The sequence below is a fragment of the Sander lucioperca genome, chromosome 20 (assembly GCF_008315115.2).
Source record: "Sander lucioperca isolate FBNREF2018 chromosome 20, SLUC_FBN_1.2, whole genome shotgun sequence".
Lineage (NCBI taxonomy): Eukaryota > Metazoa > Chordata > Actinopteri > Perciformes > Percidae > Sander > Sander lucioperca.
The window spans coordinates 17814270-17866769 of NC_050192.1; the positions used below are offsets into that span (position 1 = coordinate 17814270).

Sequence of the window (52500 nt, forward strand, 5' to 3'; positions counted from 1 at the left end):
ATTGGGAAAAAAAATCTGGAGATGGCTGTCCTAATGAAGGAAAAGAAACAGGTACAAGAGGAGTGGGCTAAAGTAAAGGACAACAACGCTGTCCTGAATGTTAAATTGAACGACGTGAAGGACAACCTCAAAGGTGTCGAGGACGATTTGAGGAAGATCGAGTCCGAGCTCGAAGAAACGAGGCAAAAGCTGAACAAAACCGTCAGAGAGAAAAACGACCTGTCCGAAACCGTCACACATCTGAAATTCCGAGTGACGGCCTGCGAGCCAGAGCTGAGGAAGGAGAAGGACAAAAACAGACAACTGAACACCCATCTGCGGCGCTTCAAGGAGGATCTGGGAACGTGCATGGATTATACCTCTGACCCCAAGACATTTACAAGAAAGATCGTCGATGTCAAAAGGCGCTACGTAGACAACGACACAAAAGTGCATATGGACGAAAACACGGAGACGGCGCTTCGATATGCCAATGCTGTCAAAGACCAAATGATCAGCAGTTACCAAAGGTGCGCCCTGAATTCCTCCAAGATGCAAAGACGTGAGAAAAAAGAGAGTTTGAAAAGAGCAGCGAGAAGCGACCAGGACCAAAGTCACTTGGTCCAACTGAACAACAAGATGAAGATGGAAATGCGCACGTTGAAAGCGGAGCTCTCGGAGACTAAACTCCAGAGGAAGATGGAGGTGCACAGGTTGGACGCGGAACTCAACGAGACAAAACGGCTTCTTCTAAAGGCCACGAAGCAGCCAATGCAGAAGGGAAAATCGTGGATGAATACAAACGTCCCGAAAAACACCACAGTTGTCCCAGAGGACATCGCGTCATCTGTGCGTGCCTGTGTGGATGACACAATACCATCATCGTTGCAGCCACATCCTCGTTCCAATGACAACGTCATAGTGCACGTCATCCCGTGTGTGGCTAACGATCTCCCTGCACACGGCATCTAAGACTCCCCTGAAGTTGTACACCATCGCCATTCTCCAGCGCTATGGCTCGGCTTATGGCGGTGATCGCGTGGGTTTCCACCCACAAGCCAAATCAACTGGGATGAGTCAAATAAAATGAACAACCTCAGCTCAAGTTGTGTTCTTTGTATTTCCTGCATCTCAGTGTGACTACAAGAATTGAGACCTTTTAAAGAGGTGGAACGTTTTTCTAAATACCCAGCACCGAACGGCAGAGTTAGCTACTCGCTGGTAAAGTCTAGCTTTGCCAGACCCTCCTCCACAGTGTTGCGGAGGAGGGTCTGGCTAGTCCACATTGCATTCTGGGATGGGAGAAAAACGTGCTCCGGTTTAGTGGTATTTCTTTAATCCTCCTGTTGTCCTCGGGTCAAATGGGACCCATTTTCAAAAAGTTTTTATATCAAAATGTTGGGTTTCTTTCAACCAAATAAGTCAAAATAAATAACGTGGATGGTTCCATAAAACGCTCTTCACAAGTAAAATAAATGATCAGTTCACTACTTTTATTGAATTTGGGGGATTTATTCAATTTTATAGCATAATTATGCTATCAAAAATCAAAAAAACGTCGAAAGAATCGCAGCAAAAATCAAAAAAACATCGAAAAAAATGACAAAACAAAAACTAAATAATTTAAAATTTTGACTCAGAAAAACAAAAGGTTTCATGGTCCACGGGAAGACAACACAAGGGTTAAACTAGGGCTGCAACTAACGATTATTTTCATAGTCGATTAATCCGTCAATTATTTTCTCGATTAATTGATTAGTTGTTTGATCTATAAAATGTCAAAACATGGTGAAAAATGTGGATCAGTGTTTCCCAAAGCCTAAGATGACGTCCTCAAACGTCGTGTTTTGTCCAAAACTCAAAAGATATTCAGTTTACTGTCACAGAGGAGAGAAGAAACTAGAAGATATTCACATTTAACAAGCTGGAAGCAGAGAATTTTGACTTTTTTTTATAAAAAATGACTCCAACTGATTAATTGATTATCAAAATAGTTGGCGATTAATTTAATAGTTGACAACTAATCGATTAATCGATTCATCGTTGCACCTTTAGGTTAAACCAATCACAATCGTCTTGTGCCGCGCTAAGCTCCGTACGAAGCCGCTGTAAAATAGCCTCGGGAAAGAACTTGTTTTAGAGGAACGTGTACGTTCAAAAGTTGTTTTAGTCGTGCAACAGAAAACTCAGATTGGACAGATAGTCTAGCTAGCTGTCTGGATTTACCCTGCAGAGATCTGAGGAGCAGTTAACCATAGTCCTCAGAAATCCACCGGAGTTTAGAACGCCAACACAAAGAAAGAGGAAGGAGACGGACATCGGCAAAAAGACATGCATCCGGCAGAATTTCCTGCGGCACCAGAGCAATCCCGGAAGTGGAACGTCGTGGATATTGACTAGTGAAGACCAAAAACAGAGCTGAAACAGAGTGAATATCGGAGTTACATGAAGAAACATGACTCCAAATAAATCAATATGTTGCTCTGTAATGTGGTCCAACTGACATGTCTTTCTTATTTCTTAAAATGTTAGCAGTTGACTATGAGAAGTTGCAATTTTCTCTGGAAACGTATAGAAATATGGCAATGCAATACATAAAAAACAGACGGTTATCTAGAAATAATCAGATGTAGTCTTCTAGTTCTACTTTTCCGATGGGCTGAAGATCTTCATAGATGTAGTAAGTTGGTTCTTTTAGGAGATATACTGTGTATCTGTGCTTGTCTGAACACTTTGAGGATCTATTTTCTAGTTATTCTAGTGAAAAGCCATAAAATACATCCTCAAAATTGAACAACGAATGCGTTGTTGCCTCTAGAATGGCACATTCAGTTTTAGTTCCTATCCTTTAAAATAATATAAACTAACCGATGGAGGCAGCGGTAGACCAGCAACTCCCGTGTTCTGCGACGTAAAATGACTGTTTTTGGAGTCTGGTGGCTTTGATTACTGACCGCCATCACTGACTATGGAGGAGTACCTCATACAACAACACTTAAAAAGATCCAAACTATCCCTTTTTAAGTCCAGTATTTAAGTAAATATAGTTACTTTCAACCACTAAAAAATAATCTGGGAAATCTGAATAGGTTGTTGAACACAGTTCATTTCAGAAATGCTTAAAGTGCTCATATTATGCTCATTTTCAGGTTCATAATTGTATTTAGAGGTTATATCAGAATAGGTTTACATAGTTTAATTTTCAGAAAACACCATATTTTTGTTGTAGTGCACATTGCTGCAGCTCCTCTTTTCACCCTGTGTTGAGCTCTCTGTTTTAGCTACAGAGTGAGACCTCTCACTTCTGTAACATCTTTGTTGGGAGTCGCACATGCGCAGTAGCTAGGTAAGGACTACTAGCCAGTCAGAAGCAGAGTATGAGGGCGTGCCCTGACAGTACCTAGGTAAGGACTACTAGCCAGTCAGAAGCAGAGTATGAGGGCGTGCCCTGACAGTAGCTAGGTAAGGACTACTAGCCAGTCAGAAGCAGAGTATGAGGGCGTGCCCTGACAGTAGCTAGGTAAGGACTACTAGCCAGTCAGAAGCAGAGTATGAGGGCGTGCCCTGACAGTAGCTAGGTAAGGACTACTAGCCAGTCAGAAGCAGAGTATGAGGGCGTGCCATGCTAGCAGCTAGGCGAGCATTATAACGTGTGTTCCAAAGTGACCACGTGTGTCTCTGAAGTAAAGGCTGGACTACAATAGAGCTGTTTGGAGCAGTTTGTGAACAGTGTTTTCTGTTGGAGATGGTAAGTCCCTTTGGGGAGGACTTTGGGCTTTTTCACTTTGTAAATCTATAACGTGCACAACAAAGATATATAACACGATAAAGGAAAGGGAAAAAGCCAAAAATCATAATATGAGCACTTGGCCAAATGGCCATAATAACTGATAGAAACAGATAACATCTTAAACCAAAACTGACAAAAGATAAAATAAATATGCAAAGGGATACTGACTGAAATCTGGTTTTATTTTTTAATAAACAAGTTTGTATATATATATATATATATATATATATATATATATATATGTGTGTATGACGTTGAACATCACCATACCTTAAACCAGGACTAGAAGCCGAGTCAGTGAAAAAAAACGTCAAGTCATTATTAATTTAATAAACATTGCATGGCAAATAAATAAATAAATAAATTATGGCATTTCTGAGTTATTTTGACATTTAGCTACTAGTGAACAGATGATTGTGGGTACAGATGGATGACATGCAGCGAGAGCCTTCATGAACTCGTGGTCCGTTGGACACGCACAGTGTTGTTGTAAATAACTTTAGGAAAATGTACATGAATACACATTTGAAGCTAAACAAATCAATATGGTCACAGTATTTGTCAAGTCACGATATCAGCAATGAATGATACAAACATAAATTAACTGAGGATGAGCCCACTAAAAAAAATAAACAATAGTTTTAACAGTCCTCTGTGAATCTGTGTCAGTCATACATAAAACCACCACTGTATTCGTCACCTGCTTGGTGGTTCAAAGTAAACGTCACTGCCACGCTAGTTTAGGTTTAGCGTAGGTGAGAGCAGCTCTTTACAGCATTGAAGGGAGACGAGCTGTTCTTCTGGAAGTTAGTGTCCAAGTCGGTGGAATACATTTCATAGGAGGTATGCCCAATAATATACTGTAACTGCTCCGAAACCTTTCCACGTCAGATTCTTTCTACCGCTGCACTGAACTTAAAAGGATAACGGGGTTGTATAAGCTACTGCTCCATAGTCGGTGTATTAGCTACAGTGTTGCTGTGGACGGGGGCCGCAGCTAAATGTATTTTAGACACCTAAAAAATCTGTCTAATTGTATGCTATATTTAGAATATTTTCACACCTTGAAAATATGCCATTGCCCATTTTGTTGCATTGCCCATTACGACGGGAATCTGAAGCCGTCATCTCTGCTCTCTTCAAAGCCACCAGACTCCTTTGACAAAACCAGTCATTTTAGCTCGCAGGACACGGGAGTTGCTGCTCTAACCGCTGCCTCCATCAGTTAGTTAGTTTGTGCTATTGTGTGATTTTGGTGTTTGAAAATTGTTAGTTCAGATTCAGTTAAGTCACACAATAACACAAACTAACTAACCAGTGGAGGCAGCAGTAGACCAGCAACTCCCTTGGTTTTGAGGCAAAATTACTGTTTTTGTCAATGGAGTCTGGTGGCTTTTTTTTTTTTTTTTAGGTGTCTAAAATCCGTTTAGCTGCTGCCCACCGTCCCACAGCAGGACATCGCTCAGCTTCTGTATCGGTACTCCTGTCTGTTTCTCCAAACTGGGGGCGTGCCGACCGCCATCTACCGTAGCTAACACACTGACTACGGAGAAGTAGCTCATACAACCACACTTCTAAACATCTGAACTATCCCTTTTTAACATTTGGTGCTTTGGACCCCCAAAAAAACGAGAAAAAAAGCATTGAACATTTACAAACAGCAATATCACTTATTTAAAACAGACAAAACATTGTTTGATAGGTTAAAGCGCTGTGCTAAAAGGTCCTATTTTTTTATGTCACAGTTATTACAAAAAAAATCAATGCAAACGTGTGCAAACATTGAACAGAAAGTGTGTTTCTGTGTAAAGTGTAGGAGTTTGGTTTGTTGACGCGCCCTGTCGAACATGACTCAGCATCTACAGGTATTTGTAGTATGAAATGACACATCAGATAAACTGTACAGTATCCCAAGTCCTTCTGATAATGACGATACAAATTAAAAGACAACCTATTCTATTTGGCATCGCTGTTCGGCCTTTCATTTTTAGAATCTATTCACATGAAGCTTTTCCCCCCCAAATATAAACATAACTCACACAACTCCACGCCGAAACTACTAACAGTTTTCCACTGAATATTAAAGGAACACATAACAAGCTAACCACATCAGCACAAGATCAGATTTTGCTTCCCGTTTTCCTGCCAGCATGTAAATAATAAGCATGTGTATCATGCCTGACATCGACAGTTTGTTGAGAATTCAACTTATTTCAGGGGAACAGACAAACTTTGCACAGTGAGAGGGGCTTCTTTTAAGATTCTGAGCACCTGTTGCATTGTAAGAATCAATCCGTGACACAAAATAAATAACAAATCGTTAAATATTAGAACATGTAGAATACAAAGAAAGCTCTACAAGAAAAGATTAATGGTACCTAGGGAATGCAGACGTGTCTAACGATAAAGAAAGAGGTGTATAAAACAACAAAGGCCTGCGACGTACGGAATGTAAAAAGTGAGAGCAGAGGCCCCGTGGTCTGAAAAAGCAGGACCTCTATGTATAAATACAGAAGATTAGGTGTTACTATGAATCTAACCTACACAAAATGTTCCCATGTTAACACAAAATCAAAAAAACTCATGAGCAGCAGTGCATGCAGATATTCTGGCCCTGTATAAAGTAAGGCACCAGAGGTTTCCAAAATTCACTTGGTTTACAGTATATATATACGTATAAAACAACAAAATTCTTCAAGTGTATTAAAGGCAGTCTATCAGAGTGCATACAAGAGATACTGGAGTCATGTGGAGGAGTGGGTTTTCAGGCTTGAGCACCGGTCATCTTCTGCAGCAACGGGATCTGTCGAAAGACGACAGATTACTCAACCTGCCATTGAAACTCTGAAACAACGGCTACGTTCAGACTGCAGGCAAAAGGGGCCCAAATCAGATTTTTTTTTTTTTTGGTGGTTAAGTGACCAGGTCAGAGTTCTTCAGAAGTAGTGTGAACACTCAAATCTAGCCCAGATCTGATCCTGAATCAGACCCAGGTCAGATTTTTTTCAATGTGGCCCCTGTGTGAACAACCGAGGGCGGATTTGATGCGACTTTTACGTCAATCTACATCGACATTTATCACAGTTATGCGGCGGCGGGAGTTAGCCCTAGACACAGACGGTAACATTAAAAAACTAGACTAGACCTACAACATGGAGAACAGTGATGGAGGAAGTCACCGGAGGGAGAGGGAGGTGTTAGACCTAATCAGTGTATGCTCATTAATGTTACGGCTGCCATTACACAAACATTTTGAAATAAAAGCGAAAATGCTTACTTCCTCCATAACCTTACTAACTTTAGTGCGACAGCGTGCTGCGTACCGGTGCTAAAGTGATATTTTTAAACGGTGCCTGAACCAATACTTAAAAAAACAAAAAAAAAAACAAACAAGAGCACAAAACGACAGTCGGCGACATTTAAGAACGGCTTGTTGATTGCTAAGGCCATATGGTCGAAATTGAATTATTTATTAATAATGTATAACAATAACTTATTTCACCAGTAAATTGCAGTTCAATGACAAAAAACAACCACCAGATGGGAAAAAGGTATTATACAATAACTTTGAATGCACCACGGTGCAATATAATTTCCTGTAACCTGGATATCGAACTGTTAGGCGTGAGTCTCCGTCCATTTTATCTGCTGAGGGAGTTTCTATGCGCCATCTTTGTTGTTTATATCGCAAAATAAGCTGCCGCGGACATAGCAAGTGACTCAACTCTGTCATTGATAAACTACAGACTCAACACCCCAATGCTCTAAGAGTCGGCATTGTGTAGACCGCTCCCTTTGAATTTAGAAAGTTCATCTGCCTCAGTGTTCTTGTAGTTGATTTAATAATTCTTATTCACCACCTGTGGATTTGGAGAGCTGTTACTAGCATTGTTATTATAGTGCTTACCTTTGACAAATCCACCCCAGTGAGAGCGTTGACAGACACAGGAAGTTCAGCCAAAAGGCGGTTCACCTCGCCGGTCAGGCGGTTGCCGTCCCCACTGAGCATGACGATCTCATTGGTCTTGGCTAACGGCGCAGCCACCTTGGAAGCAATCTACAAAGATACAAGAAAGTGTTTACTGTAGGGACATAAATAAAAAATAAAAAAAACACATTGAGTTATCATGTTATACATCAAGATGAAGCAACTGCGGTGATCCCGACTAGAGTGCGGATCGGGCCGCATTTTTCTGTCCGAGTCCGGCCCACGTCCGACACAGTTAAAATCTCATTTTTTTCCCTCATACTAATGACCCGTGTACGTTTGTTTGTGTGGAAAGCTTTTATTAAGCAACTGTAGGAAGGCATTCGGAAATGTCAACAGATGAGGTCATCAGCGCACGTTAATAAGCTGTTAAAATGTTCAACGTGTTAACCTTTCATTATAAAATGAATGACGTCGGGGTTAAAATCACGTTTCTGGTGAGCAGATGAATGAACTTGGCTTTCAGTCTGGGGCTTAGTTCGGACACCTCACACAGCTGTGTACAAAACTTCAACTTATTCCACCAACTCTGCTCCGGTCGCATCTACACGTCTGCTTCCTCTTTCTCTATCTCTCTTCTGCCCACTTTACACACACACTGAGCTCTCTTAAAGGAGCCGCAGCACCATTTTACAACAAATGCCTTATCGCGCTGATGTGACCAAGCCCGACGGGACCCGACGTTTAAAAATGGTGTTCGGGTTCGGGTCGGGCTCGGTCACATCAGCGCGATAAGGCATTTGTTGTAAAATGGTGCTGCGGCTCCTTTAAGAGAGCTCAGTGTGTGTGTAAAGTGGGCAGAAGAGAGATAGAGAAAGAGGAAGCAGACGTGTAGATGCGACCGGAGCAGAGTTATCCGCACTTTAATCCCGACTACAGACTGACAGCTGTCATTTTCCTTCAATTTCTCCATGGATTATGTTCCATTGCCTGAAGAAATAGATCTTGTCTTGTAGATCTGTTGAATTTGGGTTTGAGCTTTGAACACTGTCTGCAACTATTAAAGGTTGGGTTGCAGCTTTCTGGGTGCTCGTGTGGGGAGTACTGAGGGGATTATACAAACAAGATATAACAAAAGATTTTAGAGGTAATGCTGGGCAGATTTATTAGATTAATACACAGCCAGGCTAGCAGTTTTCCCCTCGTTTAAGGCCAACTGTCTTGCGGCAGTAACCTCATATTTAACAGACAGATATGAGAGCGGTATAGATCTGCTCACTACCGCTTGGCAAGCAAGGGAATGAACGTACGGTGTTTTTACAACTCTAGTAATTGGAGAATTTTTCAATTCATGTACAGATAAGAGAAATACTTCTTAGTGTGGGAACCACGCACGGACGTAACGCTGGCTCATGCTTGTCGTAAAACGTTTGATGCTCGATCAAACCAGTGAACTCAACATGAAAGTTCTCTTGAACAAAACTACAGGTGTTTAGAGGAGCTGGAGGTGCATTATGGACCTTTTAAAGTGCTCATATTGTGCTTTTTGGCTTTTTCCCTTTCCTTTATCGTGTTATATATCTTTTTTGTGCACGTTATAGGTTTACAAAGTGAAAAAGCCCAAAGTCCTCCCCAAAGGGACTTACCATCTCCAACAGAAAACACTGTTCACAAACTGCTCCAAACAGCTCTGTTGTAGTCCAGCCTTTACTTCAGAGACACACGTGGTCACTTTGGAACACACGTTATAATGCTCGCCTAGCTGCTAGCAGGGCACGCCCTCATACTCTGCTTCTGACTGGCTAGTAGTCCTTACCTAGCTACTGTCAGGGCACGCCCTCATACTCTGCTCCTGACTGGCTAGTAGTCCTTACCTAGGTACTGTCAGGGCACGCCCTCATACTCTGCTTCTGACTGGCTAGTAGTCCTTACCTAGGTACTGTCAGGTCACGCCCTCATACTCTGCTCCTGACTGGCTAGTAGTCCTTATCTAGCTACTGCGCATGTGCGACTCCCAACAAAGATGGAACAGAAGTGAGATGTCTCACTCTGTAGCTAAAACAGAGAGCTCAACACACAGGTTGAAAAGAGGAGCTGCAGCAATGTGCAGTAGAACAAATATATGGTGTTTTCTGAAAATTAAACCATGTTAGCCTATTCTGATATAACCTCTAAATACAATTATGAACCTGAAAATGAGCATTATATGAGCACTTTAAGGACACTTGGAGAAGCCTTCTATGTTTTACCGTAGGCAGGGCCTCGAGGACCAGAGCGGTCTTGGCTGCCTCTCCGTACTGCTGGTAGGCCTCAGCCTTCAGTCTCATCTTCTCAGCCTCCGCCTTGCCCACGGCTTCGATGGAGGAAGCCTCCGCCTCGCCGATCTTCCTGATCTTTTCTGCCTGAGCCTGAGCTATCAGCACCGTCTTCGTCCTGATGCGGGGGGGGTGGGGGGACACACACACAAGTTAAATGAACAGATATCTGACTCATCCATTTAACACATCTCACAATATGCTGCGTACTCCTAACTGCTAATCGCAAAGATTAATCGATGAGTTGTCAACTGTTAAATAAAACGCCATCTACTTTGATAATCGATTTAATCAGTTTGAGTCAAAAAATGCTCTGATTCCATCTTGTCAAATGTGAATATTATATAGTCTCTTCTCTTCTCTGTGACAGTAAACTGAATATCTTTGAGTTGTGGACAAAACAAGACATTTGAGGACGTCTTCTTGGGCTTTTGGGAAACACTGATCCACATTTTTCACCATTTTATAGACAAGTTGCAGCCCTCAATAATGCTACTGGAGTGTGTTGCATTTTGACATTAAATCAATACTAGACGTCCACTCTAATTAGCTCGCTAAGTCCTCGCTTTTAAGTCAACTACAGGCTGCTGTAGCAAGAGGACAAGAGGAGTGTGGACTTTGCCGAACACTTGTGTTGTCAAAGCGTTGGTTCTCTGTGATCGTGCAATTTCTTCTGATTGGTGATAATGGTTGAAAAAGCTCTTAAAACGGTCTGAATGCCCCTTTTTAACCGCTGGGTTCTCACTCACTTCTGCCCCTCGGCCAGCTGCTGCATTTTGTAGGCCTCTGCCTCAGCGGGCCTCTTGACTGTGGCGATGAGCTCCTTGTCCGTCCGCTCTATCTCCCTCTCCTCAATGGTGATCTGCTTCTTCCTCTGCACCACTTCGATCTCAATCTCCTCCAGGCAGATCTTCTGCTGCTCCTTGGCTGCCTGCAGCTCGTACGCCAGCTGGGCCTCTGCTTTCTGAAAACATCAGCACGTGAGATGGTCAACTGCAGCTTTCTGCACTTCTGCATTGGCTTCATTTTTTTTTTTTTTAGCATCAGAGGTTGCTGCTTAAGGCCTCCTGCACACTGGCTGTGTGGGGTGAGCGTGTCAGCGGCGTGGCGTGTCCGTTTTTATTTCGGCTCCTATGTTAACAGCTTAGAGCTTGCACGCTGCCTGCGTGAAACGCAAGTCTCAGGAGCGGCTCGAGCCGCGCCGAAAACACGTGCATGCTAGAAATAGGATTGACGCCTATTTCTCACGCGACACGCAAGTGTGTTGGAAGCGTTTCCAGGCAAAATAGAATACGAAAAAGATGTTTATCTGTCATTTTGACACAAATACATATTAATAAATGACATGTTGATGTTTGAAAGTCTCTAGGTTTTGACATAAATGCAAATATAAATGTAATTTAAAAGAAATAATATTTGGACGTTGTCTTTGCTGTAATCAAATCAGTATATATTATTTCATTTTATCAATGGGAAACATACATGTGTACAGACAAGGCTAGCAGCAGCAGCGCCGCGTCAGACACCTTTCTGGTGTGCAAAGACATAGAAAACGCCACGCAGCCGCCACGCAGCCGCCACGCATCCGCCACGCATCCGCCACGCAACGGACACGCAACATAAACGCCACGCTCACGCCACGCAGCCAGTGTGCAGGAGGCCCTAAGGCAATGTTCACACTTGCTGTCTTTTTTTTGGAAGCTGCCAGCGTCTGTTTTACAATCCTGTGGAGTAAAACGTGTTTTCAAAAAAAGTCCTGAGCGCTTTTTTAAACGCCACCGCCAATGTTTTTCAGCAGCTCAGAAGCTTCTTTTTGAAGTTGAAAAAGGTTCAACTTTTCTGAAGAAAAAAAACGCCCTATGTCAGGCGCTTTTTTTTGACAGCTGACCAGATTTCGTTTCCACAACAACAAGAAAAAATGGAGAAGGTAGATGAACTTGTGCTAGAGTCGGAGCACGGCGAGTTATAGCAGTAGCACCTGTAGGAGCCACATATTGCATGTTGTTTATGGTCTCATTTATATTATTTATTGATTGTTATACGGTGGGAGTTTTCATGACGGTTTGAGCGGAAGTGATAACAGTATATTTGTCTGCTTCACCTGTTCACCTGGGTTTATTTGGGCTTTGACAGAGAGGGGGGTGAGCCTGGGAGCGAACACTTTCTGTTGACCGCCGCACTAACGCACTTCTTTCGACTCCCAAAGTAACTTTATATCTGGTAACTGCAGTGCTAGTGGTATTTTACGTGTGGAAGAAGAGGAATAAATCATTGCAATACAATCTTGAGCGCGTCACAGTGTGTTTATGCATCTCTCAGCGTTTAGTCCCTCGCGGCAGCACTTTGTTGGACCGCTTACAGCCACAACAGCACCACTCCCTCTCTCTGTTCATTCTCTAGCTCACTTTACCGCTTTGGTTTACACTCCACATGGCACTCTTGGATACTGTAGCGGTAGCTGTTGTTATAACAAAACAAAAAGACGCTCTCGGCTGCTTTTTGGAACCAAAACGCTGCCAGCTTTTTCTTTTCTTTTTTTGTCCTCATGCCCTCGCACAGTTAAGTCAGGTTCAAACGTCAGGTGCCCACCTTGGTGTTGACTTCCTGGTTGAAATGAGCTTTCTGCAGCTCCAGTTCTCGTTTGGAATCCGCCATCTTGGTGTCAGCCTGGAATTTGACGTGCATCATCTCCTTCTTACACTCGGCTTCCTATGAGACGATAAAGAAGTAAAGCTGTGTTCAATTTTTTTTTGTCCACCCAGAATCCACTTCTCAGAGTCTCCCACCTGCTAGGACCTCCTTACCCGTATCCCAGCATCCCTCTCTGCCTCAGCCACGCCGATGTCTGCGTCCCTCTGGACAGCCGCAGTCTGGGTCTTCCCAAGGGAGCTCAGGTAATCCAGTTTATCGTACACATCCTGCGAGCACAGACAAACAGGTCAACCTGGAAGCCTCCTGCAAACACTAAAACCACAGGAAACTGTATATAGATGTACTGTATATATGTGTGTCTCAGGGCTGCACGGTATGAGGAAAAATATGCCATAAAGTTGTTGAATATCACGATAACGATATTACCTGCTGTATAAAGTGTACTCGGTTCTGCATTTCTGCTGCTTTCAGTATTCTTCTACAATACAACAAATTGCTTGTTGAATTCAAAACGAATGACAGGCAACCATTCCCAGCATCCTTTTATTGAACAAATTGAACATTGAATTGAATTTAAAAGGCAGCACTAAAACAATTAAAAAGATCAGTAGGAAACTGCAGGAACTGCTACAGAAGGAACTGCACTTTACAGTATAAAGTGCAGTTTTCTACTGATATTTTCTGTCTTTGGCGATATGTCACAGCCTTTCACAATGTGTTTATTGCGCCAGTTCATATTGCGATGACGCAATTAAACAAAAGAAACCGAAATATTGTGCAGCCCTAGTGTGTGTGTGTGTGTGTGTGTGTATTTATACCATATGGTATAAATACACACACACACACACACACACACACACACACAACATAGATGACCAGCTAATGTCTTGAAGCCTCCACTAATGAGCTAACTGGTGAAACAGACTCTGGGCTTTCAGCTAAGCATTACGGCCAGCCGCTGTGTCTGCTCCACACTTCAATTAGTTCTCATCAACCGCAGTCCAACTGTACAGGGGCAGTCTGATGACGTCTCTAATGAGCAGCAGCCTCGGCAGCAGATGAAACATATTCGATAGATTAAAAACCAAGACAGGGTGGCTGCTGACTCATGTTCCTATGACTTCTACAGAACTGCTTAGCCTTTAAACACACACTGCATTTCCCAAATGTCGGCTCTTAGTGGGAGTTCATGCGTCAGACAGAAATGGAAACAACCGAGCGCTCACAATTATCGCGATTATTGTGGCCAAACATATTGTGGTAAACATACATTCGTGTTTTCATAGCTGATCTAACGAAAGAGTCTGCTAGCTTTCCTCTTTGTCAGTCATGTAAAACGCTGCCGTCTCTCTCGCTTAATGTTACAACCCATAAACCAACCCTACTCCATGACGTCGACTAGCTAGATGTTGGCATAGAAAACGTTTGAACAGCTAGCACTACACAGACGTGGGGGGTGCTTTCCATTTTGCTCATTGTGCTTCCTCTCTTCCTCGCTCCTCCGTCCTCCAACTGACAGAAAATTAGTCGAGGTCCACCATCTTCGAAGGACGTTCCAATCACTAAAATGTGTCTCGGAGGAGATGAGGAGGGAGGAGGGAAGAGCGAGGATTCTCGTGCGCTGGTTTCTTCTTGGATTGAGACTGCAGGTTTATTGCAATGTGCCGTTTTCTCTTTGCATTGGAGTCAAAGTGCACGCTGAACTGTATTATTTTTTGACCTGTCTTTGCTCGGTAGCTACATTAGCATTTTCTTCAGGTATTCCGGTTTGCTGTCTGAGCACTACGTACCGTTGCCGTAGCCTGCGACAGCATCGTCAACCCACCTTAATGGTAAAGCTGAGAATCTCGATGCCCATCCTGCCCACGTCGGGAGCTGCTACCTCCCTCACCAGTTTAGCAAACTGGTCTCTGTCTTGATAGATCTGCTCTACAGTCAAGGTACCTGTAAAAGAGAGACGTTGTCAATATCTCCATCCCACACGTCCATGTGTACCTTTCAATCCATAATGGATTGTGTAAAAACGAGGGCAGCACAGCTTGGTTATTTTAACCCTTTAGAGAAGCATGTAATCCTTTTAACTAAAGAGACGCAAATGTTCTGACAATATGCATGACAAATACTGCACTGCTGCCACAAATCAATCTAGAGTTAAGACAATGATGTTTAACCTCCTGTTGTCCTCGGGTCAAATTTGATCAGAAAATTTGGGTTTCTTTCAACCACATTGTCAAATAAATTAAAAAAAATAACGTGGATGGTTCCGTAAAAATAAATGATCAGTTCACTACTTTCATTGAATTTGGGTGTTTTATTAAATTTTATAGCATTCTGAAGAAAAAAAAAAATGATAGAAGAACATTAAAAAAATGGACAAAATGTCAAAAAAAAAAAAAAAAAGATTTAAAAAAGTGGGACAAAAAGAACAGAAACGTCAAAAAAGCACACAAAAAAAAACGACAAAAACATCGGAAAAAGTGACAAAAATGTTGGGAAAAGTGAGAAAACGTGTCGACCAATTATAGTTTAAGATTTTGACCCAGAAAAACAAAAAGTCGCAGGTCGACGGGAAGACAACACAAGGGTTAATAAATTTGTCGACCGGCAGAAAAATGACCAATGCAATATATTTTTTTTCAGTTGACAAAGATTCTTCATTGTGAACATTTACTTCTTTTCTCTGTTTTGTAAGTTGAATATCTTTTTGGTTTTGGACTGTTGGGCAAACAAAAGAAGTAATTTCAAGACGTCACGGAGTAAACGTTTCTCTTACTACCTAAAAGAAGACAAAAAACGAATCCACAAATTAATTGGCAGATTTATTAACAATGAAAATAATTGTTAGTTGCAGTTCAGGTGGAATAATCCTAACTATGACCCTGTTTACACCGGGTTTTAAAATGCTTTCTAGTGATCCGAACACAGGCGGACAGCGGAGACACCTCTGTCTATCAGGCGTCTTCAGCTGACCACCTGCATTCAGAATTTCGTTTCTGCTTACATCACTTCCAGTAGAAGGTCAAAGATCCTGCCCACAGTTATTACGCAAACGCTCTCGGCAGTCTCACGTCAGCGGTGGTGTCGGTGGAAATTTTCTGTCAGCAGAATCCAACTCATCTCTTCCATCGGCCAAAAACGCTGGACGATCACGCAACACTTCATCCATCTCGTTGTCAAATGTAATTTCCCTGTTACATCCTTGTCCGGGACGCATCAGGACGCATTAGCATTTACACTACAAAAAATATATGTCGTCAAATGCGTCCCAAACCATCTCGGCAAGCGGTTTGAGTGATCGGATCACAATGTGGGCAAGCTTTCACCAAAACCAAAAAAAACCCACATCCTGCATTTATGACGTATTTTCCTGTTACGCATCAGGGCGCTTTGGCGTTTACACTACAAAACATATGTGGTCAAATGCGTCCCAGATCCTTGCGGCAAGTGATCGGATCACAATGCGGTCTTGGTGGTCATTTAAACTTGCATTTAACGCTGTCCACTTGTGATCTGATCGCTCAAGACGCATTTTAAAAAACAACGTGTAAACAGGGTCAAATGTTGTTCAAATTAAATTAAAGTCCATACCTAGAATGGAGCGCAGATGTCCCTCCAAAGTCTGCAGAACCACAGCTTTGATTTCCATGACTGATTTACCCAGGAACTGCTCACAAGCTACTGCCAGTAAGTCATGCTCCGTCATGACTTTCACCTGAAGAAGACACAGTGAGCTCATCTGCTGACGGACCAAAACTCGTCAGAGTAAGTTATGTGTGGCTATATTATCTGCTCCCTCAAAATACCAGTAAAACTGTGTCAAACATTTGTGCAGTAATGTAATACATCAGGCAAGTCTTGGTTGTGTGGCATTTCATTAAATCTAATGCAGAAACATTTCCAGCTGTGATATGCTGAATAATATTGAGAAAGTCTGATGCAGCCTTTGCATAGCCTGGCTCCGCCCTCCTACGTACTTCCGATTTTCATTTTCCTTCAGTACTACGTCTGGGTTTGCGGTATATTCGCGGGTTTTCTCCGGCCAAATCTTAACCGGTCCAATCAGCGAACAGAAGGAGTGGCTGAGAACGATGACGTTGAGGTTGTGCGCTAGTTTGAGTTGTAGTTCCGTAATGGCGGCGGAGAAAGATGCGGTCCGTTGTGGCAACGCTGCCAAATATCCAGAAGTTAAAGCCCGAGCAAGAACAATCTTTGCTGAGTTGTGTTGGTGGCCATGATGTTGTGGCCCTCCTCCCCACGGGGTTCGGGAAAAGTTAGATTTTCCAGCTCGCTCCGTTTGTGGTGAAGGAGTTGGCTACGGCTAACGCTAGCGATACTAAGCCGATAGTTGTTGTCGTCTCCCCTCTTGTTAGCCTGGTCCTACCCATAGACTGTAAATTAGTGGACAGAGCATGTGTGACATCACCCATTGGTTTGTGGAGAGCTTCTATGAGTCGTCAAGTTTGCCGTTACGGGCTCAGACATCCTGGTTGCGGATGCGACGATTTTAGACGAGAGGGAAGAGTGAGGGAGGAGCTGCTTACACTCTACGTTACGCACTTTCACTGGCAATCACATCATAGCCACGCCCTAAAACACCCCCTGCTTTATCACCGATTTTAAAATCAACGAGACCATAATTCAAAAAATGAACAGCAGTATGTAGGAGGGCGGAGCCAGGCTACCGCAGATCCAATAGTTTCAAACTTCAACAGAGTACCCGCCTTCAAGGAAGTTAACTCTTGTCAATGGAGAGTGGCCAGACTCTCTGTACAAATAAAATGTACCAGAGTCTGGTAGGACCAGGCTAATGGACCAGAGTCTGGTAGGACCAGGCTAGTGGACCAGAGTCTGGTAGGACCAGGCTAGTGGACCAGAGTCTGGTAGGACCAGGCTAGTGGACCAGAGTCTGGTAGGACCAGGCTAATGGACCAGAGTCTGGTAGGACCAGGCTAATGGACCAGAGTCTGGTAGGACCAGGCTAGCCTTGGCAACCATTTGGAGGTAAAGAAAAAAAATGCAACAAGATGGGTGTTAATGGTGTAGATAGAGTCTGGCCATCAGCTTTCAGAAATGTCATCAAAACCAAATAAGATAAACAAGGTAAATAGGAACAAGGGTTGGGTTTTTATTTAAGATGTTTTTATACTAGTGCCGAATACATTTGCTGAATTTTTGGTCCTAATAGTAATTTTGTTGATGCCTTAATGATAAAAATGTATTTTATAAAACTATTGTTTTAGTTAACAGATGAAGTTCTCAAATGTATAATGCTCTCTCAGCACAAGCAACACTAAACTTTTGACAAAATAAAACTTTGTCTAAACTTTGCAAAATGTTATTTAGATCAGGAACTATCTGCTTAAAGGGCCAGACACACTGACCAGACGGCCGACCCTCGGCAGAAAAGGCAGTCCCGCCCCGCCGATTATACGTGTCAAATCGGCCAAAATGAAGGCTGACGGCCCCTCGGACGGACGACGGCACGGAACGCACCGAACAGAATCGAGTCACTGACCTCGCCAGACTGTCCGACGGCCGATTATCGGGTTGGTGTGTCTCGGGCTTAAAGAACATGTAAACAAGACAAAGATTGCAGCTCTCTTCACTTGTATTTATGCAGCGCTAGAGAAACATTTCCGTTAGAACAAAATAATGAGGTTCAACGTGCAGACCTAGTGATATCGGAGGAAGTCGGTAAAATAGGCCTGGTCCATGTGTGTGACAGCGTTCACACGGAGGACACTGGGATGTGGTCTTACCTGAGCCACACCTGTGACCGTGATGGCTACCCCCTCTGCTGTCTCCACGTCCTCACATCGGGGCTGCAGAGTCATGATCTCCAGGGTTATCCTAGAGCGAGAAAACAAAAGTGCCATGACGATAGGAATATTAAGTGATGAGAGCAAGCTTTTTTGCCTTATTTAATGGAATAGCTGAAATGGCCGGAAATGGGGAGAAAGAGGGGGGCCTTTAAAGGCAGCAAAGGGCCACAGGTTGGACTCGAACCTAGGCCACTGCGGTAAGGACTCAGACTTATTATACTGGGCGCACGCTCAACCAGGTGAGCTACCAGAGCGCCCCGGTATCAGTTTTTCTGTTTGTTTTTTAAGGTTTTAGTTTTTATTTAGTTTAAGTTTACCAAAAGCACTTTGTACTGATTGTTTTAGTTTACTATGATAACCCTGGTGTGCATGTGTAGGCTGAAATAGAGACTTTTGTACCTGTTAACATTAAAAACAACAACACTGTGTAATAGTCAACAGAATATGGTAAAACAGCTTTCACTCTCCACTTGCTTACAGATTGTTTGCAGATAATGGGACTGACTCCCGTGAGGAAATCCAAGACCGCAAAAGCCCATTTCAGCTGTGGCTCAAAAACCTTGGCCATTTTCTTCAAATAAGATTGGACAGAGGGCTTTAAAGTGCTCATATTATGCTTTTTGGCTTTTTCCCTTTCCTTTATTGTGTTATATATCTTTGTTGTGCACGTTATAGGTTCACATTGTGAAAAAGCCCAAAGTCCTCCCCAAAGGGACTTACCATCTCCAACAGAAAACACTGTTCACAAACTGCTCCAAACAGCTCTGTTGTAGTCCAGCCTTTACTTCAGAGACACACGTGGTCACTTTGGAACACATGTTATAATGCTCGCCTAGCTGCTAGCATGGCACGCCCTCATACTCTGCTTCTGACTGGCTAGTAGTCCTTACCTAGCTACTGTCAGGGCACGCCCTCATACTCTGCTTCTGACTGGCTAGTAGTCCTTACTTAGCTACTGTCAGGGCACGCCCTCATACTCTGCTTCTGACTGGCTAGTAGTCCTTACCTAGCTACTGTCAGGGCACGCCCTCATACTCTGCTTCTGACTGGCTAGTAGTCCTTACCTAGCTACTGTCAGGGCACGCCCTCATACTCTGCTTCTGACTGGCTAGTAGTCCTTACCTAGCTACTGTCAGGTCACGCCCTCATACTCTGCTTCTGACTGGCTAGTAGTCCTTACCTAGGTACTGTCAGGACACGCCCTCATACTCTGCTTCTGACTGGCTAGTAGTCCTTACCTAGCTACTGTCAGGACACGCCCTCATACTCTGCTTCTGACTGGCTAGTAGTCCTTACCTAGGTACTGCACATGTGTGACTCCCAACAAAGATGTTACAGCAGTGAGAGGTCTCACTCTGTAGCTAAAACAGAGAGCTCAACACACAGGGTGAAAAGAGGAGCTGCAGCAATGTGCAGTACAACAAAATATGGTGTTTTTTGAAAATTAAACCATGTAAACCTATTCTGATATAACCTCTAAATACAATTATGAACCTGGAAATGAGCATAATATGAGCACTTTAAATAGTATAATCCACTTATCTGTGATGAGTAGCAGTTGCTGGCACAAAAGCGTTTTAAGGAGCTTCTAAAAGACCAACTCCATGTGCAGATAACATAAATGGACATTACGTTTTAACAGTTTTTTCACCTCTGGGTGTCCGAGATGAGACACCAAGCCCAGGCCCAGCCTCCCACAGCGTAGGTCTTTGTATCAGAGCCACAACAACCACCTGAGGGAAGAGGAACAGTTGCATTAAGACAACGCATCTGTGATATATTTTCTGTGACAATACCACAGTTACTACAATTGAAACTGTGTGCTGTACCTTATTGGACACATCTGTATTCTACACCGTTTTCATTCAGGGATGCTTAATTTTCAATCTCTAATCAAATTGTCGACAATACAGAGATAAAACTCGACCATAACACATCACAGATGAGGAAATTTAAATTAAAATTTTATATTTATATTATATATTTTATAATAAATTTATATTTATGTACGTTTTGTATTTTGGTATTTTTCCACATAGCTTTAACATTTTCTGTGGCTCTATTTCCTGAGCTCTCCACTAATTGTGTGTGTGTGTGTGTGTGTGTGTGTGTGTGTGTGTGTGTGTGTGTGTGTGTGTGTGTGTGTGTGTGTGTGTGTGTGTGAGCGAAACACAGGTGACAGAGAGACGGAGGAGAGCAGGGAAAGGAAATGCAGAAGAACGTGTTTTAAAAAACTTTGTTGTCATTATCTTTTGCGTCTTCCTGTTTGTTTGGATTGTCAATTTGTGGTCATTGAGCATGAACTTCATTTAGATCTGTCTGTACTTTCTGTCTGACAGTAGAGAGAGAGGCTGCTCATTCATTAATGCTTTTTTAGGGCTAGATAACAATATATTCAGCTTTTAGTTTCTGGTTTCAAATGTTGCAGATCAATTTACATTGTGTTATATTTTGCTTGACACTGATTGCTGTAGAGTGTTGTGAGGCTGGTCAGAGCATAGACATATATACATATATAGCTACATATGTATATATGTCTATGGGTCAGATTGTGTCTGAGACCATTAGCTCATTATTACCTGCAAATAACGTTAGTAGCGTCGCTGCCTGCTTGCTATCGATGTTAGCATAACGGTTATAAGTAAGCCGTTATTGACGTTACTACTGATTTAACTTGGTAGCTAGCTAGCTATATGCGGTAACGTTAGCTACCAGGTTATTATTTCTGTATAAGAAGACAAACTATGCTGCTACAAACGAGTAAAAAAAAAAACCGTTCATTCATATGACAACTAAGCTAACTTACTTAGCTAGCTAGCTAGCTAGCTAGCTGTCATATGAAATGACAGCTAGCTTAGCTTCGTTAGCTCAGTCAGAAGGGGGACCACCTACCGGAGACCACCAGAGCTTCGTTCGGCCCCACAGTTAAACAGCTCCCCATGTTGACTCGAGATTGGCAAACAGCGGGATCCTTTACGGAGTTGATGATATAAATGGTATCCGTTGTTTAATCCAAATCTGAATGGTGTGAAGGAGTCTTCGCGTCCCCCCGCAACAAGACGATAGCAACAACACAGCCCCCGCCCCACCTAACGACACCGCGTAGTGACGTAACGTTTGTCAACACAAGAGACTGTGGCCCGTGAAGGGAAAACAATAGATCCTGTAAGTCATTATAATGGGAAACTATCTCAAAATTATGAGCTAGTTTCTCAAAATAATTAGTTAGTATCTCTAAATAAAAAACAGATATATATCTCTCTGAAATGTAACGGAGTAGAAGTAGGACGTGGCACGAAAAGAAAAGACCCAAGCAAAGTACAAGTACCTCAAATGTGTACGTAAGTACACTACTTGAGTAAATGTACTTAGTTCCATTCCAGCACTGATTCTGTATGGGAGCCCTGCGTGACTCTCTGAGCGCTCAGGTTTAGCTTTCGTTTCTGCCTCTCTCCGGGAGATCCAGTCTGGAGACAGATGCGCGCTGAACGTTGACGGATATAGGGTGAGTATGTTAAGTACATTCCGTTGTATTTTTATTTCTAATTATTATAAGAGTGTGTAATCTTTTTGCCCTGTTAATGGAGCCTTTTGGTTGTCAGAGTTTAGTTTCCCACCGTGTCTGGATCAGCTGATGGAGGAAGAGGAGTAGACATACTGTTTTCCTTGTTGCAGCGTCCCGAAATGTTTGTTTTTAGCCTACCTGCTCACTACGTTTGAACTAAGTTACATCTTTAATTTACTGGGAAATAGATAGATAGATAGATAGATAGATACTATAGATGGATAGATACATACAGTAGATATGTAGATACTATATATAGATAGATAGATAGATAGATAGATAGATAGATAGATAGATACAGTAGATATGTAGATACTATAGATACATACATACATACATACATGCATACATACTGTAAGTATGTAGATACTATAGATAGATAGATACATACATACATACATACATACATACATACATACAATACATACTGTAGATATGTAGATATTATAGATACATACATACATACATACATACATACATACAATACATACTGTAGATATGTAGATATTATAGATACATACATACATACATACATACATACAATACATACTGTAGATATATAGATACTATAGATACATACATACATACATACATACATACAATACATACTGTAGATATATAGATACTATAGATACATACATACATACATACATACATACTGTAGATATATAGATACTATAGATAGATACATACATACATACATACTGTAAGTATGTAGATACTATAGATAGATACATACATACATACTGTAAGTATGTAGATACTATAGATAGATACATACATACATACATACTGTAGATATATAGATACTATAGATACATACATACATACTGTAGATATATAGATACTATAGATAGATAGATACATACATACATACATACTGTAGATATATAGATACTATAGATAGATACATACATACATACATACTGTAGATATGTAGATACTATAGATAGATACATACATACATACATACATACTGTAGATATATAGATACTATAGATAGATACATACATACATACATACATACATACTGTAGATATGTAGATACTATAGATAGATACATACATACTGTAAGTATGTAGATACTATAGATACATACATACATACATACATACATACATACATACTGTAGATATATAGATACTATAGATAGATACATACATACATACATACTGTAAGTATGTAGATACTATAGATAGATAGATACATACATACATACTGTAGATATATAGATACTATAGATACATACATACATACTGTAGATATATAGATACTATAGATAGATAGATACATACATACATACATACATACTGTAAGTATGTAGATACTATAGATATATACATACATACATACATACTGTAGATATATAGATACTATAGATACATACATACATACTGTAGATATGTAGATACTATAGATACATACATACATACTGTAGATATATAGATACTATAGATACATACATACATACTGTAGATATGTAGATACTATAGATAGATAGATACATACATACATACATACATACATACATACTGTAGATATGTAGATACTATAGATAGATAGATACATACATACATACATACATACATACTGTAGATATGTAGATACTATAGATACATACATACATACATACATACATACTGTAGATATGTAGATACTATAGATACATACATACATACATACATACATACATACATACTGTAGATATGTAGATACTATAGATACATACATACATACATACATACTGTAGATATGTAGATACTATAGATAGATAGATAGATAGATAGATAGATAGATAGATAGATAAGGCTGCTGTGGAGACGTAGCAGTTAAGTCAAAATCTGTCCTGCTTGTATTGACTACTATCAACACCTGTTGGGGCTGTGTTCATCATTTCATGACTGCAAAACATGAAGAGAACAGTGAATATAAGAAGTATATACATTATCAACACCTTTTGTTATTCACTTAAAGTTTGGTTTATACAGCAACGTGTTTGGTGCTAGGTGTTGACTGCTGTCGTGTTTCTGCACTGCAGTTCCCCAGAACTCCCCTGTCAATCAAACAGTGAGGTATGTTGGTTGATTGACGTGTGCTGGCATACTGTGAAAAAGACAAAGCTTTCATGAATTGGCTATAGCATGAAGCAGTAGAAAGTAACAGTAGTATGCATGATAGTGCATTGTTAGAATATATTTAGCAGATTATTTAATTCAGTTATCAGGTACCCACTCCCTCTGTTAATTCAAGGAATCTTAGATTAGACTTTCTAATAACACGTAACATATCATTTAAAGAGACGTACATAGCCAAATAACGAAACTAAGACTTGTATTTTTCCACACTGTATTTCGATTCAGTTTCTCCCATCAGACAGATGTGATATTTTAAGATTTTCTTTTAGTAACATCACATGACCTGGACAACACACACATATGCAACATATTTCAGTGCTTTAATTTGAACTGTTGCCATGACAGTAATTAAGTCTTCACATGAGACCACTGTCATCATTTTGGAATCATAGCCTGGATTACAATGAGAAAACAACTGAAAGAAAGTCAAATATTGGACTCAGTGAAAAGTTTAGACACAACTCATATGAACATATCTGTAATGCAGGGGTGTGAAACTCAATTTCACTAAGGGCCACACTGGAAAAAGAGAATCACATCAAGGGCCAGACATGTATAGTTTATTGACATGCTTTTATTTCATCGAAAAAGTAAAATATCTTTGACTCAATTATTGCATGTCTCATATAGTCTTCTCACTTACAGTTTGGTCCACATAAAGCCCTGAAATAGTGAGCAAAAAAGTTCCAAAGCCATCCTAGAATTTAGCAAATCAAGGAAAACAATGATTACATTTTCTAAGTAGGCTACCACACAGCTGACTCACAATACGCTCTTTCACAGCCGGAATATGCAAACTCTCTGCTTCTGGGGGAATTTCTGAGTCTCAAAGTCGGCAAATTTGCCAAATTCTTCTTTGAGTGTCACGCAATTGCAAGTTGAAAAACATGTTTCCCATGTTTTTGGTTTGGCGCACAACTAGGTGGGCCAAAATGATTGTGAACCTAAATTGATATGCGGGCCGGATCAGAATTTGCGAAGGGCCGGATTTGGCCCGCAGGCCTTGAGTTTGACACGTGTTGTAATGTCTTTTATTCTCTGCAGCCACACAGCTTTGTGACGTTGCCGTTGGCTTATTCTGGTAACATCCTAACACGCATATAAGCAGATCTCCATCAAAAGGTAACACCAAGTCATGTAGGACCACAACTAACGATTCATTAAATGATTGATTATTTTCTTTAGCATTTTTGAAAAATTCTATAATTTCCTGAAGGCAAATTGCCTGTTTGTCCAACCAACAGTCCAAAAATCAAAGATATTTTTCTACTATAACATAAGACAATGAAAAGTAGCAAAACCTCACAAGTGAGAAGGTGGATATAGGTAGTATTTGGCTTGAAAAAAAGACTTTACTGATTAATTGATTATCAAAGTAGTTACCGTTTATTTGTCTGTCAATCAGCTAATCAATTGATTGGTTTCAGCTCTAAATACCACCTTTTTGGTGGTCCTCTTGTCCGGAGCAGCCTGTACGGAGTACTACAGTAGCAGGGAATCTAGAAGGTCAACGCCACTGACTCAGTTTTATCTTCATTAAGGGAAATCTATGTTAGTTTTGCAGTGCTTGTGTCTACAGCTCCACTTTCTCCCTGATAAAAGAAATGAGCTTACACCGTCACAGTGTAAACCTGCTATCAGTTAACCTGACTCCGCCAGATAGATTGCTTCCCATTTTCTCGGCATATCCATCTGGGAAATTTCCGTTGGAGAACTTTTGGGAAGGGGCGAAAATCCTGGTTAGCTGATTGGATAAACCATCTGTCTACCTATGTTGGTGATAGAAGGGCCAAATCAACCAATCAGATCAACGATATATCAAACTCTTGCCGCAAACAGTCGGGAGAAGAGCGAAAACATCTTTTACATCTTTTCCTCCGAGAAAAGCCTCCAGTGCCGTTTTTTGCTCTTCTTTCAATGAAGGAATACTTTCTAATTCGGATAAAACTTGCGCGATAGCTACCCTCATCTCATCCGTGGAAGCCGCCATGCTGTTTAGACTGAACAGTTGCTTTTTGTTGCATCACACCTAAACCCGCCTCAAAACCAACGCTGATTGGTCGGTCGTTTGGCGAACGGCTCCAAATTTTCTCTGTCTCAAGATGCCAGACTGATCTGCGAGTGGAAAACTGGAGCTCGCGACATCAGGACGGTCTCACGAGGCTAACAGTGGTGACGCCACCACCTTGAGTTGTTTTTCATCCATATTCAATCCCTCTGAATTGGGGACGGTGACATATAGTTGGTACTTGCGCTACAAATCCCCCTCCTCTGTACGAGAGATACAAATTCAGAATTGGATTTAATACTTCAATTCCCCACTGACCAACAAGGCTGACATTATTCATTACAGCGAGGTGGTCTTTCTGCTGGGCCTTAGGCCTGTCGCCCATCCAACGGTGCCTGTGGTGGACTGTGCATGGCAGAGGCGTCCTCTTCCCTGAGGCAGGCCTAAACCTGACCGCATACTGCAAGGTTCTGGTTCTGGTATTCATTGCGGGTTCCCCCTGCCTGAGGAAGTGGATCCTGCATCGGCTCTCTGATGGACTCTGGTTGCTTGCCTCCTGCTGACTTTTCTCCAGCACCTCTGCCAGCTTCCTGAGCACTTGATCGTGCCGCCATCTGAGCCAACCCTGTGTCAGTGCTGTTTTGCATCCCGACAGATAATGCTGGAGTGAGGCATTGATGGTCCTGCAGCGGTCACAGGTTTGCTCTGTTCCAAGCCATTGGTGGAGGTTTTTAGGGCTCGGGAAGGTGTCGTATGTTGCCTTAATGAGGAAACTGAACCGAGCCTGTGGCAGTTTCCAGAACTCTGCCCAGCTGATTGCTCGGCTCGCGACACCCTCCCAAGTTGTCCCCCGCCCCTGCTGCCCCCGTGCCACAGACCTCACTCTGAGCTCCTCCTGCTCAATCCTGGTGACCTCTGCAACAACAAGGTCCTTCCTCTCCTTCCTGCTTGCCTTGGACCATAAGATGGGTGGGTCGTTCCATCCGAGGCCTGCCCACCTTGTCTGGACCATGCCCACGACTTGTTGATGTTGCAGTCTTCCCATCACCTTCTGCACCTCCTCCTTGGCTCCATTTCCTTCCAGTCTCAACTCTAGCATTTGCATCAGCCACTGCCCTGTCAGAGGAGCCCCTTAACTCCATCACCAGCCTTGCCTTCTCCTGCTTGTAGCCCAGAGTGATGGATTTCAGGGGTAGCTGGAGTGAGTTCCATTCATACAGGCCAGCAGCTGAGAAGCACCTTGGTAGGCCGAGCCATTTGCGGATGAAGGAGTTGGCTTTCGCCTTCATCCGGCTTACGGCTGATGAGGTGACTTCGCACAGCTTCAGAGGCCACATCACCATTGGGTACAGGGTGAAGTGATAACACCACACCTTGTACTTTCCAGGTAGCCGGCTTGCGTCGATCTTGGACAGGCCTTCTGACAGCTGCCGAAGGATGATTTTTCCCCATATCCTTGTCTAAAAAAACAGAAGTATAACGTCTTCCCAGGCTTCGGATGGGCTGATCCACAATGCGGGGGATGTCTTCCCCGCTGATGGTGAAGATGACTCTGTCATTTTTCTCCCCCTTTCGCAATGAGAGGCTCCTTGACTTCTGTGACTTGAACTTCATCCTGGCCCAGGTGATCAGCTCATCCAGCCTCTTGAGCAGCCTGGATGTACATGGGGCGGTTCGTAGCAGGCAGGTGATGGCGTCCATATAGCTCCTTAGGGGCGGGAGCCTCTGGCCTGTAGGCAACCGGACCCCACCCACCACCTGCCTTGCCCCGATCAGATTGACCTCGAACGCTGCCACGAAGAGGATGGGGGGGGGAATGGAGCATCCCATTGCGATCCCTACTTCCAGTTGTTGCCAGCAAAGTGCTTTCCACATTTAAACATTTTTTTCATGTTTGGTTTGGTTGTTTATAGGAATAAAAAGTTCTGTTGGCCAAGGGAGAAGAAGCTGTTTTTGAGTCTCTTTGCTTGGCTCTTTATGATGATGCATGAAGATGCTCCCACATGGCCGCACGCAGGATTTTAGAAATATCGAGAAGCTAGGGGGCTTCAGGGGCTTTAATTTACCCTGAAGAAAGCTAACTGTCTCTGAGATTGTGGGAGTTTAAGGCTAACACTAGACACAAAAATGTTGTTTTTTTCATGCACTGGTCAGATTTTGAGGTTTTTAGGCTATTTTGCTTCCATAACACGTCTTCTTTCAGACTGATGGAAAGAAAAATAAACACTCTATTTGACTACACTTTTTCTATTTGATAAATAATTGTTTAAATGTAGGCAAAGTAGTCAACTGGGGAAGTTTTACATTTCAACTATTTTAACTAGCACATATCACCATGAAACTTCCCCAGTTGATTATTTACATCAGGGGTGCCAAACTTAATTTCACTAAGGGCCACACTGGAAATGAGAATCACATCAAGGGCCAGACATGTAGAGTTTATTAACATGCTTTTATTTAATCAAAAAAGTCAAATATCTTTGACCTTATGATTGCATGTCTCATATAGACTTCTCACTTACAGTTTACAGTCGACATAAAGCCCTAAAAAAGTCAGCAAAGAAAGTTTGGTAGCCATCATAGAAACAAAGTGCCAAAAAAAAGGTCGAAAAAAAGTGCCAAAAACTTTGAAAACGCGAAAAAAGTAAAAGTAGGTGGGCTGAAATTTTTTGTGAATCTAAATTGATATGCGGGCCGGATCAAAATCTATAAGGGGCCAGATTTGAGTTTGACACGTGATTTACATTAAGACAATTCTTTTTTCGCATTACCCGTTTTCTGAAATGTTATGTTTAAATATCCAAATGAAATCTACAGACACAAATGGACAAAGTGTGATTAATTAAACAACCTAAATGTGTATTTTGGATGTTTTCTTTCCAAGTCTGAAAGAAGAAGATGATGTTAGGGAATTAAATTGAATTGAAAATTGACCAGAGCATTGCAGTGCAGTGTCTCGCCTTAAGACCAAATCCTCACGCCGTGGCGTTGAAACCATCTCTCCCCAGGTTGTTGTCAGCATGCAGAGGAGTGTCCAGCTGGGCCTGCTGCTTCTGGTGGTCCAGCTGTTCCAAGAGGGTCTGGGAAACATCCCAGCAGTCACCCTGGCGGTCCTGGGGTTCAACGTGTATCTTTACATGTTCCCTGCTGCTCCACCGATAAAGGTAGGGTCACATTAGGAATATCCCTTCAGCTCCTTAAACTCTGCCGTCGTTATATTCAATTTTGTCAATTTGAAAGCAACAATTCAACATCTTTACAGGAGCAAAACTTGTACCTTTTACTGCATTACATTGTATTTAACAACTTTGGTTTGTAGTTCCTTTGCAGATTCAGATTATTAATGCAAAATGTAAATCAACTACATAAACTACAGACTATTTTATGATGGGATCACACCAGCCGTAGTCTCCACAGCCAGTGGCGCCAGCAGCCGTAATCCTGTATGCACTTTGCGTAAATTCTTTTCTGTGAGACATGCAAAGCATCTAATGACAACGATGCGTAAATTCGCACAGGAGCAGCAGCCGACAGCAGCTCTGTACGGCTCTCTGCTCTGTTCACAGTAATCATTTTCTCACTAATTATATGTTATTTCACCAACAACCCATAATCAGAAGAACTGCAGATAAACTGGTTGCTATGGACACTGAGTATCTAAACCCAAGGACGGAGCTATAGCATGTTGTTTGAATCATGTGTGTGTTAACATGGACATGAATGTAGCGGTTATGAGGCATATCCTGTTTTTGATCATATTGGGGATACGATGTTTACATGGCACAAAGAGAAATCAGATTATTCATATCTCGCTCTCTCTCTCTCTCTCTCTCTCTCTTACAAAACGCTTCAGTTAAATATTTGTATGATCTGGTCATCGTTAGGGGTGAGGGGAAAAATCGATACAGCATAGTATCGTGATATTTTTCCGTGGCAATACTGTATCGATACACAGACGCCAAGAATCGATATTTTATTATATATATGTGTTGGTCAGTTGTCCACTTGACAATCCCATTTTGCAGCAATAAAATTGAAGTGAGATGAACAAATGAAGAAATGTATCTTTTTAGATAATACAGATGTTGACAAAGTTTCCTTTTTGGGACGTTGTTTGAAATTGGGGGAAAAATTGAAGTTGAAAAAAAACGTCATAAATTGCAGTATATCGCAGAATATTGCAATATGTTTAAAATTGCAATAATATTGTATCATGACAAGTATCGTGATGATATCGTATCGTGAGGCCTCTGGTGATTCCCACCCCTAGTCATCATGATATGATAAAAGGAGCACACTCAGACACATTAAATATTATAAGAACAGCTTCCGCGGGCGAGTGGTTTTTGTGCGTAGGCCTACTATGAAATAGAATCATGTCCACAGCGCTGTGGAGTAAGATCTGGCTACTCCACAGATACATTCTGGGATAGGGGAAAATAAACTCCCAATCACAATCGTCTTGGGCGGTGCTAAGCTCCGGACGCAGCGGCAAAATAGTCTCGGGAAGGAACTTGTTTTGATGGAAAATTTTAACCCTGCAAAAGAAAACGCCCCGTGAACATATTCTTTGTAAATCTTTACAATCATTCCCCAAAAGAACCAAGCAGGCCTGTCTTGTTGCACGATCCAAATTTTCTTTTGCTATTTTCAGCGTGTAGCTCGCTAGTTTGAAGTTTTTATATTCTGTAGCTAAGGGATTTGAGAATGGCAGCACACAGAGAGCGGGAGGTGAGGGGCGAAGCTTGGACTTTAGGAACACTCTCTCTTTCCGAGATGACCTGCGATTGGCCAAAGTCTTTCATCACAGCTAGCTTATCTAAAGCCTGAAAACAGAGCCTAACTAGAGCCAAGAGGGGCAGCAGAAGTTTAGTTTTCTCGTAGACCACTTGAAATACAACATGAAGAAAGGTTATTATGGATTGAACAACACCAAAAATAAAGTGCCTACCACAGCTTTAAAGTGCTCATATTATGCTCATTTTCAGGTTCATAGTTGTATTTAGAGGTTATATCAGAATAGGTTTACATGGTTTAATTTTCAAAAAACACCATATTTTTGTTGTACTGCACATTGCTGCAGCTCCTCTTTTCACCCTGTGTGTTGAGCTCTCTGTTTTAGCTAAAGAGTGAGGCATTGCACTTCTATTCCATCTTTGTTGGGAGTCGCACATACGCAGTACCTAGGTAAGGACTACTAGCCAGTCAGAAGCAGAGTATGAGGGCGTGCCCTGACAGTAGCTAGGTAAGGACTACTAGCCAGTCAGAAGCAGAGTATGAGGGCGTGCCCTGACAGTAGCTAGGTAAGGACTACTAGCCAGTCAGAAGCAGAGTATGAGGGCGTGCCCTGACAGTAGCTAGGTAAGGACTACTAGCCAGTCAGAAGCAGAGTATGAGGGCGTGGCCTGACAGTAGCTAGGTAAGGACTACTAGCCAGTCAGAAGCAGAGTATGAGGGCGTGCCCTGACAGTAGCTAGGTAAGGACTACTAGCCAGTCAGAAGCAGAGTATGAGGGCGTGCCCTGACAGTAGCTAGGTAAGGACTACTAGCCAGTCAGAAGCAGAGTATGAGGGCGTGCCCTGACAGTAGCTAGGTAAGGACTACTAGCCAGTCAGAAGCAGAGTATGAGGGCGTGCCATGCTAGCAGCTAGGCGAGCATTATAACGTGTGTTCCAAAGTGACCGTGTTTGTCTCTGAAGTAAAGGCTGGACTACAACAGAGCTGTTTGGAGCAGTTTGTGAACAGTGTTTTCTGTTGGAGATGGTAAGTCCCTTTGGGGTGGACTTTGGGCTTTTTCACTTTGTAAACCTATAACGTGCACAAAAAAGATATATAACACGATAAAGGAAAGGGAAAAAGCCAAAAATCATAATATGAGCACTTTAAGTAAAAGATCTAAGTAGGCTACTCCACAGTTCGTTCCACCCTTGATTACAGTAAAACATTGTTATTCCTACTTTGTGTCCATCCACTCCTCAGGCCTGTGTGAGCCTCCAACATGTGTTCAGGGATAAGGAGTGGCGTCGCCTCTTCCTGTCCCCGCTGCACCACGTGGACGACTGGCACCTCTACTTCAACATGGTGTCCTTCATCTGGAAAGGGATGAGGCTGGAGGGGCGTCTGGGTGCAGCCTGGTTCCTCTACCTGCTGTCAGTCTTCTTCCTGCTCGACGGACTCGTCTACATGCTGCTGCAGGCGGCGCTCACCAAACTCATCGAGGACTCGAACCCGTTCGTGGCGTTCAGAGACGAGTGTGCTGTCGGCTTCTCAGGTACTAACTGTTTCAAGTCTCATATATTTCACAGATTAAAAAAAAAAGAAAAGAAATTAGCAACAACTCTGATATTTGATGAATCTTGTAGTGACTTTTTTAAACAAAAATGCCTAAAATGATCACTAAAAATCACTTAACTTCTACGATGTGACTATCTGCTGGTTTTCTGTCTCCCATTATGGCAAAGTGAATCTGTTGGAGTTCCGGAGGGTTGGTGGAACACAACAAGACATTAAAATAGGTCAGCTTGTGCTCTGGTAAATTGTGGTTGCATTTTTCACTTAAAGACCAACTGTAGGAGCCATTTGTATCCACCTTTTAGTTAGGTTAATTTAGTTATTATTTATTTTAGCCACTTTGGGGAGTATTGCACTGAGTGTGGCACGTCACTGGGAATTAGGTATATTTACAGGTGTGGCAATCAGTGAGGGAAAGGTGTGGATGGCGGGGAACACACAGTTCTTACCGTAGCCGTAAGCACGCCACAATACTTAATTAATCAGCACTGGGTCAAGTACTATTTTATATGAAATACACTTTTCTACTCTTATAATAAACGGGAACACCACCCAAAGAGAATCGATGCCTGGACTTAAGATCTTTTTGCTACGCGTTGAGAACACCATGGCATCCATGCCGAGGCTTACAGGATAGCCTCAACACCAACATTTTACACACCTTTTAATAAAATATGTGATATTTTATGGAGCAAACAATTAATCGATTAATCATTGAAGTCATTTGCAGACTAATCCAAAATGAAAACAATCGTTAGTTGCAGCCGTAAAAATATCAATTTGGCCTAACATGTAGGAGCTAAATTATTTCTCTTTTTCTTCTGATTTCAGTTACCTGCTTAGGTGATATTGAATGTATCCTGTTTCTTCTAACCATCCTCGTGAAATCCATCCCTGAGTTTTTATATATATATACATACTTTGTTATCAGTTTACACTGAAATTCATTTTGCGTTCCTGAGCAGCTCGGCTCGAAAAAAAAATGAAAAGTACACACAAAGTTAGACAACAATTACACATATAGTAAAAAAGATGAAAACGCATCAACAGCCATGACAAAGAAACATGTTTCGTGATATATCCTCGAATGCTCCTCAACACCCCTCTGTTTCTAGGTGTCCTGTTTGCTCTGAAGGTGGTCAGTAACCATTACAACCCAGGGGGTGTGACCTACGTGTTGCATATCCGTGTGACCAATCGCTTTGCTAGCTGGGCGGAGCTAGTGCTCATCTATCTAATTGCTCCCAGGTGAGATACCGTACCGACTACAGATCACAATGAACCAATAGGGCACTCCAGAGTGTACCACGAGATGTGTAGTGTGTGTGTGTTTGTTTTTTTTCCCACTGCTCTCCTTCAGGTCTTCTTTGGTTGGCCACCTGGCTGGGATCCTGGTGGGTCTGCTCTATACTTGGGGACCACTGAAGACCATCATGAAGAAATGTGCAGGTCTGAATGTTGCTTTCTTAAATACAGATGTTTGTGTTGGCTGAGTTTCTTCATCCTGTAACGTGTGTGTGTGTGTGTGTGTGTGTGTGTGTGTGTGTGTGTGTGTGTGTGTGTGTGTGTGTGTGTTAGGGGTGGGGGGGAATCGATACAGCATAGTATCGCGATATTTTGTGTCGAGACAGACGCCAAATATTGTTATCATTATATATGTGTTCATCAGTTTGTCTGCTTGACAATCCCATTCTGCAGCAATAACATTGAAGTGAGCTGAACAAAAATGTCATTCTAAGAAATTTATCTTTTTAGATTTAAAAAAATAACAATGACAAAGTTTCCTTTTTGGGACATAATTTGAAATTGGGAAAAAGGTAATGAATTTTTATTGCAATATTTCGCAGAATATTGCAATATGTGTAAAGCTATAGTGTGTAGTTTCTGCCGCCCCCATGAGGAATTCTAAGGCAACAAAACTGTCGGCGTGTCCACATGATACAAGCCTTCCGTGATCGCCACCCCTGCGCAGTTGCTAGTAGCCAAGGAGGACAAGGAGGATTAAAAAAAACATGATGGACTCTTCAGAAGAGGTCATTATCTTCACTCGAGTTTCTGCGAGCGAAAGTCGCCGGACGCCACAATCTTCTGAGCATAGTCATACTGAGAAATCCAGAGAGAGTTGTGTGGAGCTGATAGTCTTAACTAGCTTTGTAGCAACTCATTTGGCAATGGCTTGAATATAACGGACGTTCATTAATATCAAAAAGTTACGCACTGAAGCTTTAAAATATATCGCAATAATATCGTATCGTGACATAAGTATCGTGATGATATCGTATCGTGAGGCCTCTGGTGATTCCCAACCTGTGTGTGTGTGTGTGTGTGTGTGTGTGTGTGTGTGTGTGTCTGATTCTGAGGGGTTCTTCACTGAAATTCACTTGTTTCTTTTCTCCATCAGAGTTTGTATCTTCAGATATAAATGCTCCACGGCCAAGTGCATTCTTCAGCTCCTCAGGTATTTGAGAAAACACACTTGAAGGGATATCGACTTACTTTGATCACTGAATGTGTTCAGGTTTTGAGTTATGTAAATCCACCGAGGGTAAAACCACGCAATGCTGACAGAAATGTTCAAATCCTACACATGGTGACTGTGATGACAGAAGGAAATGGAGAGGAGAGGATTTATTACATGCTTAGATAGCAGCTGGATACACTCTGGAAATAAATAATTTAATAAACCCAACAAATCTGTAAAAAATATGTTTCTGTAAACGTGCAAATAATCCTCCAGGGAGGTTTATATCCTAGAAACTATGTGTGTATGTGTATATATTTCAAACTAATTCAAATGAACTGCATGTTCTCATTTATTCAAAGTTCTGTTTTGAAAAGTGGCACCCTCAAAAGAAATGAGAAGTACACAGAGCCATCCATTGTTGCTTACTGTTGGATTAATCTGTAATTAATGTGGTTTTTTTGTGTGTAAATGCGTGTGTAGGCTACAGCGGGACTAGACAAGAAAACTCACAAGATCCACAGCCTGCAGAAGATCATATTGCCGATGATGCATCTGAATATACAGAGTCTTATATCGCAGGACTGACGGAGGACGAGCAGATAGAAATGGCGATCAGAAGAAGCCTGAATAACAGAGGTAAAGAGTAGAGCTGGGCAATATATCGATATTATATCGATATCGTGATATGAGACTAGATATTGTCTTAGATTTTGGATATCGTAATATCGTAATATATATAAGTGTTGTCTTTTCCTGGTTTTAAAGGCTCCATTACAGTAAAGTGATGTCGTTTTCTGAACTTACCAGACTGTTGTAACTGTTCTATTATTTGCCTTTACCCACTTAGTCATTATATCCACATTACTGATGATCAAAAATCTCATTGTGTAAATATTTTGTGAAAGCACCAATAGTCAACACTACAATATCGTTGCGGTATCGATATCGAGGTATTTGGTCAAAAATATTGTGATATTGGATTTTCTCCATATCGCCCAGCCTTAGTAAAGAGGGCTCTGCTGCGCGGTGGCTGCTGTGTCTAATAATATCTAATATTATTATTATTATTTTTTTTTTTGAAAATTATATTTATTTGAATTTTTTCAAAATTGACACACCATAACACCACACACATAACCTACCATACACATACACATAACTTTTATCAGGATCTATGTCCATATATACACACCTATACATACTGTATATACACATACACACACATATACAACCATGTTTAAGAGAAAATAAAAAATAAAAAAATAAATAAAATAAACCCTGCTTTTTCCTTGAAACAGTACAGTAGCATGAATCATTTTTCCCCGTTGCCGTATGTTAGTTTTTCCATGGCTAAGCAGTTGGAGAGGTTCTTAAACCATAATCCCACTGAAGGTGCCTCAGTGCTCTTCCATGAGGTAGCAATACAGTGTGTTTAGCCTGTAGTGAACATACATTGATTCTTTTTTTTAATGAGCAATTGACAATCTTGTCTCAAGTGGAAAAAGACCAAGGATGAAAATATTAGGGCATACAGGTAGCGTCACAGAGGTAATGTCAGACAAAGTCTGTACAACCTTTTCCCAGAATTCTCTTATTTTTGGGCAATTCCACTGAAAATGAAATAGTGTACCCTCTTCTAAGCCACATTTAACACATAGGTCTGGGTTATTCTTATTAAAACGATGCAGAAGAAAAGGAGTTATGCAAGTGTGCATAATTCATTTAAATTGTATCGGTTTAAATCTGGTGTTGATAGTCTGCGTCTGAGCTGTTTGACAAACTGTCTTCCAGTCTACTTCAAATATCTAATATTCTAATATTATTTAGATTTTTTAGGACAAACCAGGCAAGGAGAAACTGAGCCGCCCAATGAGGAGGAGGTGAGTCCCGAGGAGCTTATGCTGCGTTCTATTTACCTCGGAACTCGGAAGCCGGAGCTGGGAATGACGTCATACCCGAGCTGGATGCGTTCCATTTAAAAGTCTGATTTTCATTGTTTTCATTAGCTCTAGCCCGGTTAGCTATTGTTAGCAATACCAGTTGATAACAACGCATTACGCCGTTTTTTGTGCATGCAAACAGCGTAACAACATGTCCACAGATAGAAGTCGAACATGCCTGTGTGAACGACTGATTTAGTGAGACACAAATAAGACAGAAGTGCTGATAACTAGGGCTGTCAATCGATTAAAAAAATGTATCTAATTAATTACATACTCTGTAATTAATTAATCAAAATGAATCGCATACATAATTGACGGTGCCTGAACCGATACTTTTTAAGAAAGTAAAAAAAGAAAAGAAAAAAAAAGGGTACTAAACAACAGTCGGTGACATTAAAGAACGGCTTGTTTATTGCTAAGGCCATATGGTCAAAATTAAATGATTTAATAATAATGTATAACAATAACAATAACTTATTTCACTAGTAAATTGCTGTTGAACGACAAAAACAACCACCAGGTGGGAAATGGACATTTACAATAACTTAAAAATACACCACGAGACTGTAGTTTACCAGTTTCATTGAACGCACCGTCTGTGTTGTTTTTCCAGGCTAAAACACAGTCAAACTTTACACCGTTTAGAGTTAGCTGTCAGTATTTTAACCGTGTTTAATCCAGCTACTAGCTAGCGGTAGGCTAACGTTAGCTGCTGTCGAGTATAGTGTTAACTAGCGTCACGTGCAGCGGTATTTGTGTTGCCTGTATCGTCTTCAGAGCATCAGAGAGAAGTTCAGACATATCAGTGGCACCAGATTTCGGTAGCCAGGGTTGGCAGGAAGAAGATTTTTACAAGTAAATGTTCCAGTTAATGATCCAGGCAGCACATTATCGTCTCCCTCCTTCATTTTACAGTCCAATGGTGGCTAGAACGGCTGGAATGGTTTTTTTTGCGTTATTTTGACAGCCCTACTTATAACTTTATGTTACTGCAGCTTTCACAACTATTGATACAGGGGGCAGTAATGTTGGATTTTGAACTCGGCCTACTGCGAGGTTGTCCGAGTTCCGAGCTCGGAAATCCGAAGTCAGGGGGCGTTTCCGACTTTGACCTCGGAAAATCCGAGTTCCGAGGTAAATAGAATGCGGCATTAGTAGGAGAAGTTTGAGGAGGTTTAAACAAGACAATGGTGGGTCATAAAACACAGGGCTATTAAGCGGGGGAGCGGAGTTCGTGTCCGGGAAGAAGTTAAGCTAAAAATGCAAGACTTTCACCCAGGAAACGGGTGTTTGTGTCCTGGGAGTACTAAGGGGACCGGTGTTTTAACCCAAGCCACAATCTTATTTCTAATCTTAACTAGTTGTTTTGGTGTCTAAACTTAACTGTCGTCGCCACAGGAAGGTCATCTTTTGTAGGCTAAACTCAGTTGTAACGGCCGCTGTCACGATCGCCACCTCTTGCTGCCCTGTTCCCGGCTCCCAGTCACCGTTTCTCGGCGTATCGTAACCGTAACGAACGCTAAACTTAACTATCATGTGACCGGTATTCGGTAATCGCAATTTCTTAGGATATCGTAACAAACCCGTTCATGATGTGTTGCAAGACTGCCCTGCCCCCGAAAAACGCTCCCATAGGTTGTTTGTTCAAGCAGCAACTACGAGTAGAGCTGCTACCAGCAGTGGGTAAGCGCCATCAGAGCGCCACACGTCTATGTAAGGAGGAAGGTTGGGGAGGTGGATGGGTCAAATAAACAGGACTTTCAGACAGGAGGAGACCGGGTTTAGTAAAGGCCAGTGTTTTTAACCTTACGAACGTCACATTCACGTGTTTAACCGGAAGTGAAGTAACGTCTGATTTGAACCCAAACCGCAATCTTTTTTCTTAACTTAACCAAGTAGTTTTTGTGCCTAAAACATAGACAAACTGTGACCGTTTCACAACATTAAAGACGGGTTTAAAACTGCGACTGTACATTCTCTGGTTTAGATATGAGGATAGAAAACGCTCCTGTAGATCGTATTAAAGGGTAGGAATAAACAACACATATTGTTGTATGGTTTGTTGGACTTGTTGTGCTGATAATTTTAGAAGTACAATGCTATCAAGGAATGAATGGATATTGGAAATGCTTGATACGTGATCTGAACGGCAAAGTCTCTAATAGTATTCATGAAACATTTGTGTTTATGTCTCCACATGATGATCCACAGCCTGCAGAAGATCATATTGCCGATGATGCATCCGAATATACAGAGTCTTATGTCGCAGGACTGACGGAGGAAAAGCAGATAGAAATGTTGATCAGAAGAAGCCTGAATGACCGAGGTAAGACAGAAAGATAACAATAACTGGACAGTGGTTGCTGAACAAAACATTTTCCAGGCAATCTGTTTAAAGTAGAGATGTACCGATACCGATCCCAGTATGGGATAAAAAGTTGAGAGTCAGTATCGGCCGATACGCTAGCCTGGCTCTGCCCTCCTACGTACTTCCGCTCAATTTTCATTTTCCTTCAGTACTCCGTCTGGGTTCTCTTCTTGGGTTTTCTCCGGTCAAATATTTGGCGGCAAGGGCGAGGGCTGCTGAAGCACCCCTAAAAAGGAGCTCAGCACCCCTAAAACTTGGAGTAAGAAATGTTGTTATTCTAACATTTTTGTTCGTCTTTGACAAGGTTAAATAATGTCCAAAACATACTCCGTAGTTTGTGGTTTAAAATGTATGTGTTAAGGATGAAAATGAAAACATCCCCGCTTAGCAAATGGTATCATCCTCTTCTCTTCTTCTACTTCTCCTCTGTACCTGCACCGCTCAGCACGACCGTCATCCAGCGCGAAACACACGCAGAGTGAGAACCCGTTATGTAGTGTTGTGAATCAACTAAGTTGCTCCAAAGCTGTGTCTCACAAACCATATCAGTGAGTACCTAAATCACGTGTACACCTTTAATAACGCCGCCTTCACACTGGCAGTTGAAATCCGCTCCGTAATAGGCAATACGCCCCCAGCGGACGTCGTACTACACCGTGGAAAAGCTTCGGAAGCGACTCACGAAAATGGCAGAGACACTAGAAGGACTGATAAGTGTCTGAATGTACGATTCTCTATGACCTCTCTTATACAGATATAAATAGAGAGGCTGCTGCATGGAGAAAAGTTGCCCAGGACGTTGATTGTCACGTCAGTTAAATGTGATATAGGGTATAATGTCAATAGTTAAATGTGATATAGGGTATAATGTCAATAGTTAAATGTGATATAGGGTATAATGTCAATAGTTAAATGTGATATAGGGTATAATGTCAATAGTTAAATGTGATATAGCGGTATAATGTCAGTAGTTAAATGTGATATAGGGTATAATGTCAATAGTTAAATGTGATATAGGGTATAATGTCAATAGTTAAATGTGATATAGCGGTATAATGTCAATAGTTAAATGTGATATAGCGGTATAATGTCAATAGTTAAATGTGATATAGGGTATAATGTCAATAGTTAAATGTGATATAGGGTATAATGTCAATATAGGGTATAATGTCAATAGTTAAATGTGATATAGGGTATAATGTCAATAGTTAAATGTGATATAGGGTATAATGTCAATAGTTAAATGTGATATAGGGTATAATGTTAATAGTTAAATGTGATATAGGGTATAATGTCAATAGTTAAATGTGATATAGGGTATAATGTCAATATAGGGTTATCATGTTAAATGTATAGGGTAAAATTCATAGTTAAATGTGATATAGGGTATAATGTCAATATAGGGTATAATGTCAATAGTTAAATGTGATATAGGGTATAATGTCAATAGTAAATGTGTATAGGGTATATGTCAATAGTTAAATGTGATATAGGGTATAATGTCATAGTAAATGTGATATAGGGTATAATGTTAATAGTTAAATGTGATATAGGGTATAATGTCAATAGTTAAATGTGATATAGGGTATAATGTCAATATAGGGTATAATGTCAATAGTTAAATGTGATATAGGGTAAAATGTCAATAGTCAAATGTGATATAGGGTATAATGTCAATAGTTAAATGTGATATAGGGTATAATGTCAATAGTTAAATGTGATATAGGGTATAATGTCAATATAGGGTATAATGTCAATAGTTAAATGTGATATAGGGTATAATGTCAATATAGGGTATAATGTCAATAGTTAAATGTGATATAGGGTATAATGTCAATAGTTAAATGTGATATAGGGTATAATGTCAATATAGGGTATAATGTCAATAGTTAAATGTGATATAGGGTATAATGTCAATATAGGGTATAATGTCAATAGTTAAATGTGATATAGGGTATAATGTCAATATTTAAATGTGATATAGGGTATAATGTCAATAGTTAAATGTGATATAGGGTATAATGTCAATAGTTAAATGTGATATAGGGTATAATGTCAATAGTTAAATGTGATATAGGGTATAATGTCAATAATTAAATGTGATATAGCGGTATAATGTCAATAGTTAAATGTGATATAGCGGTATAATGTCAATAGTTAAATGTGATATAGGGTATAATGTCAATAGTTAAATGTGATATAGCGGTATAATGTCAATAGTTAAATGTGATATAGGGTATAATGTCAATAGTTAAATGTGATATAGGGTATAATGTCAATAGTTAAATGTGATATAGGGTATAATGTCAATATAGGGTATAATGTCAATAGTTAAATGTGATATAGCGGTATAATGTCAATAGTTAAATGTGATATAGGGTATAATGTCAATAGTTAAATGTGATATAGGGTATAATGTCAATATAGGGTATAATGTCAATAGTTAAATGTGATATAGCGGTATAATGTCAATAGTTAAATGTGATATAGGGTATAATGTCAATAGTTAAATGTGATATAGGGTATAATGTCAATATAGGGTATAATGTCAATAGTTAAATGTGATATAGGGTATAATGTCAATAGTTAAATGTGATATAGGGTATAATGTCAATAGTTAAATGTGATATAGGGTATAATGTCAATAGTTAAATGTGATATAGCGGTATAATGTCAATAGTTAAATGTGATATAGGGTATAATGTCAATAGTTAAATGTGATATAGGGTATAATGTCAATAGTTAAATGTGATATAGGGTATAATGTCAATAGTTAAATGTGATATAGCGGTATAATGTCAATCGTTCGGTGTCTGTTGCTAGCTAACCAATTAGCATTAGCAGGTTTGTTTATCAGTACCATAGCAACGCACATCACGTGCGTCTTTTCTGGTCAGTCGTCATGGAAACATGAAGCCCTGGCCAGAACCATAGTCTTTCTCTATCACTCTGGCCCTGGCGTTTGGACCAGAGTGAAAAAACAAACCTATCACTGTATACTACCAGTAGGCCTATGTGTGAAAACACTCACTGTGGCTTTTTAAATGAATTGTTATTCATTCCTAGATTTATATCTGTTATTTTTCAGTTGTGGCTGACTATCAAACTAGACAATAAAAGAAAGTTTAATGTTTTTCTTTTGCTGTATTTATTCATTCCTCACACACAGAGGATTTAACCTGAACCAGGCTTAACTCCTGAACTCATAGCATCTCTCTCTCTCTCTCTCTCTCTCTCTCTCTCTCTCTCTCTTTCTCTCTCTCTCTAAATTGACATATAGAGAATAGTGGCAAGCAAAACAATAACTACTCATACTCCTATACTAACTTATTGGCATTAAGTAGCCTATATTACATTTACTTTTTGTAAAATTATTTTTCACCACATTTCTTCATAATAAAGGAGGAGGAAAACAACAGGGAGAGTCCATAAGGGATGAGAGGGAATTGACAAGTGAAAGAAATGAAGAGACAGAGGGAGTGCAACATAGAGACCACCAAGCCAAAGCAGCAGAGACAGAAGAGAGCTGTTCAGACTTAGGGGATAAGGACACTGGTCCTAAACAGTTAAAGCTGTCTCAATACCCTCATACTTTGACGTTGAGGACGTGCGCTAGAAAGATGCGAGCGAAGCCATTCGGTCCGTTGTGGCAACGCTGCCGAATATCCAGAAGTTAAAGCCCGAGCAAGAACAATCTTTGCTGAGTTGTGTTGGTGGCCATGATGTTGTGGCCCTCCTCCCCACAGGGTTCGGGAACAGTTTGATTTTCCAGCTCGCTCCGTTAGTGGTGAAGGAGTTGGCTAAGGCTAACACTAGCGATGCTAATGCTAAATATAAGCCGATAGTTGTTCGGTCTACCCTCTTGTCGCACATGCGCATGACATATGCCACGACCAAACGTCAGTAATTGGTTATTGCAGATCCAGAGTGGCTCTGGGCAGATCCAATAGTTTTAGACTTCAACAGAGTACCCGCCTTCAAGGAAGTTAACTCTTGTCAATGGAGAGTGGCCAGACTCTCTGTACAAATGAAATGTACGCTCAATGGTGTTTTTTGCCTCCAATGGCGCCTTCCAGGCAGCTAACCCTAACCTTAACCCTAAACATAACCATTGCCGCGCTGCCTGGGAGGAGACATTGGGGGCAAAAAACACCAAAGACCGAAATGTACCAGAGTCTGGTAGGACCAGGCTACCGATACGCAAGTTCAGGAATCTGAATCGCTATCGGGAAGGAAAAAATGGTATCGGACCATCTCTAGTTTAAAGTTACTAATTAAAGGCAAATAAATGTCAAAAACTCACAAATTGAATGTTTGATTTTTTTGATTTTTTAGTACGGAGCAGGCGGAGAGAAACGGAGCACCCCATAGAGGAGGAGGTGAGTCCCGAGGAGCTCAGGTCGAGGAGATTGAAGAGGTTTAAACAAGACGTTTCCAACCCGGGGAGGGGCAGGAGAAGAAGATTGTAATGACAGAAAGAGAATTCACAATATCTTTTATCATCAGTTCCTTACTAGTCTCGCATAGCCAGAACCTTCCTCCACAGCGCTGCGGAGGAAGGTTCTGGCTAGTCCACCAGCAGTTAACCATAGTCAGAGAAAGGTTATGGACATCCAGCCGTAATGAGGGACATCCGGCGGAATTTCCGGCACCACCTGAACAATCCCGGAAATGAGTTACCTACAGTACATCCCAGCTGTTTGTTGTCAGGCGTTGTAGTGTACTGAACATTTTTTAAACATTTTAATGCAGAAATTCTTGATACTATATCTTCAACACATCTGGTTTGTGTGTCTGGGCCCTATTTTAACGGTCTAAGCGCACGGCATGAAGCGCCTGGCGCAGGTGCGTTTAGGGTGTGTCCAAATCCACTTTTGCTAGTTTGACGGCGGAAAAAAGCATCTGTGCGCCGGGCGCATGGTTCTAAAGGGTTGTACTTAGTGTCTTCATTAATCAGAGGTGTGTTTTGGGCTTAACATGCAATAAGCCAATCAGAGATCATCTCCCATTCCCTTTAAAAGCCAGGCGCGTTTGGACCCAGAATGCACCTGAACACACCTCCCTGTAAGACCAGCATGCCCAGAATGCACCTGAACACACCTCCCTGTAAGACCAGCACGCCCATGGGCGCACAGATGAGCGCAGGTGCATTTGCTATTTAAACGACGTGGGCGCTGGACGGAAAATTGACAACGGCGTCGGTCTTAAACTAACAAAGACACTTGCATCGGGCTTTGCGCTGCGCTGGGTGCAAGATAGGATCCTCTGGGTCATTTTGGAATTGACAATGCCAAAAGTTCAAGAGTGTAAACTTTGTGGTTCTGTTAACATTACGATTTTGCATAATAAAGATGAACTGCCCTCCAAATTCTGCTGGCTGTAATTATTTTATAAAATATTGTTCATCATTTCTCCGTCAAGTATCAGGAGGAGAACTTGAGCTTGTTTGGTTCTGCTTCATTGTCAGGACAAGAGATGATTCTGCGTCACAGTTTTGCTGCAGTTTAAATACTGAACAAAATTAAGAGCAATGCGAACATTTGCAGGTTACCTTTCCAGTACCGGTGCCACAGCAGGTTGCATCTCATATCCATTTGATTTTGATGTCCGTAGCATGCCAGGAGCCGTTAGACAGGCAGTGAGAAGATTGATTGAGTAGCGTGAGTTGTATCTGAGAGTAGCTGGCTGGAGTGGTTTGTTGTATTTTGGTGCACAGCCTGTGCCTCTAGTGTTTGTTTGACGTTTCCGACCCCTGTGTTGTCTCCCGAGACCGGGCTTTTTCACGGTGTGTTCAGGGGCCAGGCAGCTAGCGGATCAAGGAGAGATGCTACGATTTGAGACAAAAATGAAATCGCACTGAAACCATGCAGGAACTCATAGTGCACCTTTAAGACGCACTTTTATTCTCTGGCTTTGTATTGTAGGGCTGCGACAATTCGTCGACGTAGTCAACATCATCGATTACGTAAATGCGTCGACACAAATAATTTGCGCCAACGCATCACGTGTAGAAATCTAAAAATAACATGGCTGCCTCCAGCAACAGCGCAAGTATGGATTCCTCGCAAGTTCAACAACACGTTGAGAAAAAGGCTCGCACGCGGTCTTCTAAAGTATGGGAGTATTACACTCTTAATGCCAACAACAACGTGGTAGTCTGTAGACTTTGTAAAATGCCTCCCTGAGTCAAGATAACAGCAGCAAAAAAGTTCTGTGAACCTTTTCGTCCCTTTCCCTCCCAAGTAGAGTTTAGATTCACTATCCACTATCCCCGGGCCGGGCCCTTGATCAAGCATTTGTGTTTTTTTAATCATTACTTTATTAGCCTAATTGGGTGGGGAGAAAGCTCTGCCTCTCCAGCTTCTCCCGTAGCTCTGGGTATATGTCCTGTACTGAATTGAGTGTGAGATAAACTGCTAAAATCGCGTCTCCCCCATCTGCAGCATTGTTCACGGCCAGTGCGTAAACATGCAGACCGTGCCGAAGGACTGCAGTATTAATTAGGTGATCGAGACAAATAATTTGTCGCCGCGTCACGTGTAGAAATCTAAAAATAACATGGCTGCCTCCAGCAACAGCACAAGTATGGATTCCTCGCAAGTTCAACAACACGTTGAGAAAAAGGCTCGCACACTGTCTTCTAAAGTATGGGAGTATTTTACTCTTAATGCCAACAACAACGTGGTAGTCTGTAGACTTTGTAAAATGCCTCCCTGAGTCAGGATAACAGCAGCAAAACACCGCAAGTTCTGCTCACCTTTGCCTCTCCAGCTTCTCCCGTAGCTCACCCGTATACAGTATGGCCTGCGCTGACTTGAGTGTGAGATAAACTGCTAAAATCGTGTCTCCCCCATCTGTAGCACTGTCTTCGATAATTGCGCAACCAGGCCAGATTGTTTCAGATATCTCACGAGTCCTTCATTAACATCAGTTATAACGGCCCATGTATTAAAAAATTGTCGGGTTTAAATCGGGCTCGGGCTCATAATTCCCTTCCTTTGATTTCATATGTTGCTAAAATTGCACTTTTCTTACTGTAAGATTGAAGGGAGAAGAGCTTATTCATTATTTTACCTACTGTTACAAAAAGCAAATACAGGCTACTCTTTTTGCCCTTGCTCTGTTTACTCTAAGTTTTTATTTTTGTATTCCTCCTGAAAGTGACTTTATTTTGTGGATGGATTGATAGCCTACATCTGGCTTCAGGTTGCACTACGAATTCATTTTACTTGAACAGTGCTGTGTTAAACAATTTTAATAAATAGAGATTTGAACCTTATTGAAATTTGTTTTGTGTAAATTGTTAATAATTGAGCAATGGGAAAATAATCGCTTATTGAAAAATTAATTGTTAGATTAGTCGACTAATCGAAAAAATAATAATAATAATAATAATAATGAATCGTTTCAAAAATAATCATTTGGGACCGCCCTATTGTATTGTGTTTAAACTGTTTTTCTTTTCTTTTTTTCTTTTTATAATCTGATTTCATGGGTTTTAATTTGTGTTTCAACTTGTTTCTATTTAAATCTTGTTATATTTCTCCATATCTATGTATATATCTATATGTATGTGTGTTTTATGCTTGTATACAATTTGTTTTGTCTTTGTAAAGCAATGTGGTGCGAAAGCTTTTGAAGTGCTATATTAATGAAATAAACTTGATCTTGTTTTAAATTTTTTGGTTTTCTGGATTATGTGCAGAGGCGGGAAAAGTATTCAGATCCTTTACTTGAGTAAAAATACCACACTGAAAATACTCCACTACAAGTACAAGGTACAAGTTCTGCATTCAACTGAAGTAAAAATATGTAAGTATTATCAGCTAATTGTAATTAAAGTGTTTTCCTGTTATATCTGATGTTTCTGGATTAATATTCCTGCTGCATTAATGTGTATGTTGCATTTTGCTGCTGTAGATGTTTAAGGTTGTGCTCATTTTAACTCCTAGGGACTGTTCGTTATTTATAAAAAGTGCCACCGGAGGAGTTTTGGGATCTTTAGTAAAGTTAGACTTGACCCTCCCTTCATCAGTAAAATATTTTCAATGACCCTCCAAAGTGATTGTGAAAAGAGGGATGACCCTCCACATTAATTTACGAATGCCTTCTGTACTGGTTAGCACTTGGCAAAGATGTGGCAATTAGGGCTGGGCGTATCGATCTAAATATCGATAGACGTCTCTCCAAGTCTGTGCGCAGTGTGCAAACAGCGTCTCGCTCTCTCTCTCTCTCTCTCTCTCTCTCGCTCTCTCTCTCTCTCTCTCTCTCTCTCTCTCTCTCTCTCTCCCTTCCCCCTCCCTGCTCTGCCGGAGGCGGAGAGCGGAGAGTCAGAACAGTTATATTCATATTTATACATTGTGGTTTTTGTTTACTTATTTTGCACAACTGACCTTATTTTTCACAGATATCTGTGTGTAATAGAAGGTATTTTGGTTGTGTTGTTGAATTTGTTATATTTATATATATTTTTTATTATATTTTTATTGTTATATTATTTTATTATTTTTATACCGTTACATTGTTTTATATTGTTCTAGTTAGTAAATAAAAACATTTAGATTTGCCTAAATCTTGTCCTGTGTTTTATCATAATCATAATCAACTAACTAAAGACAAAACCACAATTATTCAGTGATCGTTATGTTACAAGTAAAAAGTATCGGTATCTGTATCTGTATCGGCGATACTAGCCCTGTATTTACTTGGTATCGGATCGATACCAAAATTCCCAGTATTGCCCACCCCTAGTGCAGATACCCTTTACTTTATAAAGCCATACATCCCACTCCTCTGTTATGGTGTGGTGGCCATTTCAGTAGATTTACTCACTAATATAGTTGTGAAAACACAATAAGCATGGAAACTAAATGCACACTTCCTGCATTACTGCATTACTCAAATACTAAGTTACTCCTCTAGTAAACTAGTATTCATATGAAATAAAACAATAAAACATTGAGACCATTCAGCAAAGGACACTGGGTAATTCATTACACACAAACTGGTTGCTATGGATTCGTCACTAGGCTTCCTCAGTCATTGTATATTTTAGCTATATAGGTAAAGCTGCCGAAGCTGAACATTATCCAAAACGTATATGTTTATTTTTAAAGCAGATTTTAAATTACAGTGTAACAATTTAACAATTCGCCCTTATGAAATCCAATCGCAGCACGGCTGTCTTGGAACGCAATAAACAGACGGTGGCAAACTGCCCCGACACTTAAATTCAACTAAAATGTAACAGTGACCAATCAGTGTTCGACCTACAGTCTGTTGAGATGCCTCTCCAAACGCAGAAACGAAGCGCAGTCACACCATAGAACGTTAAGACACGTTGAGACAAAAGATCCGCATTTTGCCGTAATCCAATGACACAAAAAAAAGTAATCCACAGCGATCAGTAGATCCACAAAAACGGTCACGGTGTATCCAGCAAGGCCGATATGAGCCAGCTCCAAACAGGTGAACGAGGCCTCTCCACTTCACCGTTTAAACAAAGTGGAATAAACGTATAAAAGTCCAAATCTACACAAAACCCGCAATCAATTAGTAAGCTGACATCACATATATATACATGGCATTTAGGAAACCTTTATTGCAACGTTGGCACGGCAAGATGTCCAGACTAGTGCAACAGTAACTTTCTTTTTGCGTCCTGCTGCTCCCATCGTCAGCCAAGAAATATTTTTTTTTACTAAAGCAGTATATGGAATCTGATGTATTACCTACCACCATTTAGTTGTTGTGTGTTATTTAAAATATTTATAAAATGTCTGGTCATGCCAAAAATAATTCCACACAAATTCCCAAACAATGCAATTACCCGTTTCAGCCACCAGTCCCCCTGCCCCCCAGCAAACTCATGGGTCAGACCCATCTGGTAGCGAAGGAGGATCGAGACTGAGAGCTACATGGAAAAATATGCACCAAACAAGTCACTTTGAAATTTTGCTGTTGCATGAATACAAAAGTTGTGTGACCCTCCCCTCCTAGACTAAAAAATGTTGGGTGACCCTCCCCTCAACAAAGAATAAAAAGACATGACCCTCCCTTATTTTCCTCCGGTGGTCCATTCCATAAATATCTAACGGTCCCTTAAATGCTGTTGGGTAGTTTAATCTGCAGCAATGCATCATATTCTATAAGATCATCATATGTTTGTCAACTGTGATTCAACTTTTCATGGTGTCAGAAAAACAGTTTTCAGCTTTGTGACGATGCATTTTCCAGCTGATCCGAGAGGCTTTTTAAAGACTTTATTTTATGAAGAAAGGAGAAGTTTCTCAACACATAAAGGAACATCCTTCAGTTTATCACAAACATTCATCATCAACACATCTGGAGATACGTGGTTTTCACTGGACAGGAAGGGGAGGAAACACTGTAACTAAAGCTGTCAGACAAATTCAGTGGAGTAGAAAGTACAATATTTACCTCTGAGATGTAGTGGAGGTACAAAGTAGAAAGTTGTAGAAAATGGAAAAAAAAAAAAAACAACAGTTAAAGAACAAGCACCTCAAAATTGAAATTGTGAAAATGTACTTAGTTACATTTCACCACTGTCAAAATGATCAACACTACATGACAACATACAGTAAGAGATAATGATGTAGTCGTGTGATGGAGGATGTGGGGACAGAGCGTTAGGTCCATTTCCTTCTGAGCTCTGTGTTGTTACCAGCGGGTAAAAGGACTGCCAGGCAGCTGACTTTTTGTTGGTAACAATGATCACACTGTATGAAATAGGGTGAATACTTTCAGTGTTAGGGCCCTATTTTAACGATCTAGGCGCACGGCATGAAGCGCCTGGCGCAGGTGCGTTTAAGGCGCGTCCAAATCCACTTTTGCTAGTTTTACGGCAGAAAGAAGGGTCTGTGTGCCGGGCGCATGGTTCTAAAGGGTTGTACTTAGTGTCTTCATTAATCAGAGGTGTGTTTTGGGCGTAACATGCAATAAGCCAATCAGAGATCATCTCCCATTCCCTTTAAAAGCCAGGCGCGTTTGGACCTTGGCGCATTGCTATTATGATGGAGGATTTGCACCGTAATATTTTTATTTGTAATCTTTTGCATGTGTGTGTGCTGATGCGTGTCCCTGTGTGTGTAACAAGCATAGAGTGCGCTTGTTGTGCATAAGCCTAGGCGCATGCGCTGTTAAAATAACAATGAAATGCTGCGTTATTGACTGTAGACCAGGTTTTTGTTGGTCAATGGCGCGATCACTTCCCGCTGCCTCAAGATAGCAATACGCCAAGAATGCACCTGAACACACCTCCCTGTAAGACCAGCACGCCCAGAATGCACCTGAACACACCTCCCTGTAAGACCAGCACGCCCAGAATGCACCTGAACACACCTCCACGCCCATGGGCGCAAAGATGGGTGCAGGTGCATTTGCTATTTAAACGACGTGGGCGCTGGACGGGAAATTGACAACTGCGTCGTTCTTAAACTAGCAAAGACACTTGCGTGGGGCTTTGCGCCAGGTACTAGATAGGACCCATATTTTTTTTTACATATCACTATTGAAAAAAGGAGACTTTCTGAATTTTTGAATTTCTGTCAACTCTCGTGACATTGACCCACAGAAACTGAACAGATTCGACATCAGACGGCGCTGTAACGTTTACATCGGACACTAAAGTAGCGCACGGATTAAACATTGAACATCATGGCTGTATTTTGTATGTATTATGTGTAGTTACATACTTCTGAGACATTATCGGGCCCGGACAAAACAAACTAAAACTTCTGTTAAAACTAAAACTAAACCTTTCTGAAAAGCTGAAACTAAGCTCAAACTAGCAAACACACTCTTAAAAACTAACTCAAACTAAACTATAATGACATCCAAAAGTCAATACTAAAATGAAATCTAAACTACTTGAAAATATAAAACTATAATAACCTTGGCATGAAATAGATTTGATTTTAAAAACGCAAGATGAAAAGTAAATGTGGGGTTCTCGTGATACATTTGTAGGCTACCGTTAAAGGTGCTCTAAGCGATGTTGGGTGACGTCACTTCTTGTTGACGTTCGAAGTATTGTCAAAACGGAGGCTAGCTCGTTGTCGTTCTCTAGGACAGCTCTCCTCTAGCTAACTTCCCTCTTCACGCTTCTCTCTCCTCCACTCCCCACACCCCCCTTCATGTGCATGCGCACTAACCCCCCCAACCCCCACCCCCACCCCCAAATCCTTCTTGTCGGTTATCGGCTAGTTTGTTATGTTTGGTGGTGCAGGTTGCCGCAGTTTGTTTTTGTTGCCGTTTGTGGAGCCTGGGCTGTCTACAAGGGGGGTAAGCGAGCTTCCACAACGCGTAGCTCCTATTGCGCCATTTTGATGCTACCTAGCTCTCACCCACCTTTAGCATCCCATTGACTGCCATTCATTTTGACGTCACTTTGACAGAGAATAACTTTACATCTGAAGTGTTTAAAGACTCTATTTGTCCGTTGTTTATTTCTAAAGAAACACGACAATGTATAAAAGGCTCCATTACCTTGTACCTCACGTTATGGCTCCGTAGCAGACGTTTTTATAAAAATAGGCTAACGATTCTCACGTCACATCTACGTCGTCTCTCTCAGTTGGAGGCTGCTCAGTAACGCTCAGCCATCACCGGAAAAGTTCTTCTAATATCCTTCACTGGTCTCCGTCCTGAGCAACGGGATCTGTTGGTCTATTTCTTATTAATTTTCTAAAGTACTTACTAACTTTTAAATTCTCATTAACTGTCTATGGCTGTCTACAGAGACTGCGTTTTTTTACAGTGTGTTCAGGGGACAGGCAGCTAGCGGATAGTGAGGAGATGTTTGCTGTATGTGACAAAAAAATGTTGTAGTCTAAAAAACGCATGACATCACTTAGAGCACCTTTAATAAAACCTTTAGAGTACCACTTTGTTTGTTTTTGCTCTTCTATTTCCCTTCTTTTCTCAGTTATTTCTAAATGTACATGAGCAAAACTCAATAAATAAATGTTTAAAATATACATACATACGTGTGTGTGTGTGTGTGTGTGTGTGTGTGTGTGTGTGTGTGACATATTGACAGGTTGTCTTGCTGTATTTTACATTTTAGTGCTGCGTCCAACATCCTCATCATCATTCCCTCGTTGGAGGTTCTGTGACGGCCCAGAAGCTCTCCTCTTCTTTGCTTTTGTCCTCTCCTCTTCCTTCTCCCTCCCCCCGCCCCCCTGCCTCTCCTCCTCTTCTTCCTCCCTCCCCCCACCCC

General features: G+C 41.2%; 3 protein-coding genes across 4 annotated transcripts in view; 1 reads left to right on the forward strand and 2 right to left on the reverse strand.

Annotated features, from left to right (window-relative positions):
- Window positions 1-4079: 4079 nt before the first annotated feature.
- On the reverse strand, window positions 4080-21619 carry LOC116053299 (flotillin-2). Its single transcript, XM_031304342.2, has 11 exons — window positions 21379-21619; window positions 20138-20219; window positions 18424-18514; window positions 16253-16376; window positions 14490-14608; window positions 12817-12930; window positions 12602-12721; window positions 10762-10976; window positions 9947-10130; window positions 7677-7826; window positions 4080-6572 (listed from the first exon to the last, which is right to left on the reverse strand). The coding sequence occupies exons 1-11, from the start codon at window positions 21425-21427 to the stop codon at window positions 6534-6536; spliced, it is 1287 nt and encodes a 428-aa protein (XP_031160202.1). The 5' UTR covers window positions 21428-21619; the 3' UTR covers window positions 4080-6533.
- A 124-nt stretch (window positions 21620-21743) lies between these two features.
- Window positions 21744-44112, forward strand: LOC116053300 (rhomboid-related protein 4-like). Of its 2 annotated transcripts, XM_031304343.2 has the most exons (12): window positions 21744-21991; window positions 24040-24123; window positions 25231-25308; window positions 29203-29358; window positions 32174-32465; window positions 33601-33733; window positions 33846-33934; window positions 34887-34943; window positions 35430-35585; window positions 36786-36829; window positions 39104-39218; window positions 43596-43860. In XM_031304343.2, the coding sequence occupies exons 4-12, from the start codon at window positions 29215-29217 to the stop codon at window positions 43727-43729; spliced, it is 1164 nt and encodes a 387-aa protein (XP_031160203.1). In that variant the 5' UTR covers window positions 21744-21991; window positions 24040-24123; window positions 25231-25308; window positions 29203-29214; the 3' UTR covers window positions 43730-43860. The 2 variants fall into 2 exon arrangements, with proteins under 2 accessions (XP_031160203.1, XP_035852072.1); XM_035996179.1 differs by lacking the exons at window positions 36786-36829; window positions 39104-39218 and having other exon boundaries at window positions 43596-44112.
- An 8224-nt stretch (window positions 44113-52336) lies between these two features.
- The window catches only part of LOC116053442 (solute carrier family 35 member F2-like), a 15625-nt gene continuing 15461 nt past the window's right edge, over window positions 52337-52500 (reverse strand). Inside the window, exon 8 of the mRNA XM_031304561.2 lies at window positions 52337-52500. This exon is cut by the window's right edge and continues 229 nt beyond it. Coding sequence (XP_031160421.1) covers window positions 52337-52500 — 164 coding nt within the window.

Coding starts and splice junctions, on each gene's coding strand:
- LOC116053299 (XM_031304342.2), bottom strand. CDS start 21,427: ATGGGGAGCTGTTTAACTGTGGGGCCGAACGAAGCTCTGGTGGTCTCC. Junction 7,827..9,946: donor TCCTCGAGGCCCTGCCTACG/GTAAAACATAGA, acceptor GTATCTTTGTAG/ATTGCTTCCAAGGTGGCTGC. Junction 6,573..7,676: donor CTGGGGTGGATTTGTCAAAG/GTAAGCACTATA, acceptor GTCTTTCGACAG/ATCCCGTTGCTGCAGAAGAT.
- LOC116053300 (XM_031304343.2), top strand. CDS start 29,215: ATGCAGAGGAGTGTCCAGCTGGGCCTGCTGCTTCTGGTGGTCCAGCTG. Junction 29,359..32,173: donor CTGCTGCTCCACCGATAAAG/GTAGGGTCACAT, acceptor TCCACTCCTCAG/GCCTGTGTGAGCCTCCAACA. Junction 34,944..35,429: donor TGCATTCTTCAGCTCCTCAG/GTATTTGAGAAA, acceptor ATGCGTGTGTAG/GCTACAGCGGGACTAGACAA.